This window comes from Ylistrum balloti, unplaced genomic scaffold (genome assembly GCF_031769215.1).
Source record: "Ylistrum balloti isolate Yb309-2 unplaced genomic scaffold, AGI_CSIRO_Ybal_v1 Utg370226, whole genome shotgun sequence".
NCBI classification, from domain to species: domain Eukaryota; kingdom Metazoa; phylum Mollusca; class Bivalvia; order Pectinida; family Pectinidae; genus Ylistrum; species Ylistrum balloti.
In genome coordinates this window covers 1386352-1458440 of record NW_026782188.1, presented here as the reverse complement: position 1 = coordinate 1458440, position 72089 = coordinate 1386352, and the positions used below count along the sequence as shown (strand labels likewise).

The window sequence follows — 72089 nt, the reverse complement described above, 5'->3', positions numbered from 1 at the left end:
GATGACCACTAACAGATAACAGAATTACAACATTATGTAAATTGTCCCTTTAGGATTTTTGTAACCGTAAATAATACAAATACCCCAATGTTTTTGTTGTAGAAAATCACAAAATGTCAATCGCAAAGTTCTACAAACAGCACGAGGAACGCCTCGGGCGCGTGTTTGAGATATACGGACGACTGGTCAGTCGTTATCCAGTAATCATCATCACTGTCTGCATAGCCCTGAACTGTGCCGTGTTTGGCTTTGGCGTCTTTCACCTGGAGTCTGAGACAGACACAGAGGTCTTGTATACTCCACGTGGAGCCCGAGCCTACGACGACAAAGCACGTCTCGACAAACTGTTTACCGACAAGTCCGGGTCCAACTTTTTCCCTCGAGGAATCACAGGACTCAATAAGGAATGTCACGTGATTGTGCAGACGAAAGATGGGTCCAATATTTTGACACCATCATATCTGGATGAAGTGAAGCGTGTGGACACATTTGTAAGAAATATCAACCAAACAAAGAATGGAACCATTTCTACTTTTTCTGAAGTTTGTGCCTTACGGAATGGACACTGTGTAGTCTCAGGAGATTTTCTCTTTACTGCCAACTTTATGGAACATCTTCTGATGAAAAATGTCACGTTCCCAATATTTTCCAGAAATGTCATTAGTACCAATTTCGGAGACATACAATCTTCTAACGGGACTCTTGAATTCTCCTCGATGATTTTTCTACGTTACTACCTACGACAAGACACGAAGGAAGCCTTAAGGAGATCAGCGGACTGGGAGAAGATCTTTGTAGATGCCATGACCTCATTTGATTCACCGATCATCTCAGTTGCTTATGCGGCCTCCATTTCAAAAGACGAAGAATTAAGTAAGAACATTAGCGGTGATTTGAAGTTCTTTTGTCTTACAATTTTGATAATGTTGGTTTACGCGAGTTGCGCGACCTCTGGCGGAAACTGTGTTTCAGAGAGACAAAATCTTGGTCGCGCCAGTGTTTTAGCTACTTGCCTTGCTATCGCCTCTTCACTTGGACTGCTCAGTGTCATCGGGATAAAGTACGTAGAGATCGTTGGGATAATGCCGTTCCTCGTGCTAGGTGAGTAGGTCACGTTCACTCTTTATATTGAAGAAATATATTTTATTTCTCCCAGAAAGGCATTTAAACCACTGCTTATTTTTGTTTCCATCTTTCTGTCTCTGAATTTATTGGTTGATTATGACGACCTTTTAAGTTAACCCATGGTCACTCTAGCCTTTTTGCTATCATATTGTCTGTTATCTTAATTTTATGTCTTTCATGTAGGAATTGGTTTGGACGACATGTTTATTCTGATGTCTTGCCTGGCTGATGCAGACGTAAAGAGTTCTGTCGAAGAGCGAATCATGCATACTATGAGAACAGGGGGCGTGGCCATCACCATCACGTCTGTTACCGACTTCCTGGCATTTGCTATAGGAGCTACTTCCGTATTCCTTGGAGTGCAAAACTTCTGTCTTTTTACTGGTGAGACTATTTTTATTGTTTCCATTAAGTATACAAAAAACGTAAGAAAACTTTCGAATCACAATTCAGAAAGTATACAAAATCATATAAAAAGTTAAAATGAAAGTTTTGATGGTGAAAACTGGTGTTTTGTTTTTGTTTTTTTTTTTTTTTAATTTCTTGTTGAAACCCAAATATTGAGTAGCATCTAGATTAAATAAATGTTGTTTGTACAGGTACGGCTATCATCTTTTGCTACCTAAATCAGCTTGCCTTCTTCATGCCGTGTATGGTTATCAACGAGAGACGTGTAGCTGCTAGAAGACACTGTGCCACGTGTCTTCCCACCAAGTCCAGGCAAGAGCTCGTTGCTGAAGGGCATTCCAAATGTTTAGCGTTGTGTTGCGGTGGAGAAGCCCCGCGCATTCGAAGTGATAATGAGGGACTTCTGGAGTCGTTACCGAAGTATCTTTTGCAGAAAGCGCTGGCGAGTTCGGGATTCAGGGTGTGTTCTATTATCCTGTTTATCGGATATCTGTCAGCAGCTGTATTCGGTTGTGTACATTTAAGGGAAGGTCTACTCCTCAGCAATATTGTCGACAAAAGTTCATATTATCACACATATGCTAAACTGATAGAAGATCATTTTACAATTGAAGTTCCGGTTGCATTTACCTTTACCTCGCCCCAAAATTACCATGATCCAATGTTACAACAGAAAATAGCTGAAATCCTTGCAATGGCAAGACGTGATCAATATGTGAACTCTGACCTCGAAATTAACTGGTTACGTGACTACGTAGCATCTACCCAGTACAAAGAGGGCAATAAATCGGAGTTTGTGACTGGTCTCAAACGGTTCTTATCCGCACGTCCAGATCATGTGAACGACGTCATATTTGACCCAACTTTAACTGAAATCGTAGCTTCACGATTTTACGTAATTTCTAATGACGTCACCTCTACAAATGACCAGGGAGACATGATGCTCAACGTTCGCAGAATTGCCGATAATTTCGAACTTCCTTTGATTGCATACAGTTACTGGTTCTTTGATTTTGAACAATTTGCCGCCATATTGCCGAATACGTTAACAACTATGGGTATTGCGATCGTTGTAATCTGTGTGATGACGATCTTATTCATGCCTCATCCCTTTCTGATCGCTTGTGTAACGATCACCATGACAACGATCCTGCTTGGTGTGTGTGGGTTTATGTACTACTGGGACATGACATTAAGCACAGTTACCATGATCGAACTCATCATGTGTATTGGCTTTTCTGTCGACTCCAGTGCGCACATGTGCCACGCCTTCATCACAGTGCAGGGAAACACCCGCGACGTACGTGTAAATGCGGCACTCGAGCGTGCGGGGGCTCCCGTCTTCAATGCTGCTCTTTCTTCTATTATCGGGATCACACTTTTGATTTTCTCCTCCTCCTACATCTTCAGAACATTTTTTAAAATGATGATACTTGTTTTCCTGTTCGGACTCGCTCATGCCGTCATCTTGTTACCTATATTGTTTTCTAAATTTGGTCCAATCAGCGTTGAGGACAAGGAAGACGCCCCTAAGGCATCTGATAAGCTTCTGACCACTAAACAGAAAACTATCCTAAACATTAACCAAAAAGTATGAACAGAATGTGAAAAGACATTAGAACTCTAATACCAAATAATGAGCATGTCCACAAATGTATTGTTGTATGAGATTCACACGACCTGCTTTTACAGGATTTTCTGTTAATGTATGTTACACGCCTATTGTGAAAGACCGGGGCCCCAGTTGCTCAATGATTGGTTAAAATTAACCAAAGGTTTACGAAAAATTTAAAATAAGAAAGAATCGAAAGTTGAAACATTCTTCGTCATTACAGGTAAGATTGATATTTTGCTTTGAAAGCCCTTGTTTCTTCAGTGGCATCAAATCAAAATTTTCACTACTCACTTAGTTCTGAACAAGTGAGCTAAGCCTGTAAACGCATGATATCGATTTACGAGCGCTGATTGATAAGTTGTGAGCCCATGTTTAAGGGTTTTACTTTTGGTGGATATATTGCATCATTTTTCAGTATAATCAATCCCCTTCAGTGTCTACACACTTACGTCAGCGATGTTTTAGGGTCTCCATGCAACTTTTGGCTAAATCTCTTTCTTGACCATTCTGAAAGTCGTCAACTGCATGTGTGCCGTTATCATCTGACCGGAAGTAGGTACCGCAAATGGCCTTTTTCAATTTTGAAAATAGGTGAAAGTCTGATGAAGCGAGATCAGGTTAATAAAGTGGATGTACAATCAGTTCAAAGCCACAATCGTATATGGCAGTCATTGGGATGACAGACTTGTGAGCAAGGTCATTGTTCTGGTGGAACAACCTTTACTGTGTTTTCTGCGGCGCTTGACTTTAATATTTTATCATAACTGTAGAAGAAGTGATGCGGCATAATATGTGTCATTGATTGTTTGTCACTTTTGCAGATAACCTATCAATAGAATATCATTAACATCCCAGAAAACTGAGGCCTCACCCTTTCCAGCTGATGAAACAGTCATTGCCTATTTTGGTGGGTGAACCAGGGTGCTTCCATTGTTTAGACTGTTGTTTGGTCTATGGGATGAAATAATGGACCCATGTTCCATACATAGTCACAAACCACTGCAGAAACTTAGCAGGGCCTGCCTCTAAAATGTTTAGATAAGAACACGACAAAGTCCGCCTTATGTGCTTCTGATCGACTGTCAGAAGTCATGGTGCCCGATGGGCTGAAAGCTTTCTCATTGCAAGATCTTCCGTAAGAATGGAATGTTCTCTTTCTTGTGAAATCCAAACTATGCTGGCTCTTTCTCTGTAACTCGCCTGTCAGCCATAACAATATCATGGACTTTATTGGTCATTTCTGGGGTCAAAAGTGACAGGCCTTCCAGGACGGGCGTCATCCCCAAGGCTCTGTCTATCACGCTTGAATTCCGCCACCCACCTTTTCACTGTAGCTTATCAAGGGACTTCATTGCTTAATGTTGCTACTATATCAGTATGGATATCCTTAGGTGCTAAACCTTTTTTATGCAAATAGTGAATCACTGCTCTTTCAGCGATTTTGTCCATTTTGCGAAAGTCACTTGCCATGTTTACTTTAGAGTGTAATCTCTTCGACATAAAATGACCAAATGATACCAGAACATCCCTGCTTAATTCAATACAAAGCTCACAACTTATCAATCAACCCTCGTTTGACACGTCAAGTGATCGATTGAAATTTTAACTAAATATATTAATGTGTTCCGCAAATAACAATAAAAGCCATGATAGCTTAGCTACTTAACCAAAAATATAGCAATGATCAAAATATATATTAACTAGGTGTTCCACAAATAGCAATAGTTAAATGAAGTAAGCTACAAGGGTGGCTGTTTATACTGAGAGCAGAATGACTTGGGGTTGTAAATATAAACCACATATATCTGTTCCTTTTATAATAACTGGCCTATGTCTGGTTGTTTCTTAACAGTCTTGGGTTCCTGGTATATGACACATGCCTATAAATAGTAACGTGTCTATATATTTATGCTCTACTTTCACATTGAAGGTGTATCTGTACATATCTTTTGAGATTTTTATCATTATTCTTAAGTTTTACTTAATGGTTATGTAATAGGTCGTATCTGTTTTCGTCTGGTGGAAATTTTACAGAACTAGCTTTGTACTTTGGTCAACCTTGAAGAGAAAACAGTTTTTGCTAGATCATCCACTCGATGGCCTTTCACTCATTCACTCGAACAATGACACTTGTTTGTCTTCAGTGAAGGTAGAGCTGAAACATTAACTTTTGTAACAATACTCGCCGTAATTATTCCCACCCGTGATTAACACGATTTGTTACATTTTATTACCTGCCCAATAGAACTACACCTGTATAATCTGTTCAGTATTGTTTATAATAATGTTTTACTTTATAAAATTTTGTTAATATTGTCACAGGCTTGGGTGTACTATATGTAAGTCCGTGACATCATCTTCTGTTCAATTTGTTCATTTGTTCACGTCTAGTTTGTTTGTATTTTTTCTGGATACATAATCTTAATTTTTGTGTAATATTCCCGTCAGTAATACATTAACATTTAACTTGAACATTGAACAATCGTTGTGTTTAATTTCGTAATTATATTAGAAATTTGTTGCTTATGTATACGTGTTCTTATTGAAGCTGTAATCATCTTTATGACTATAAACATTATATCTTAAAAGTTTTTAAACAAATCTGTGATGTTATTTACATATTAACATTGTTGAGAACAGGTTTAACAAACCATCAAGATTATATTAGAGAAATCTTTAATAAACGATATTAACATGACATATTGGTCTCCATTCATTTCTACAGAGATCTCACAGAGCGCATTTTTTGTATAATGAAGAGATGGCATAAACTAAGATATTTGAACTGTTTGGACCTCAGCTATAGATTGTCTTAAACATATTAAAGTTGGTCATTGCTCGTTTATTGAAGCCTTGGCGATTTCCAAAGAGTACATACAAATCTGAAAGGAACAATAGAAACCAAACGCCGGAAATTGGAAGGACGAGAGGTTTCAATGGTGATAAGGCGGTCCTACAATTATCAATACAAGGGAGATAACCCAACCTTGAGTAACATGGTAGAGGCGAACAGAATTACAAATAGTCTTCATAGAGATAAATTAAATGGCCTGAGTAAGAAATAATCGTTAGACAACTGGAAATAAACACAAACACTAGATGTGAATTCTGACTAGTTTTATCAAGACTTGAATTGTCATGGTGGACAATGAATGAAAGTGCACCACAGCTAAGGCATTTAGGAAGAAACTGGATATATTCTTCCATTATCAAATCTGATATTTACTTAATCATACAGTTATTTGATATTGAAATTCAAATTATTTTAGAGTAATTAACTTTCACTTGTCATAGACAAATGACAATAGCGTTGAAACGCAATCGAATGTTACGTTTCAAAAAAGTAACTATTGGGACAAAGTGTGTCGTTGTATTGACTTTTTATGAAACTGAATTCATAGTAAACTTATCAAATTAGGTCACAAAAACCTTCCAAAGTCTTGCAATCTCTTTTTCATATACCGTTATATTGATGGCATCTTGTGTTTAAATAACAAGAGATTTATTAACTATGTCCTTCATATATACCAACCACATTGTGAAATCAAGATCACGACAGACTCTTCTACATCAGCCGCTTATCTCGATCTTTTCTTAAAACGAAGCATTACGCCAAGTTGAATGACAAACAATGTTTTCAATTTACCTATTGCTGGTTGTCTATTTTGGGAGAGCAATATTACTGCATTCCCAATATGTCGCAGTTAATTCGATAGTTAGGGTCTCGTTCTCCAATATCTCGATTTTCGTACAAGATGTCGGCAACTGACCACCAACCCCACCCCCACCAGCCTCCCACCATGTCTTTGATTTTCCTTTGTCACCTCCTAGGCTTCAAAATTATTTTGGCCCGTTGGCATTATTGGCCGAGTCCTTGAAGGTCGAAACAGCTGTATGTTAAAGCGTCACTGAAGAGTCCTAGAAGGACGACACATATGTATGATGTAGCACCACTGACGAGTCCTAGAAGGACGACACAGCTGTATGATGTAGCATCACTGACGAGTCCTAGATGGACGACACAGCTGTATGATGTAACATCACTGACCAGTCCTAGAAGGACGACACAGCTGTATGATGTAGCATCACTGACCAGTCCTAGAAGGACGAAACAGATGCAGTTTAATTCAGTGTTTGGCCCTACTGTATCTAACTTAAACTATATACATAAAATATTGCTATTTTTTTCTTTCAAATTTTTGCGGATTTTGCCAGTGTTGATCTACTTCATACTTAAATAGTTTAAACGACTTTACGTTTGCTGCATTTGAAGGAAGGCTGTTCTGCGTGTCAGCCTTGTTATGATTAGATGATTATATCAGGTTTTAGATAAAGTATCTTATGATAAGTCTCTATATACATTGTACGTGTGACAGTATATATGTTACATCATAGAGTTTAACTATTATAGTATTATGATATCATTGTCTATAGACTATGGTGTAGGGGTTTCCTAAAACTTCCCCTCAGTAAAATATAGCTATTATAGCGTTATAATATCATTATCATTGTCTATAGACCATGATGTAGGGGTTTCCTAAAACTTCCTCGTCCTTAAAATTTCGTAATTAACTTAGTGAGATAAACTAGACGTGTTTTTTCTTGATAAGTAAGCAGTCCAGATCTTCCACTGATAGTCACATTGTACAATAATAATCCTTAATTCGATATAATTTACTGGATAGGCAGTCTACAGTACAGAGGTGTTGTCCTTACTACATTTTGTACCCGTACCACTGGTCTTGTCCAAAATGATAATTAATAACAACGAGTATTTTACTTGATATTTATGTTTTACTAATGATATTTCACCTTATTTTAAAACTGATCTGCAAGGTTTCACTTCACAGACTAAGTGTATTTCATTTGAGCAATGTAAAGAAAACACTTACAATGCTTTGAAAAAACAAAACCTATATATGTATACATTGTAATTTGTGTCATAAGTCCAGTAACACAGAATACTACGTGTACCTGTTCAGACGCCAACAGATAGCCGAGAGAACAGTTTCTAAAACACATGCAAGTCGTTATCAACACAAAGACAGTCATTAAATCTCCTGTATAAACAAGCTTTCTAATACACAAAGTATTTAGCTGGAGTTTTCTTGTGTGCCGCGCTCTCAGGTGGGGTAATTAAAGCTAGGCTATTGACGGTTATTGATAAAGAAGGGACAGACTTCCATTGCCAAGAGGGTCTGTCATTACCAACAGGAATAACGCTGGACATACACGGCATAGAAAAGATTAGTTTCACATTTAAAATATTCAGCAGACTACAGTGAGTTTAGCCGAATGTGAGCATTGCGGTATATCATCGATGGAGAGGACATGTAATAGATATCTAGATACCGTTTGTATTGACAAAATCAAGGTAAGTTACATCGTCTATATAGTATTACTAATATTTGAAGTATCTCTGATAATTAATCAAATTAAGTATCGTAAATTTCATAAAATGCTTTCAGCGTTTTATTACTTTCAATTTAAATCATAACCGGAAAATATGATTATCACTTATAACTGTGCATTTAAAGTCCAATAGATGTGATATGCTTACACGGGACAGTTTAGGAATTACAGTACACATCGAGGGGAAGTGGTAGGTTTACAATATGGAAGCAAACTTTCATTGTAAGACCGGAACATCACTCAATACAACCTACACAACGTGACACGGTAACGTGGATATTGAGATACAGTGTGTCACGGTGACGTGGTCTATATAGATACAGTGTGTCACGGTAACGTGGTCTATATAGATACAATTTGACAAGGTAACGTGGTCTATATAGATACAGTGTGACACGGTAGCGTGGTCTATATAGATACAGTGTTACACGGTGACGTAGTCTATATAGATACAGTGTGACACGGTGACGTGGTCTATATAGACACAGCGTGACACGGTGACGTGGTCTATATAGATACGATGTGACACGGTGACGTGGTCTATTTAGATACAGTGTTACACGATGACGTGGTCTATATAGATACAGTGTGACGCGGTCTATATAGATACGGTGTGACACGGTGACGTGGTCTATTTAGATACAGTGTGACACGGTGACGTGGTCTATATAGATACAGTGTGACACGGTGACGTGGTCTATATAGATACAGTGTGACACGGTGACGTGGTCTATATAGATACAGTGTGACACGGTGACATGGTCTATATAGATACAGTGTGACACGGTGACGTGGTCTATATAGATACAGTGTGACACGGTGACGTGGTCTTTATAGAAACAGTGTGACACGGTGACGTGGTCTATATAGACGCAGTGTGACACGGTGACGTGGTATATATAGACACAGTGTGACGCGGTCTATATAGATACAGTGTGACGCAGTAACGTGATCTATATAGATACAGTGTGACACGGTGACGTGGTCTATATAAATACAGTGTGACGTGGTCTATATAGATACAGTGTGACACGGTAACGTGGTCTATATAGATACAGTGTGACACGGTAACGTGGTCTATATAGATACAGTGTGACACGGTAACGTGGTCTATATAGATACAGTGTGACACGGTGACGTGGTCTATATAGATACAGTGTGACACGGTCTATATATAGATACAGTGTGACACGGTCTATATAGATACAGTGTGACACGGTGACGTGGTCTATATAGATACAGTGTGACACGGTGACGTGGTCTATATAGATACAGTGTGACACGGTGACGTGGTCTATATAGATACAGTGTGACACGGTGACGTGGTCTATATAGATACAGTGTGACACGGTCTATATAGATACAGTGTGACACGGTGACGTGGTCTATATAGATACAGTGTGACACGGTCTATATAGATACAGTGTGACACGGTAACGTGGTCTATATAGATACAGTGTGACACGGTGACGTGGTCTATATAGATACAGTGTGACACGGTGACGTGGTCTATATAGATACAGTGTGACACGGTGACGTGGTCTATATAGATACAGTGTGACACGGTCTATATATACAGTGTGACAGTGTGACACAGTGTGACACGGTCGTGGTCTATATAGATATAGATACAGTGTGACACGGTCTATATAGATACAGTGTGACACGGTGACGTGGTCTATATAGATACAGTGTGACACGGTGACGTGGTCTATATAGATACAGTGTGACACGGTCTATATAGATACAGTGTGACACGGTCTATATAGATACAGTGTGACACGGTGACGTGGTCTATATAGATACAGTGTGACACGGTAACGTGGTCTATATAGATACAGTGTGACACGGTCTATATAGATACAGTGTGACACGGTAACGTTGTCTATAAATCGATAAGGTGTTACACGGTGACGTGGTCTATATAGATACGGTGTGACACGGTCTATATAGATACAGTGTGACACGGTGACGTGGTCTATATAAATACAGTGTGACGTGGTCTATATAGATACAGTTTGACACGGTGACGTGGTCTATATAGATACAGTGTGACACGGTCTATATAGATACTGTGTGACACGGTCTATATAGATACAGTGTGACACGGTCTATATAGATACAGTGTGACACGGTGACGTGGTCTATATAGATACAGTGTGACACGGTCTATATAGATACAGTGTTACACGGTGACGTGGTATATATAGATACAGTGTGACACGGTAACGTGGTCTATATAGATACAGTGTGACACGGTGACGTGGTCTATATAGATACAGTGTGACACGGTGACGTGGTCTATATAGATACGGTGTGACACGGTGACGTGGTCTATATAGATACGGTGTGACACGGTGACGTGGTCTATATAGATACAGTGTGACACGGTGACGTGGTCTATATAGATACAGTGTGACACGGTGACGTGGTCTATATAGATACAGTGTGACACGGTGACGTGGTCTATATAGATACAGTGTGACACGGTGACGTGGTCTATATAGATACAGTGTGACACGGTGACGTGGTCTATATAGATACAGTGTGACACGGTGACGTGGTCTATATAGATACAGTGTGACACGGTGACGTGGTCTATATAGATACAGTGTGACACGGTGACGTGGTCTATATAGATACGGTGTGACACGGTGACGTGGTCTATATAGATACGGTGTGACACGGTCTATATAGATACGGTGTGACACGGTGACGTGGTCTATATAGATACAGTGTGACACGGTGACGTGGTCTATATAGATACAGTGTGACACGGTGACGTGGTCTATATAGATACAGTGTGACACGGTAACGTGGTCTATATAGATACAGTGTGACACGGTCTATATAGATACAGTGTGACACGGTGACGTGGTCTATATAGATACGGTGTGACACGGTGACGTGGTCTATATAGATACAGTGTGACACGGTGACGTGGTCTATATAGATACAGTGTGACACGGTGACGTGGTCTATATAGATACAGTGTGACACGGTGACGTGGTCTATATAGATACAGTGTGACACGGTGACGTGGTCTATATAGATACAGTGTGACACGGTGACGTGGTATATAGATACAGTGTGACACGGTGTATAGACGCACGGTGACGTGGTCTATATAGATACGGTGTGACACGGTGACGTGGTCTATATAGATACGGTGTGACACGGTGACGTGGTCTATATAGATACAGTGTGACACGGTGACGTGGTCTATATAGATACAGTGTGACACGGTGACGTGGTCTATATAGATACAGTGTGACACGGTGACGTGGTCTATATAGATACAGTGTGACACGGTGACGTGGTCTATATAGATACAGTGTGACACGGTGACGTGGTCTATATAGATACAGTGTGACACGGTGACGTGGTCTATATAGATACAGTGTGACACGGTGACGTGGTCTATATAGATATGTGACACGGTGACTTGGTCTATATAGATACAGTGTGACACGGTGACGTGGTCTATATAGATACAGTGTGACACGGTGACGTGGTCTATATAGATACAGTGTGACACGGTGACGTGGTCTATATAAATACAGTGTGACGTGGTCTATATAGATACAGTTTGACACGGTGACGTGGTCTATATAGATACAGTGTGACACGGTGACGTGGTCTATATAGATACAGTGTGACACGGTGACGTGGTCTATATAGATACAGTGTGACACGGTGACGTGGTCTATATAGATACAGTGTGACACGGTGACGTGGTCTATATAGACACGGTGTGACACGGTGACGTGGTCTATATAGACACGGTGTGACACGGTGACGTGGTCTATATAGACACGGTGTGACACGGTGACGTGGTCTATATAGATACAGTGTGACACGGTGACGTGGTCTATATAGATACAGTGTGACACGGTGACGTGGTCTATATAGACACAGTGTGACACGGTGACGTGGTCCTCTAGGGTACTTCGTCACAGATTGATGTATTATTTGGTTCATAATCATTTAGTTTTATTGGTATTGTATTAAGTTGTGATGTATGTTAAAGTATACGAAGATATAACTTCATCATATCAAATACCAATTTTGTTGAACATTATACTCAGAATTGAGACCGAAAGGGATTTGTTTCCTGCGACACTCATATATTGAAACATGACCTTCGATTGGTCAGTGTCATAATCAATGCGTCCTTTGATAGAAGAGTGATAATTTGTGACGTAAATAGAAAAAAAATCATTTTTTTGTTACAAAAAATTCATTGTTTACTATCAGATATTCGGTGTACGCTTCGTTTTTGCATTGATTGAATATTGAAAGATAGAATATCTATTTTTCCGTATTTGAAATACTTTGTTAAACAACTTTTAGGTATTTGTTTCAACCGTGATAATTTTCATATAAAAGCTCTACCATAACTCTATGTGTTTTTGAAACTGTTGGACTGTAAATAGAATATCTTATTAGCTCCACTTACATCTACTATAAACCTGGTAATTAAACATTTAGATACAAATATATCTATCTGACTGGGCCGGGAATTAACACCTGGGTGACACTAACTACATGTGGATTATGTGTAAAACTAACACTGTTACTATCGACAGACCGACAGCACCTGCTCATATTACTGGTGTTCAATGAAGAATCCATATGTATATATATATATTATGTTAAATAACGCTCAAGGAGATTTAAAATATTCAAGTACTTACTGTACCTAAATCTGAACCACAGAAAATTACTGGTAACTGTAATTATAATGTCAGGGTGGAGCAGGTGACTTGGTTAGACAAGAGACCGGGTCAACAAGCTTGTGTCCAGAGAACTTTTTATTGTAGGGAGGGACAATTCCATCGATTTCATATACCATAGCTACAATATGTTAACTAATGCCGTATTCCACAGAGGTGTCATTAATATCGGCAAAGGTTTCGGATATTCCGTTGTTTGAGAGCAGCGCAACCATTTGCAATTTGACACGCATGAAGGAGTAGACAGTGTCCTTTGTCCTACATTTCACTTGTTCAAGTTACTAATTACAAGGACAAACATGAAGTCTCACTACTGAACTTACCACTGACTTACAGCTTGTCAGTGACGGCCAAGAGTCGTACTGAATCGTACAAATTCTACCGTTGATGGCCCACACTTGTGTCGTCGAGTAAGAACTATGGGAGGTATATTGTATATTGTCTGTTCGTATTTAATACATTTGTTTTCTTGTACATTTATAATGTCAGGTGTTTAGTCAACAACTATGATTAGAGATCGCAGTTACTAAATTGTCTGTGTTATAACAGTGTTTATAATCGAGAGTATCCATGTTAACATGATGATGTGATATTTCTTATTTGTCAGTGCGGTGATCTACAACAACTAAACTGGGACATTGGTTATTAAATAGATCAAGTGCGGCAATTTGTCCAGCCTGTGTGATGTGGGACATTGGTTATTAAATAGATGAAGTACGGTAATTGTCCAGCTTGTGTGATGTAGTGTTCTAACTTAATCAATGGACAAGTTGATTAACATTTTCGACTTCTGATTAATAACATGGAGCGTTTGGTCGGAAGTCGACCAGCGAGCAGTGCCAGTAAAATTCAAAGGAGAACAACTCCTCGAGAACGGGGCCCGAACCCACGAGAGCCTCTGAAGACCACATCACGAGCGGTGTCTCCCGTGGGGTCACACACTGCCACTGATCTGGGATCTGAACTCGAACTGATAACTTCAGCACTTGAGCCAGCAGCGGGATCTGTCACAGTAGATATTGAGGATGGGGATGGATGGGACACGGACTTGGAGGATGTTAGTAAGTAATTAATTATGTTTGTGTGAGTTTTCTTTGAGTTGCTCTATACGATTGAATCCTTACTGCTTGCTGTGTCCGTACTTTGTGTGAATGACCTGGTTGACATTCCCCATTCTTTCTACAGACGTTTACTCACGGTATAAGACTGGGATCTGATGATGTCTTAGTTACATTTCTAATGGTAATAATAAGTTTTTATTTTTAAAAAATGTCAAAATGCACACACAACAACCGCCGCCGTATAGTAATATATTATCGATCATACCTACCTAAAAAAGGAAACCTTGATATAAAAAGGGACTGTGTTACGAATAGTGTGCTCCAGTACCGTAGCCGAGAAATATGGGTACAATGTTGTAGACACACTGTTTACTTAATTGATTTTAAAATCTGATACCTGTCACCATTTTGTTTGAAGAATTTGGTAACGTTCACACAGACGACACATATACCGTACCTAGTATAGATATGTTGATTACAAAATAGTACTCTTACTGCAGGTAGTATTGGGGAGGAATTCCTAGGTATCTCCATTGTACAGGTGAAAATTCGCGATAAGTGTACAGGTATATCTGCTAATTAGGGCCAATGATCGTTCTGTCGGCCTTGTGATTCTTTGGTTCAGACAGTATTTCGTCGTCAAATGCTGTCGGATAAGAATTTCTGAAAACGTTGGTAACTTTTTAATGGCCGCCTTTAGCGGAGTTAAGTTTCTGTTTTATCAGTCACCCCCTCCCCAAAACCAACCCCTCCACCTCCCCACCTCCCCCCTCTCAAAAAAAGAAAAGAAAAATGCTTAAATTTCGAGTAAAACTTAGTAATGGTTTGAGAATGTCTAATATAGGACTGTTGTTCTCATTTTGTAACTTTTTGTCAAACAGTCTATTTATTCTACATCGTAAAATTGGATAACCTTTCCATTTCATTACTCAGTAAGCTTCAACAGAGACACAACAACATTTTATTTTGTTAGGTCACGAGAATATTAACACCAGGGTACATTTCCCGTTTAGAAATTAAAAAGGTATGTCGACAGCCGACAGATTTTATTTAAAAATAATAAAAACAAAAGAACTATGATGTGTTTTATATAAAGTCAAATAACAGGCGTGATGTTTTCATATGTATCGAAAGTTCTATCAGGACCATTGTAACCTAACTCTGTAATGTACCAATGGATCGTGTCATTTAGGGGGAATCATGGCACCATTTACTACATAACATACTGCAGTAAACATTAACATCGTGAAAGGAACAAAAACAAGTAATTGTTATCAGATTTCAGTCTCTTGGAGAATGCGATTTGTGTGGATGTTAGTAGGAAATAAGTGTTTAAAGACTTATGATAAACGTGAATTTTGATACGTTTTAATTGAATCAACAGGTACTCGAGTTTTGTTCGTCTGTTAATATTTTTTTCGCTAACATAAAACTACTTTTTTCAACGTACCGGTATTGAAAGAAACTTAAGAACGTTTTTACTTTTCTGTTCAATTTGCAATGGAATCGTACTGAAAAATGACGGAGAAATCATCCACAGATTTTTCCGTTTATATAAAATCGACAACCGTCATTACACAGCTGCACAGTTCTCTATAGCATTGACAGTCAGTGTGTTTATCTTGTACATCCTAGTACAAAGTTTAACATCTATTGACAAAGTAAATAGTACAAAACACAGATATCTAAAGCAATTCTGAAAATAGCATCGTAGGGGGTAGACATTTCATAGATATTCTTCAATTAAATTAGGATTTTTAATCGAATGTTTGATTAAATATCGATTACAAGATCCCACATAAACACGGTCTACAACACATTTATAACAAATCTATAGGTTTCAAGCTGATCAACTGAGTGCAGGTGTTACTTCATACTGTTATTTGTTGGTACACCAATAACGACACTGAAATTAAGTTTAGTGAGTTCCTTATAATTATGTCAATGAATAATGATAGGACGATATTTTATTCTAAAATTGCCATTGAATGCACCATGACACCCATATTAACTAAAGGAATGTCTACATATCCCTCAGTACTTGTCAACATTACATAATTACCGCCATATCTTGATTCTCAATACACACTTAGTTCGCATTACCAGGTATCTGTCAGCGATGGAGATAGTGCTTAATCGATTTTAAATCGTTCCTCTATTGAAATGATTTTGCCAAATCGTCTCAGAGTTATTAAAATTCAATTGATACTACATAATAGATAAAATGGTGACTGTGTATTTTAACTGTTCTAACAATGTCATGGGGCGACATTCGGGAACGTGGATGTTGAGTACTGAGTGTGTATCGAATTGTGTGACGTAAACCACCCCAAAAATTACCTTTACGAACAGCTTTCCCAACAGAAGGATCCCGCCTTTAACATTCACTGTATTGTGTGTGTGTTTAAATGTCTTGTAGAGATTGAATAAGCGGGATAGTACCCCACGCGGTTCATACAATGGCCCTTAATAAGATCTAATATAGATTTTATAATTCTGGTATTGAGATATTACTCTCACAATGAATACTCAGTTGTTGAAACGTCAACAAAACAGCGAGAATTCCATAGTGTGAGTAAAGTTTGAATTATCCTGACCTAATGTTTAATATATTCAACAAAAAAACAAATAATACCAGTAAAATCATAAAAGAAACATAAAATTGTAAAAATCCTGTTATGTGTATTTAACACAAAGTCACACAGTATATTACTTAATGTACAACATCACGAGGGAAAGTGAGAAATGCTGATCGAGTCTACAGAAAACCTAGGGACATGTCATACAAAAATATTTTGGATAACATTTATGTTTGTTTGAAATAATTTCTGGATTTTGAAACATTGTAAACAGTCTGAATCCAGATATACAACATTTGTGTAGATGTTAATTTAGTTGGAACAACACTAAGCATTGCCTCATTACCTTAGATCATTAAAAGTAAACATAATTAACAAAGCAAAAACAAAGCATCTGATCGACACGTTTTATTTTCAATAAAAGACTTTTACTTTCTTCGTGACTTTTGTTGACTTTACCTAACGTTTCAGCTACACAGACAATGCCACCCTGATGATTTTAGTGACCAATATGGAAATGAGATTTCTGATTGCGTTTTAGTTAACAACGATACGAACTTATGAAGCAGATGCAAAAGTATCATTTAAGCATCTTTTTTATATGTACAATTCTGATCAAATCGCTCATGAGTTCCATTTACCATCAGGTAATCTACAAAACATCTCATACCAGACTGGCAACTTGTTGGCTTTGTCCTGAAAAAGCTGTTAAACTTGTGACGAGAACGGCGATTCGTCACCGAGTTTTAATAATATATACGTTTGCGATCAAAACAAACCTTTAACGAAATTAAACCCTCTCCCGGGATGTTTGTCTTTCAGCTTCCCGCCACCTTATATCCTTTCCCGCCCCTTCCCGCCACCTTATGCCCCTCCCACCTTTTCCCGCCTTCTCATAGCCTCTCCCGGGATGTATGCCCTACCCCTTCCCGCCACCTTATGCCCTCTCCCGGGATGTATGTCCTTCCCCTTCCCGCCACCTTATGCCCTCTCCCGGAATGTATGTCCTTCCCCTTCCGTTTCATGATTCCAAGATCAAGGTCACACAATGCCACCGTTATAGACAATTATGTTTTCGTAAAGAATTTCTATCAAATTATATATATATTCGAGTTCTTGTTTTAAGGCGCCAAGATCTTTAGTTGTTTGTCAAATAGTACCGTAAATTTCCGCGTATAGTGCGCAGTTTTTCAAGCTAAAACTGTCGTGTCAAAAAGGGGGTTCGCATTATACGCAGGAACACGCCATTCTTGGGGTTATCAATAATTCGAATTCACGTGTCGTAGACATTTTGTTGTTTTCCATAATTATTCACTCGCGACTGACATCTGTTCACGGGAGGTCAACAAATGTCAGTAATGTGTAGCTATTGAACTATAGAATACAAATAGATGTTCGGTGTTTTCCTGTTGCAGAAAATCTAATAGAAAAAGTAAAACCAAAGAAAAATGGTAAGTTTAGCACCTAACCTAACCAGCATGGTGGCACAGCAGATCACAGCACACAGGGCTACATCCATGTGCTATAAAGTCAGCACGGAGACTAGTGGACACGAAATATCACAGAACAGAAACACAACAGTTTAGAGCATAGATCTGGAGTTGATAACGAACGGCGATCGTTAGATATGCTGACTTCATAACTTGACAATAAAATGATAATTAATTGCTGGATGTTATGAAGTTTTCATGAGTTAAAGCGTATATTATCGTTGAGTTTTCAAGTTTAAACGCTTTTACTTAAATAGTTTCGCATTTAACAAGTGCTTTGCCTTCTGATCAGTGTTTACGGTGCTATTATCCAGCTATTTACTATTTATATGTGTTATCAATGTATTGCTGTTACCAAAAGTTCGAATCCGTTTCATCTTACATTATTGAAATTTAACCTACCATTACGCTATTATAAACATTACGTCACTTCTTGCTGTGCCACATGTCGACGTCACTTCCGGTAATTGTAATGGCTATAATTAGTAGATATTTAGCGAGGTCGAGGTTTATTTTGATTATCCTATGATATGTTACACAAAGATTTACGGTTATACTTCCTTTAATAAGGATTGGAGATCTGCATGGAGACAATGTTTATAGTTTATATCAGAAAGCACACAATCAATTATCCACTTACTTTATTGCTTCATGCACATGCTAAGTAAACAACTTTTATGTTCTCCCTAGAATGGTGACTCCGTGCGGTATCAACTATATTTATTCTCATTAATCATTTGATTTATCAGTTACATGTGCGGAAGCTTAAATAACTCTTTTTTAAAACTTTCTCAAAATAATACTTACGTTGTGCATGTACATCATTGATATCGTATAATCATTGAATTTATCTATTTTATTTTGGTAAGACTTACCAGTCTAACTTAACAGTCTTCAGTGGTAATGCATTACATGCGGGATACGAAATATATTCTACCTGAAATAAAGAACATACTATGTTATATGGGATTCCATGTTGTATAAGTATGTACATAGTATTTAATGTTCAAATTGTTTTTTGAAGTCCACATTCAAAATATGTTTTTTATCGAGCATTTCCTCCGGTGGTGGTCGTGGTGACGGTCGTGCTCAGTAGATCACTTGTAAACATTTCCATGATTGAACATTTCAGCGCCTAAAAAAACAAAAGATAAAAAAGGCAAAAAGGGTAAGTCTCTTCCATAAAGAGTAACAGTCACCAGTAGGACTGTAGTCTGCACGGAAGTGGTGTTACTAGTGTTTTATAATGTAATATAACACGGCTGGATACGTGTAGAGAATAACTGTAGCACTTGTTTCTATGGATACGTATGCAGCTGTTTTAGTTGTAGAGGTTGTAGTGTGAAAGACGTTGTAATGGATACACATGTAGTTTTTATACAAGTAATTCGACGGACGTTGCCATGGATACATATAACCATAAATACAAATGTCGTAGTTGTAGTATGACGAACGTAACCATAGTGATTTTGTTGTGATAAGAATGACGATAAGCCTTTTGTTATATCTGGATGATAATTTTTGTGGTTAGGAAGGACGATAAGCCTTGTTTTAAATATGACTGATAATTTTTGTGATAAGTAGAACGATAAGCCTTGTTTCATACCTTGATGATAATTTTTGTGATAAGTAGGACGATAAGCCTTGTTTCGTACCTGGATGATAATTTTTGTGATAAGTAGGACGATAAGCCTTGTTTCGTACCTGGATGATAATTTTTGTGATAAGTAGGACGATAAGCCTTGTTTTACAGCTGAGATAAAAAAAACAGGTAGGTGTATTATTCACATGTGTTTGTATTAGTACTATTAATCTATTGAAGACATTTTACTGACCAGGCAACAAAATTGGTTCGTCGTACGTCATTCATCAGACCAAAATATGGTTTGTAAGCGAGGCGTGTAACTACAAGAGGATACTCTATTCTTTAGTATAGCACTAGAAACTTCGCGAAGTATTCTTTATTACAGAGACCTGCAAAAGTTATCGTACAAAAACTCTCATCCTTCATACTGAGAGCAACATTACTGGCCACACAGGGATGTATAAAACTTTGTGTGCCTCCCTTATTGCCTTGAGGGCGGTGAAAGCAAACAGTATATGCGGCATATAGTTCAGGCAAAAAATAAAACTATAAGATATTTTAGAGTACAATCTTGTGTTTTGAGTCCGATTTCATTAGTTAGTCAAACTTATACATATATCGTGTAATATACCTCAGTTAATCAGACACACTTCTAATTTCATTGTACAGGAAACTACCCCAAACGGAAAGTTTTAACTGAAGAGGAGAAAGCCCGCCTGGTGTACATCCGGGCATGTATAAAGTTCAGCATCACCCCATCGTCAATATTCCTTCGTGGACTCAAAAAAGGACAAATAGACCTCCAAAACCAAGGGCTAGGACCGCTCGGAACTCAGGCAGTCGCCCTTAGTCTTGTGGTAAGCAAATGTTCGAAATTTGGGCTTAGAATATTGTAAAGGAGACACACGGGTGAACAGCAGTTATAGATAAAGTACGTGCCGAATGGCGAGGTATACTGTATCATACAACTATTGTTATTCTAGAACTCTTCAGTCAGGGGCCTACATTCTACAAGCAGAGTTTGGAAAATCAAAATTTACCGAAATTAAAGTTGAAATATATCAACATGGAAATAATTTTCTACCAAGAAAATAATAAACAGAAAAGATTAAATGGTTTGTCGTTATTTTCATTCAGGAATGGTGTTAAAGAAATACTAAGTGTGTTAGTATTGATACACTTTTCAATTTGGTCAGTGAAGAAGTCAACATTTAATATTACAGTAGTCAAATAAACCCTTATATCTCAACGTTACGGTGTAATGTTCTGTACAACACAAGCTTCTGTACTGATTCAGATTGACCGAAGTGTGAGTGATGTAGTGATATCCGGTAACTCTATAGGACAAACAGGGATTCGTTACCTCACGGACATGTTGTTGATAAATGACAACATCAGCCACCTTGTAAGTAACACTGTATCATTCCTGTATCTCTTCATCTATATGAAACATCCCGTCTCGTCACGATTATGTCCCTACCAAGTCTGATATCATAGCCATCAATACTTCATAATGTTGTTTACTTTTTGTCTCCAGTTCCTTTCACCGTATACCCATTAATATGGCTCTTTCTCTGCTGCCTTGTAACATTGTCTCTATCAGTCTCCTTGACCTTGTAACATTTATCATTCTCCTTACCCTTGTGACATTGTCTCTATCAGTCTCCTTGACCTTGTAACATTGTCTCTATCAGTCTCCTTGACCTTGTAACATTGTCCCTATCATTCTCCTTGACCTTGTGACATTGTCTCTATCAGTCTCCTTGACCTTGAAACATTGTCTCTATCATTCTCCTTGACCTTGTGACATTGTCACTATCAGTCTCTATTTACAGTATCTACATATACCCGAGACTGCCTTCCATAATGCTTGTTAAAATCGTAATAATCGTCCTATGATATTTGTCAAATTATTGTTTGATGTATAGCATTGTACTATTCGTGTACAGGATGTATCAGACAATAACCTACAATCGTACGGCGCCCAGGTCATCAGTAACATGCTGCTACAAAACGACAATATTCTATCCCTCAAGGCCTCAGGTAAGTTATAGTTAAACATTCCGTTCCTTAAAACTCAGGATAAGAGTGTGCCATTGGAACGCCCCCTTTTCTCTCAGTGTCTTAGGTAAGGTGGTTTATATATTTTGGACAAAAAGTATCATCAATAGGTGTGGTGGCCGAATTTGTAAAATCGTTTAAATGTCGGGTATGTTGTGATGTGCTTTTCAGACCCCCTGTACATCAGCCTATTTAGGTAAATCTCTTGCTGGAGGTTTCCCGTCGCTCAGGGATTTTGGAGTTCTGTCTGTATGACGGGTAATGCAGTCGGTATATGGTACTATACAACATGATTTGTTAGTTTATAGATTAAAGGATTTACTTGGTGACATGATACCCAATACCAATACATATCTTTATTTATACATTTGATTTTTACCGGCCCGTTATCAGTAATCGATACAGCTCCTTTATACACTCTCAATCCAGCATGTTTAAAAGATAGCTACTTCAAAGAGAGCAAACATTATATCAGATGATAATGAGAGAGATGGGTTTTTTTTTTAATTTATCGCGGGCGAATATCTAACAATCATTTATCCCACAGGTAACCAATTTAATAGGAATGACGCGCTTCTGTTCGCGCAGGCCATCCAGTTCTACGTAAGTATACCGCTTACCTGCAGTGTTCGATGTGAATACACGACATAATCAGTGTCACGTGGAGTTATTATTTATTATGTCGTTAAATGTTTACGACAGGGTCTTGTTTTTTAGGAGTGGGGGTGGGGGGAGGGGAGATGTGTATTCATGTCTCTGTACATCAATAAACAAATACACAAATAATTCCACGCTGCCGTTTTAACCAAATGTTGCTCAATATATACGAGTGTCTTTTAAAGATAACGAAGGGAAGCATAATTGTCCTTTCTTTTATATACATGTATGTTGTGTGGTTTCAGCGGTTTTCACTCCGTGTTTTGGACCTCAGTCATAATGACCTGGAGTCGGAGGGAGGACAGCATCTTGGACCAGCTATAGGTAATTTACAGGAAGCAATCTGGGTCATTGTCAAACTATAGCTAATTTACGAGAGAAATTCTCGATGAAAGGTTATAAGTACTAATTATTTATGTAAAGCAACGTTCTAGAACAGATTAAAAGTAATCTAAGGCGAGCAAGCATCACGAGTCAAATATTGGTAAATTTCAGGTAGGACAACAATTAAAGTCAAAGTAAAAGTAAAGAAAATCATGACATCACGACAAATACTCATACCATTATGAAAATGATAAATGTGTGGGCCTTGCTTTCAGCACAGGGAGCCCAAACATAATCATGTATATGAGGTGATTTAAGTGAATATGTTTGGATGAGGCACAAAATGTATATTCACAATATCAGAAACATTGTTATGTCAAATAATTCCAAGTTTTGTGCCAGTCGGATAATTGAGTCGGAAGTTTAGTAACATTGTTGAAGACTTGCATGTAATAACCAAAAGCGTTCCGAAATATTTACGGCCTTTTGAGCACTTAACTACGACAGCCATTCCGAAAATGTATTTTTCTTGGTTGGCTTTGCATTGAAAAGAAGACATTAAAGATCTCGTTCAGTGTCGGAAGTTTGCAAAGTGATAAATCTTTCACAACATAAAAGTTTCCATTATAACTAAAGCTCAAATTGTTCCTATCAAATGGCGAGCATGTTAATTGTTAAGCTTGTGTGTGTTTACCAATGATGCACATGTCCGACTGCCCGGGGACTAGGGTAATCTACTCCACAATTTGTGAAGCAGTTTTGGTGACTTGTGATTTCACTAGATTGTATCGACACAACAATTTCCTGAGAACATGAAAACTCGCTCATAATTATCTTGATTGACGGCCATAGAGTTTCTATTCAAACAAAAGTACATTGCATCTTGCATTCTCCGTATTTCCAACACACGATACTCTGGAGAAATTATCTTAACACATTCACAAGTATAAAATCGATGATAATATTCTCGTATATCGTACTGATAGAAGAGAATATGTTTACAGGATAAAACGTAGGTTACAGAATCGAATTAGAGGTGTTACATTAATTAAAACAATGACATTTATTATAGAAATGCAATACAAGTATGCATAACTATTTAAGAACACCAGTAGCCGTACACGTCATTCCGGATCCATTTTTAGATGAACTTACCTACGAGAAAAACAATCTTGAATGTAAGACCGGAAGCGGAATGATTATTGACCTGCGTATTGTTCTGTTCTGAAAAAGGGTCTATAATTAATCATTATTTCTTCGTGTATAGAATATATTAGTAAACCGATAAACGTTAAATCGATGCGAGGTCGTAAATCACGTGCGTTTGTAAGCTGTGTAGGCTATATAACCGTGTATCAATTATTACATTGTTAAAAACATTTGTATCTCGTTCAAGCTGCTAACGACACATTAGAGATCCTGGACATCAGTTGGAACCATTTGGCATATGACGGAATCAAGGCCATAGCGGACGGACTCAAGGTCAGAGCAGTCTTATTGCTCAAATCCCTTCAAAGCAGGAAGAGATTTTTTTAACTTGTTGCAGGAACATACTTGTATTTCGAATGTATACACAACCAGATATTAAAAAAAGAAACAAAAATAAAAAAACAAACAAACAAAAAATAAAAATAAACATGAGAGAGTCCAACAATTATAATCAATACCATATAAAAAAGACTCCTCTGCCAACGGAACTTCTATGATAAATCATATTTCATAAAATTTTGTACAGGAAAACACCAGCATCAAAACCCTTAACTTGTCGTGGAATGGCATTGGCGATGAAGGCGCGCTGTGTGTTGTACAAGCTGCCAACATGAATGAGACTCTAGAAGTCTTACAAATGGACGCTAACCGCATAGGGCCGATCGGTCTGTCCAACCTCCTCAAACAACTGGCAAGCAACAAAGTTCTGCTCGAACTGAAGGCAAGTCTTTTATTAGGGTATCATTACAATAGAATGTATTTGCTATGTCAAACCAATCTATCATGAGAATGTGGACTTGATTATGGAAAATGTGTAGTTTTTGTCACAAATCCTAATGAAGCTCGTTCAAACGATTGATACTAAGACTGTGGAGTTTTCTGTCTTACTTTCCCGGTTCAATTTGTATGATATTACACATATGTTACAGATCAGTAAGAACCCAATCACCACCTTAGGACCAGAGAGTGCTCTCCAAGTTATCAACGCCCACCCCGAGATGGGAATGCAATTGTTAGAGATACGGGTGTGTATAACATAGTTTACAGCAGTACGTATGTATATACTTCTCTCAATAACTGGTGAACATTGGTTCCATCTGTCAGGGTGTGAACATTGTGAAATTCCGTCAGCACATAGTGTATATGACTCATTATAACTGTCTGCTCTATTACCGTAATACTATCATAGGAACCAAAAGATTAATTACGCGTATTTTCATTCGATTAACAACAATTTTGATTAAATAATGCTAATTTTGTTAGGGCCTTTTAATCCATATTAGAGAGTTACCATGGTGCTGTATAACATTCTGTCTTCTTTCTCAGGATTCTTGGTTGACGAGTGAAGCCTGTAGGCTTGTGTACGACATTCAAGAATTAAAACCAAAATTTAAAGTCGTTCATGGAGGTTTTACGAATGCTCATGACCTGATAAAAGCATCTATAAAGAAGCGAGAGGAGAATTGTATGAACGACCCTTTCTTGTTTCTCATTAACTACGTTAACGACAACAGGCTGCGCTGGATGGACCTCTTCAACAGGCTTGACACAGACAAGAACTTCTCCATCAGTTTCGACGAGTTCCGGGACGGCATGAAAGTAAATATCATGACAAGAAATCTAAATGTGAAACAGGGGTTTAGGTTTAGCAGGATTGATTTACAGTAACGATTTGTTTCAACCAATCAGGGACATTAATCTTCGAAAATACGAAACAAGATTTTATAGTGAATGTGTCGAATAGTAGGTAAGTGCTAAGTAACGAGATAGGAAGTTTCATGTGCATGCATGACGATCGGGGCTAGAACATTGAATATCTGGCGATTTCTCCAAACTTTCTAAGGACATACCTATTCGAATTTTAGTTTGCTCTTTTCCAATAACAAACTCTGCAGTGTTAGAAAGACGGCCGTTGATAATCACTCTACTATCTTTAGCTATAGATAATCCTGCTATTCTCATCTAAAGTACAGTTCAGCTTCCTTAACTCGAACTTAAGAGGACCATGAAAAAACTTAAAATTATTAGAATATTCAAATTAACAGAGTTCAAAACTTTGGTGTAAAGTTTTATCAATATACATGAAGAGTACGTGCTTTCAGTACCGAGGCATGCCATTGAAACTTGACTTATAAAGGAAAATTAAACTAAGATAAAGAGTTTTGCCGGGATCGACAAAGTACTTTGAGTTAAGCGGGTATTCGAGGTTTCCGAGTTGAACTGTATAACATCCAGCCATCTTTATGAAAACGTCTTTAGTACATCATGTACACACATTTATGAGATGCTTGAAATAGCTTAAATAAATGTCATGTAGAACAATTCTGTCGTTTATAGGCAAATAAAATCCCGATATCCGACAAGGACGTACAGATATTGATGGAACGGCTGGACGAAGACCATGATGGCGCCATTGACTTCGGGTAATGGTGTTTAGACCCAGATGACAACACAATTTCCACACCTTGTAATGTTATGAAAATGAATTTCGACTTTTCCTGTCATAAGTGGAAGCACCAGCTTGACAATCTAGACATTACACTCAGTCTATGTAGTGTCTTATCTGTAGAATTTACATGTACATCAGGTTACTGAATCTGTGACAATGGTAATGTACGCACAATATCCTTTATTTATCTGCTCACTTTTCAGCCAGTTTCTGACTTTCACTTTCCATATATTCTGAAATACATTGATGACCATAAAGCTTTTGATTTTGATATTCAAGTACAATTATATTTACGATAAAAAATGACTTTTTTGATAAAATATAGTTTACTATTTACAATGATCCGATTACGCCAGTGTTATTATCTCAATTTCATGAGAACCTACGTGACTACATATCAAGTTGATCTTCTGTATCACGTGAACCCGTCATTAGCATCGCCCCAGAACAGTCAGGAATCCCCAACCAGCTCATAATTGTATTTATTCCACTCTAGTGAACTTCTCGAGGGCCAGAAGAAGTATTTGAAGAGGTTTGAGAAAGTAATGGGAGTGACCCCTACTATCTCATCATCTTCTCCTTCAACTAGACAGAATTCCAGGCCATCGTCACGGCAGAAGTCACGACCTTCATCAAGGACACAGTCACGTCCGTCGTCAAGGCAACAGTCAAGGCCAACATCCAAGTATGTTACTAAACAGTACATCTAGTTCTTCCTTATTATACAATAATGTATAGATAAGATACTTTTAATTTTGCTAAGATTTACTGTAAACTGATAAGTATGTTGATCGACATGTGTTAAGTGGGATACATCGATAGTCAATGAGTCCATATCAAGTGTATTTTCTATGACTTTCTTGTTATTATACATTTATTTTTATCTCATATATATTGTTCTTTCTCCATTTCATTCGACGCCATTTCAGGTTAATATGTAAGTACAATGTAAAATAAGAAGCACTTTGGTAACGGTTTCTATGTAGTGGGTTATGGATTGTCCATATGTAAGTTTAAGGATGGAGCCTTATAGTTAACAGCCTATCAGTACGAACTTCATACAAAAAGAATATAAGTAAGATTGAATAGACACAGAGGTGAACAGCACATTTTGATACAAATTAAGAGTTAGATACAGCACAATCAAACAAGGAATTAAACTGCAACATACAAATGTTTCGTCCTTCTAGGACGCAAGAATGTAAGGGTGCAAAAGTCTAACAAACAGCTCTGTGGTAAAGGAATTTTTTTCAGAAGTGGGCGATATGTAAGTATGGTGTTAAAGTAGTAAATATCACTGTAACCAATTGGTCACGGCACTGTCAAACCTTTACAGTAGTAAATGGGTTGTAGCACTCTAGTAAAGCATCTTAGGAGCGGTTACATATTTATACCTAGAAGGAATGCTAATTAACCTACCACGTTATGTGTTGTTTTCGACTGATGAAGACATTTTCGGTATATATAATTCTAAAATACAGTGTACATAAATTGTTAAGGATGGTCGGTTCATTTTTTATCACATTTAGTGTGAATATTGTTACATACAGTATAAATGGTTAATTTGTGCTGAAATGATACGTAATTATCTCGTAACGGAATCGAGTACGTTGCATAATGATTTTTACGTTTGTGTAGTTTCTGCATAAAAAAGAGAACAATATCTCATTTGGAGTACAATGTTTCTTATATGCTTTAAATATAATGAATATGTCAACCAATATCATAGTTATGGCGTTGTAAAGTGTTTTAGAGGTAGATTGAACGAGATTTCGTAAATAGGGAGGAAACTTTGCTTAACGAAGGTGGTAAATGGGTTTTTTAACTCGTGTAGTACTTCTTCGTTTCAAAAAAAAATATCTAATGTAAGAAAATCTCCCTGATCAGAATACCAAATAAGGCAAGCATCCTATCATTATTCAGAGAGTGCTAAATTGATATCTTGGGTCCTACATTCTAAAGTTTGAGATTTCACCAATGCAAACTACAAAAGTGCGCAATTTACACTTTTTTTACATCTCAAATGCCTCTTGTATTCCGACTCATTTCTAATCGTTATATTTATGGTACTATTTGATAGAACTGACCGATCAGCTGCTCTAACAATCCAGCAGAAAGCCAAGTCGGACATGGAAACCTACGCACGGACCACCCAGTTAACCAAGGAGCCTTCTGTAAAATCCTGACCCAGCTAAAAATCAGAGCTTTTACGTCATGCAATATGAACGTTAATCAACAGTATGTGTAAAAATCAACATTAAACATGCAATCCTGTTTGCAAAAATATCCTTATAGGATGTCTACCAGACATTAATATTATAAAAATCTCACAAAGTGTCACAACCATTTTTGGGATACTGAATACAATGTACTATGTACCATTCGCATGCATTGGCATACGTGATGATTTTCCCCGTCTCTCGTTGCTGGTTTCTTTGTTTAATTAACGACTTGTAAAAATACCAGTTTGTTGATGAATGAAGTTTTATTCCATGAAATGGTTACATAATCAACTTCATTTATAGTTACCATTTCCGACCGAAAAATTCATTATGTATGATAATGTTTATGACTAAGCTTAATTCCTATGCGCGTTTTAGTTTCATAGATATATTTGGTAAACATTTTTACGTATATAGGTATTTACATGTTATTGAAGTGCTTCTTTAATATCTCTTAAGATTGTTGATAAATGCATTGTGAAATTGATATGTGCCAAATAAAACTGCCTTAATTAATTAATATTTCGCGATGGCTATTTTGTGGAGCATGTCCGTAATATCAGGACAAATATTAGTACTGCGCAATTAATCTAGACAAGATGTTGTGAATGTGGGTTGTATGTTGTTATGAGTGTTGAGTGTGAAAGTATATATAAGCAGCATAGAAAGGTGAAACTATATTACATATTGTAAACATATTTTAAGCCGTTGGCACTCTAAGGTGGTGACAGAATGAACAATGCCACACAAGAACATGTTCATCTTTTTACATGACATATTGTAAGACTTTAACTTTGCTTTGGTTTTAAAATGTCTCAACCTACAACCTGGACACTTCACAAATTTGGTAATCTAAATATTAGATATGTCTGTACACTATCCTGGTTACAACTGTGCAAGTACTACTTCCGCATCCTGCATTTTAAATATTTAGCTAGAAAAATGCAGGTAATATAACCGATGTAGTAGATATAGATTTAATTGGTTTAATTATAACAAAAAATTGTAAACATACAATCAAAATTCTCAAATTTGAATACAAGTACTTCATGTATATTATAGATTCTATTGAAAGTTCTGTGCTTTCAACATAAACGTAGCACGTACATTCAGATTGTTTCTTTAACATATTTCCACTTGTACATTTTCAGTGTTAGCGCCATTAGTCTTGTCAATGTTGATGTGTGAGTGAAATAAATATACCATTATTTTAACTTGCATGACGAGCATTTGATTTAGGTGTTGGAACATTTTTCGTTATTTTAATAAATATTGGTATATTGCATGGCTTAAGTGATCATTAATATGTTCTTTATGACGTTATTATTCCCACGCTAGACTGGTCACGTTCAATAACATCTTTGTCGATAAGAAGAACGTTCTGTCATACCTAAAACAGAAATGACGTTTTATCATATCTATGATAGCAACGACACGTTTTATTTTTATCTATTTATAGAAACGACATGTTTTGTCATATCTAGTATAGCAACAACACGTTTTGTTATATCTATTTATAGCAACAACACGTTTTATCATATATATTATAGCAACAACACGTTTAATCATATAGCAACAACACGTTTTGTTATATATATTATAGCAACAACACGTTTTATCATATCTATTATAGCAACAACACGTTTTATCATATATATTATAGCAACAACACGTTTTATCATATCTCTATAGAAACATGTTTTATCATAACTATTATAGCAACAACACGTTTTATTATATCTATTATAGCAAAAATACGTTTTATCATATCTATTATAGCAACGACATGTTTTATCATATCTATTTATAGAAACGACATGTTTTATCATATCTATTATAGCAACAACACGTTTTATCATATCTATTATAGCAACAACACGTTTTATCATATCTATTATAGCAACAACACGATTTATCACATCTATTATAGTAACGAGATATTTTGTTATATCTATTATAGCAACAACACGTTTTGTTATATCTATTTATAGCAACAACACGTTTTATCATATATATTATAGCAACAACACGTTTTGTTATATCTATTTATAGAAACGACATGTTTTATCATATATATTACATCCACACCCCGTTTTTTCATTTCTAACTATAGAAACGACTTTTTTTATCATATCTATTATTGCAACAACACGTTTTATCATATCTATTATAGCAACAACACGTTTTGTTATATCTATTTATAGAAACGACATGTTTTATCATATATATTATAGCAACAACACGTTTTATCATATCTATCTATAGAAACGACATGTTTTATCATATCTTTTATAGCAACGACACGTTTTATCATATCTTTTATTGAAATGACATTTTTTATCATAACTATTATAGCAACAACACGTTTTATCATATCTCTATAGAAACATATATATTATAGCAAAAATACGTTTTATCATATCTATTATAGAAACGAATGTTTTATCATATCTATTTATAGAAACGACATGTTTTATCATATCTATTATAGCAACAACACGTTTTATCATATCTATTATAGAAACGACATGTTTTATCATATATATTATAGCAACAACACGTTTTATCATGTTTTATTATATCATATAAATATTATAGCAACAACACGTTTTATCATATCTATTATAGCAACAACACGTTTTATCATATCTATTATAGCAACAACACGTTTTATCACATCTATTATAGTAACGAGATATTTTATCATATCTATTATAGCAACGACACGTTATATCATATCTATTACAGAAATGACAAATTTTATCATATATATAACAGGGATGAAATGTTTTATATTTATAACAGGAATGACACGCTTTATCATGTTTATACCAGGAATGACACCTTTTAACGTATTTATAACAGGAATGACACCATTAAGCATGAAAAGCAATATATTAAGTCTTTAGAAAGTACAAAACATGATACCATAGGTCTTTTTACAGAGTTTATTGATACACAATTTCTACATGGCTCCGATATTGTCACGTATTGGTTTCAAAAGAACGATTTGGCTTTGTCAGCTGATTGTCAATGTTCAATTGAATTTGTTCATCATCATCTTCACTACTCTCCTTCGAAGAAACTAGATTCCTCAGCTGCTCAAGGCATACCTGGGCAACTTCTCTTAGCTCTGGCTGCAGTAACAAAAAAAGACATTTCAGATCCAATTTCAGGTAAAGTGTGCAAAGGGGAGGCGAGATGATTTATGAAAAGATTTACAGTCAGCTGTGGTTAAGTATGGTATTTGTGTGAAAAAGAAGGTATGGGTAACATGTAGTTGAGACTTATGACAGGTATATGATAAGGTTTAGTGTAGGATGTAAGGTATAAGTGTAGAAATACAAGGTTTAGGCGTAAGTATACCTGGTAAAGGTGTTGGTGTGTAAGATGTAGGTATGTAAGGTATAGGTGTAGGTAAGGTACAAGTGTAGGTATGTAAGGTATAGGTGTAGGTATGTAAGGTATAGGTGTAGGTATGTAATGTATAGGTATATCTGGTAAAGGTGTAGGTATGTAAGGTACAGGTGTAGGTATGTAAGGTACAGGTGTAGGTATGTAATGTATAGGTGTAGGTGTGTATGGTACAGGTGTAGGTGTGTAAGTTATATGTGTAGGTATGCAAAGTATAGGTGTAGGTATGTAAGGTATAGGTGTAGGTATGTAAGGTATAGGTGTAGGTATGTAAGATATAGGTGCAGGTATGTAAGGTCTAGGTGTAAGGATGTGTCATAGTGTAAGTCATAGGTGTGGGCAGATGAAACATAGATGCAGGTATGTATGGTATAAGTCTTTGATATATGTACAGTTATGAAAGACTGTACTTTAAGTATTTACCTGTATGACATGAACACCTCTCAGAGTAACCACAACCATGTCGTCCATTCCATCCCCCATAATGTCTACTCTGTCCACTCCAACCACTGGACTAGCAAAGCTTCTTTGCCAAAGTAACTTGTAACAAAGCTTTCTGTCAGTTACATTAAGGTCTACTTCAGACAGCTCCTGCTTTGTTCCAGTATCATGATTTTTGGGTAATGAGGAACACAGATTCTCTTGAGATTTTGCCTTTCGTGGCAACTTTATGGCCAAGGGGGAATCTCTACCTGAATGACCACTGCCTGTTAGGTGTCGTTGCCTTGGTGATGTGACCGGTTCTCCGTCAGTATAACTGTTGATGTTTGCAGGAGACGACATTTTGTTTTTTGTTAAAGATGGTGATTTATTTAATATTGGTATCTGGTCATCCTCTTGCATCAACTTGTAAGCTAATAACTCCTGGAAATAAACAAACCAAGAGGTCCATGGGCCTTAACTGTCACCTGAACTCTACAGGTCTTTGTACAGGTTTAGGACTTATCTATCAATCTCACAGTGGGGCACACAGAACATAACTGATATAAGCATGCTTAAAAAGTTTTTATTCTTTCTATGTTTGAAGGCTCAATTTTCAATTAAACAGAACTGATAACACTCATCTGTTGTTGAATTTTGGCGTATCTGACCCCTGTGACCTTGAATGAATGTCAAGGTCACTCATTTGAACAAAATTTATAGCCCTTCACCCCAGCATGCTACTGGCCCAATATCACGACCCCTGGATCATTTGGTTATTGAGAAGAAGATGTTTAAATATTTTAACACATTTGACCCCTATGACCTTGAAATAATGTCAAGCTAATTCATTTGAACAATCTTTGTAGCCCTTCAACTTAGCAAGAAGTCAAAAATGTAAATTGTATATGATGGACGATGGACAAAGGCAGATAAATGGCGATCAAAGTAGGTTACTAAAGACTCCATCTCAGGTGACCTGAAAATTCTAACTGTTCCTTTCCCTTACAAAATCATATTGATATTTTTTTTGGCTTTTCATCAAACATTCACAAGAAAACTTTTAACATCTTACAAAATCAAAACTACACATGTATCTACATGATAACATCTGATGACATGTGCCCATCAGGATTTCATTGTACCCATCAAAGCCTTACCTGTCCATATGTGCCAACCAGAATTTCATTGTATCCATCGAAGTCTATATCAGCTACACAGGCACACAAGGGGATGTCATAACAACAGCTCCCAGGCAAGTACAAAGCATTGTCTAAACCATTGGTCAGAATGTTTCTGAAATACAGAACTCTCTCTTCAGAGCTTCATTAACAAAATCAAAAGTTTGACTTGATGTATATACAACAAGAATAGACTTATATAACATACAAATACCCAATAACACAGCTTAACAGAAGATTGGAAATGTGTGTTTGTAGAAAGTCTTGTGATGATATTAAGGAAAATACTATGTGAAGGAGAGATGGACTCACAGACTAATGATTAGAAATGACTGATACTTTATGCTCCCTTTACTAATGTAGAAGGGACCTAAAATGTTAAAATTAATCTACAAATGAAACTGCGTTTTTTTCACACTTTCAAGAACTGAGAAAATACATTCCTGTGATGCTTTCTAAAGGGAAAAGATCTCCATTGTAATAGCCCCTATTTCTCTACGAATGTATGTTAACAAACTGGACATGTCGAGTGAAAGACTTTGTATTGTATAGAGAAGACACATAGATAGACTCTTTTCAAACCGATTATTGACTTTGACCCTAGGAACTTTCTAACCCCTATAATACATCTATACATAACAATGTATCAACATATGATATTTTTTTAATCATGACACTTACAATTAGTATTGCACTGAATCACTGTAAAAATAGAGTATGACAGACAGGTACCAGACATGTCCATTAAACTCACTAAGCCTTTCTGGCCAGGTGACCATGAACATGTAAACATGCTGGACAGATGTAGAGAGTACCTGTAGACTACTGTTGGTTCTAGGGAACTCATAACCAACAAATTGTACATGGCAGGGGTATCCTCCTGTATGGAGTTGTCTTTTCCTGAAATCAAGAACAAGACCATATAAATTAGTAATAGTTAACAGTTCTGGCCCCACTTGTATAAAACATCTCAACTTGAGATTTCCTCAAGTCGACATTTTCCTCAGCCAATATCTCCTTGAAAATATCTTGTATGAAAATTCCTCAAGGAATTTCAGGACATCCTAGCCGATGCCTTCCTCCTGTTCCTTGAGAAAATCTCGACTTGAGGAATTCTCAAGTTGAGATGTTTTATACAAGTGGGGCCTGATGTCAAAAATTACAGGTGGTCTGTTTTAACAACTGTAAAAATATACCCCCACCTTGACATAGAACACTGAAGACATAAAAGTATAATTGTACTTTATATGAAGTAGATGTTGTTTCTTAACTTTATTTTACACTTTATGATAGTAATATATACTAACCTTCTATGTCTCTCAAAAATTCAGGAAAGGAGACCTGATTATCTGGGTTAAAGATCTTCACACAAGTAATTGGACTGTCAAACACTCCTTCCCAACCCTTCAGTACCTCTACAACAGTAACATACACAACACATTATACACACACTCCTAACCCTTCAGTACCTCTACAACAGTAACATACACAACACATTAAACACTCACTAACAACCCTTCAGTACCTCTACAACAGTAACATACACAACACACTATACACACACTCCCAACCCTTCAGTACCTGTACAACAGTAACATACACAACACATTATACACATACTCCCAACCCTTCAGTATCTCTACCACAGTAACATACACAACACATTATACACACTATCCCAACCCTTCAGTACCTCTACAACAGTAACATACACAGTACATTATACACACACTCCCAACACTTCAGTACATCTACGACAGTAACATACACAACTCATTATACACACACTCCCAACCCTTCAGTACCTCTACAACAGTAACATACACAACACATTATACACACACTCCTAACCTTTCAGTCCTCTACAACAGTAACATACACAACACATTATACACACACTCCTAACCTTTCAGTCCTCTACGACAGTAACATACACAACTCATTATACACACACTCCCAACCCTTCAGTACCTCTACAACAGTAACATACACAACACATTATACACACACTCCCAACCCTTCAGTACCTCTACAACAGTAACATACACAACACATTATACACACACTCCTAACCTTTCAGTCCTCTACAACAGTAACATACACAACACATTAAACACTCACTAACAACACTTCAGTACCTCTACAACAGTAACATACACAATACACTATACACACACTCCCAACCCTTCAGTACCTCTACAACAGTAACATACACAACACATTAAACACTCACTAACAACCCTTCAGTACCTCTACAACAGTAACATACACAACACATTATACACACACTCCTAACCCTTCAGTCCTCTACAACAGTAACATACACAACACATTAAACACTCACTAACAACCCTTCAGTACCTCTACAACAGTAACATACACAACACACTATACACACACTCCCAACCCTTCAGTACCTCTACAACAGTAACATACACAACACATTATACACACACTCCCAACCCTTCAGTATCTCTACCACAGTAATATACACAACACATTATACACACACTCCTAACCGTTCAGTCCTCTACAACAGTAACATACACAACACACTATACACACACTCCTAACCCTTCAGTATCTCTACCACAGTAACATACACAACACATTATACACACACTCCCAACCCTTCAGTACCTCTACAACAGTAACATACACAACACATTATACACACACTCCTAACCTTTCAGTCCTCTACAACAGTAACATACACAACACATTTAACACTCACTAACAACCCTTCAGTACCTCTACAACAGTAACATACACAACACATTATACACACACTCCCAACCCTTCAGTACCTCTATAACAGTAACATACACAACACATTATACACACACTCCTAACCGTTCAGTCCTCTACAACAGTAACATACACAACACACTATACACACACTCCTAACCCTTCAGTATCTCTACCACAGTAACATACACAACACATTATACACACACTCCCAACCCTTCAGTACCTCTACAACAGTAACATACACAACACATTATACACACACTCCTAACCTTTCAGTCCTCTACAACAGTAACATACACAACACATTAAACACTCACTAACAACCCTTCAGTACCTCTACAACAGTAACATACACAACACATTAAACACTCACTAACAACCCTTCAGTACCTCTACAACAGTAACATACACAACACATTATACACACACTCCTAACCCTTCAGTCCTCTACAACAGTAACATTCACAACACACTATACACACACTCCCAACCCTGCAGTATCTCTACCACAGTAACATACACAACACATTATACACACACTCCCAACCCTTCAGTACCTCTACAACAGTAACATACACAACACATTATACACACACTCCTAACCCTTCAGTACCTCTACTACAGTAACATACACAACACATTATACACACACTCCCAACCCTTCAGTACCTCTACAACAGTAACATACACAACACATTATACACACACTCTCAACACTTCAATACAAAGCACATCATACACTTATTCTTGAAGTAACATATTGGAATAAGCATATAATATTTATTTTTCCTTACATTTAACGAAATATTCAATTTTGTGTTATGTTGATATACAGTTGATGATGGTATGTCAAAACAAACAAAAAAAAGGGGTTCAAATGTGCTATTGTATGCAATGTTTATATCTTCAATACTTTATAGGTAATGAAAGTATAAAAATATGAACATTCTTTCATACAACTTACAAATAAGGAAATACTGAAAGGAAAATAGATCATAGAAAGAATATGTTAATGAGTGCAAAAAATAAATTACAGCTTTTAAAAATATTGAAACAGAAGAGCAACATCCGAGTATGAAAAAGGATAACAGAGAGAGGACAAATCATACATTCCCTGCCAACCATCTATTACCTCTATAACAGTGACATACAAAACACATCTAGCTAATTAATTACTCTACTGAAGTAGGTCTTAAAATATCAAGGGAGATAACTGTTCTTATTAACATTAATTTGACAAACCTGTGTTGCTGACATCCACCAATGAAACAAACACTTGTCCATTTTGTTGTCCTTGAGCTGTCAACCTCTTCTTATGATTATCAATATACACAAGATCCATCCAGTGCACACTACAAAGAAATCAAAACAAAAAATGAAACTAGAAAAGTGAATATGTATCACCTGTGTAGTTAACATACAGCTGATACCAAACAAGAACCTAGCAATTTAATGTCACCACATCTTTTGCCCTTGCATAACTATCAATCTTCTTTGATGCCAACTTATAACATACTGACTATCTTAGTAACAGTGCATATACTTCATTGGCAACTCACAGTGTATGTTAGTAAATTCCTTCACTTGCCATCCATCCAGTAAGTGATTAAAATGTATTTGATATCATTTGAGGGCAGTTTATTGATATTTCTAACATAAGCAGTTGTTTCTCACCTGCTGCCTGGACAACACAGCTCTGGAAAGTAATTCTCTATTTCTTCCTCTTTAAATCTCAACACTGGGGCTACCTTTTTACACAAAAAACCATGTAAATGTGTTAAAATATATCAGAATATTTAAACCAATGTTCTAATCTTCAAAACCTGTAGTAAACTATACTTGTGTATACTGCCTACGCCTACACACTGTACTTGAAAACTGATGTATGTGAAATTGAAGCACTATTTATTCACACTTTCAATTTGTTTTTGTCAGAATGTCATAATGTTGATGAGTATCAGCACCCATCTGTCATGATTCAAGTATATGTTAACTATTCAAATGTACTATCATAACATAAACCTTACATATCAAAACTTTTTTATGCTTCCTGAAGAGTTGCTGCTTTGTCCATCTGTCTGTCCATCATAATTTTGTCCATAGCATATCACAAAAGCTGTTAGAGGTATCAACATGAAACTTAATAGGTTGATAGATCTTGATGAGGAAAAGCACAGTGTAGAAGAACCATAACTCTCTCCTGCATAATTTAAGTTATTGTCCTTCGTTATTTTTCATACTTAAATGTTTTACCAAGAGCATAGCACAACAACTGTTGCAGGTATCAATAGATATGCAGGTATCAGAGCTTCATAGATAGATCTTGATAAGGAGAAGTGCAATGTTCATGAACCATAACTCTCTTTGCATTATTTAGGAATAATTGCCCTTTGGTATTTTTCCTTCTTTAATTTTGTACCATTTGGGGTGAATAACCTATCATCGACGGCCGTTGTTTTTGTAAATTTTAGCTAATATCATTGTTGTTTGATAGGCTGATATATACTTTTGTAAATAGTGGTCTGAAAATTCAATTTTTGATGCAATTATTTGGAACAAAAAGGTTGTGAAGACATAATTTACATACATGATCTTCTCTGTACATGTGGACTTTCTGGTCATTTCCACTGAGAAGAAATACCGTCTCCAAACCATCTTCTGTTACACACCTTTAGTACAGAGAGATGTATAACAATAAATAAGACTATGATTTTTAAGCTTGTTATTATTTTTCTTCTATCAAATGGACGCCTTGGTATATTGTTTGCCTTTGACTTAACAAAAGTTAAAAAGTAAACAGAAATTGCATGATATTCTTATTCTATGTAAATTAGACAAAGTGTTTTGACAATTAGACATTCTTACTCTGTATGGATCAGCTGGTATGGCATGAAATCCAATTCTAATGTTACACACGTCTCTGAAGAACGATAAAAAAATCATTACATTATAAATCGGTATGTGTTTTAAAGTACATACTGATATGCTTAAGGTCAACAAAATGATAATGAAAGTAAACAGTAAGATACTGACAGCTCCAGAGAGCATTACAAAGACATACATGTACAAATGCTGATATCATATAATTCTCAGTAACTATAGTATAATAGCATGTGAACAGACTTATACATTATTTTTCCACCTAAAATATGATTAGTTAAATTTGTTTCTTATTCAAACTATTTTAATGACTTAATAACTCCAAGCAAATGTAAAGGTAAAACTCCAGATCAACAGTGTGAATCACTGCTATTCAAAGCCAGCCTTGTATAGTTACTTGATTTTCCATGATTGAAAATTAAAATCTATCACTGAGAACTCTAAGACAAACATCGTGAGCAATTGATAATGAGCTTAGCAAATGAAGTCTGGAGCTGAACTATGCCTTTCATTTTGACTGTAATTACTGTTGTTATATAATCACACTTTTGACTGTAATTACTGTTGACATATAATCACACTTCTGACTGTAATTACTGTTGACATATAATCACACTTTGTGACTGTAATTATTGTTGACATATAATCACACTTTTGACTGTAATTACTGTTGTCAAATAATCACACCTACGGGCTACACTATCTACGTAGTGGCTATCTTCATCTGACTGACAAAAGGAATACAGGTTTAGGTACTGCATACAGGTGTGTTCTCCATCTTCAGTCTAAACAGAAACAACCAAATCATCACAGACATTGACACATATTTGTATTAGATATTACTGGTACTGTAAAGTTCATCTATGTTTTAATGGTCTTAAATGTGTACAGTAACCAACTTTTTTTCATGCATGCTGTTGATGCACATGTCATAAATTTCCTACAGATCTTCATAGACTGATTTGAAACTATCTAAACATATGATTTATGATGTGTGCCTAGTATATACTACATTAAACAATAAACAAATTCAATTGTAATCAATTATGCCCCGTTATTGCTTGCCCAGCTATTGCTAAGTTCACAAATAGATAAATCACTTCAGTAATCAGAGATCCCTCTTGGCCAAAATTCAGACATAGACAATTCATGCTGCAGTGCCAAAAACTTTATGACACAGAATATGAAAAAGCAAAATTTATCTTTACACTCATTTAAATATTATCATTTTGAAGTAAAAATAGAAAATGTTAATGGTGTTGACAGCATGCATCTTAATATCAAAACAAAACAGGAAACTTTATTGTAATTGCAAGTAGATAACAAATGTCTTACTTCAAACTGCTTGAAATTGTCAATTATATGTATATGATGTAAAAAATGTACTGCCTACCAAACACTGATAAATCTTCATGTGAGTATGGAGTCCTGTAGTCATAGAATTTTAATAGGACTCATAGAATTGCTGGATATGCTTAAAGATTTCATTGTTTCAGTATTTTGTTGAAAAGGGCTCATGAAATTAAACTATACATTGATCATTGTTAAGTTCAAGGTACTTTCAATATTACCTGGGTCTGTTTGAGGAATGTGATACCAATGAGAAGTCCATTGCCTTGTTGACTTGTTCTGGCAGCAACATCAAGGGAAACTAATTCTGCATCGCCTAATTTAAGAGAATTAGAACTGATACATTCACAAAGATTTAGAATATAAAGTAACTGTATACACCAGTTGTTACCTACAATATGTATTTCCAATGTTCATATCAATATTTGGCTTGTTCTTAGGTGTCTTCTAAGTATTTGTTTAATTCTTTAAAAAAATCTGTCAATCTGGAGGGAAAATTATATACTTTAGATACCTAAGTAACACTGTGTGTCAACAAATACAATAGGAATATATACACGTTATTTTCTATTGGGATGTGTCCTACAACATTATCTATCAGTACATAAATCTCTTTCTAATCCATCCAGGTTTGCTTTCATTTTTACCTATAGATATTGGTACAACCATACCTGGAATATACGTAAACTGAACCTCCTTTGTGGATGGTTTGAGTTTGTTCCCATTCCTTTGGTACTCCACGGATACTATCTTTCCTCTCAGTGATGCTACCAGTAATTTGTTCGATCCCTCTGGTTCTATTACTTTGGCGTGTGTATATACGTTTGTTTGTGGAGTGGCTGTTATGCCATACAATGCTGCTTGTGATGGTAAACTGCAAAAATGTGCATCTGTCCACCTCCAGCCCCTCTGGTCCATGTTGATGTTTTTTCTAGTTTCACTACGCATGCGCTCACTGTACTTCCTCTTACACCACCACGTGAAAATGGCAGCATCAACAGAGAGTGCCTCTTCACTTCAAACAGTTAAATCAAGTGAAGATGGAGACTTTAAACAAATCAAACGAAGGCCAAATAAGCGAAAACTACAAGAAGAATCTTCTGAATCACAACCACAGACGATGGACACGACAGAATCTCCACCTAAGCGACCACATTTCCCACCCATTAGTGGTGATAAACTGACAGTAAGTTCCGCTGATCCGTATACATAAGTACTATGTGTACATGTTATTTATATATCCTGTAAGTCTTGGGTTTTATGAATTTAGTGTCAGTGCAGTAAATAAGCCTACCACGATGTGAATACTAAGGCTATAGAAAAATACACTGGTCGAGGATAAAGTCAGACTTTGATTAGCGTGAATTTCCGCTCACGTCAAATAAAAATATACATGCATTGTACAAGTACATCTATCTGTCAGAATGTCAAATGGATGTATGGTATGTGTAATGTAGGATTCAGAGTTTACTTAGGCAAGCTAGTACTTATATATATACACGCACATCAAATGAGCCAGTATCAAACATTCAGTTTAACAAGGTCTGGTCAAGTTTATCAAGTACTTTATGAACTTATTTCAACTTCTAGATACATAAGCACCAATATATAAGTGAGTACTAATTGTAATAATGCCAGATTGATATTGAGGCTTTGGACATTAAACTAGAGTATCATTGATGTGTTATATTCATCTGTTTAATTAATTTTATTTGTTCAGCAACATTCTACTTGAAGTAGCCAGTAATTCTTCAGCTTAGCATAAATCAAATGTTATCATGGTTAAGATTTTTATGATCAGTGATTCGAAAACACTGAAGAACATTTTAAAGTGTCTGCAAAATCTTCAATTGATAAATAACAAATCAGTCTCTTCACCTTCCTTAGAAACACAAACGGACACGGGTAGGGAGCTTTGAACCAGACACCTCAAATCTACACCTGAGGCTCTATCCAACTAATCTATCCTGGCCCTTGTTTAAAATAATGATAGTTTTAATGATCAATTAAGGGGAATACTGTTACACATACAAAATGTACATCAGCTTGCATTGGCTGAGTACATGTGTGGTAACATTTTTATTACAGTCAATAATTTAAGTTCATAATAATCCATATAAATCTGTCAGAACTTATCTTTTTTTTTTGACAATAGAATTTAATCTATAAAATGTTACATTTACTATAATAAATCCACCATGACAGGACAGTATTGGATTAACTCTTTTTATATAACTTTACATTTTTATTCTTTAGGGAGGAAAAACTGACATCAGAAAAATACCTGTTCCAAACAATCGTTATACACCACTAAAAGAAAACTGGATGAAAATATTCACACCAATAGTGGAGCACTTACATCTGCAGATCAGGTTTAATCTGAAAAGCAGAAATGTAGAAATCAAGGTAATTATTGATTATAAGATGTTTCAAGGTTGTAAATGGGGATTATTGTCAGTACAATATAGTACTACATGAGAACATGTGATTCATGTTACCTGTTAACTGTAATGTTGTATACTTTTACAGTAAATGCTTTTTTCTGTATTTATTCAGCAATAAGCTCATATAGATCTTGTAACAAACCAACCCTTATCTAAAGCAATTTCTTTATATAACTTACCAACAAATGCTAGATCCTTGTCAAGGATACCTTACAATATGATTTTTGACAGAGATTATGTGTAGGTCCCTGGGCTTATTACTGGAAAAATACTATTGGGACTATTTTGAAATATTATATGAAATGCATTTTCTGAAATTTACAAAATGTTTAATCATATACCTTTTATTGAATTATTTCTGTGATATTTGTTGTTTATTCAAAATGAAAATAAGATTACACTGGACTCAAGTCATACCATTTGTATGTACATTTCACTAAATATATTACATGTACTATATTGATCATACATTAACATGTACGTAATGATTTGTTATGATGTGGTTAATTACAGTCATGTAAAGATACAAAGGATATAGGCGCTCTACAGAAAGCTGCTGACTTTGTCCGAGCATTTTGTCTAGGTTATGAAGTAGATGTGAGTATCAGGCTGACAAAGCAGCTGTTTATGATCTGGCCCAGTAATACATATATACATATCCTTTGGTTCCTACACTATTGTACATCAGATGTCTGTGACCTACTTGTTAAAATGTAAAGTGTAGGAGCCAGAGGAAACTCCAGCTATTGTAGTTCAATATGTACAAATTTTAGCCATGTAAAATGATACATTGTGTACTACCTCACAAACTACACCTTGAATGTAAAGTACAGAGGTATTTTTTCAATAAGATTAATTAATGAAGAGCTGCATTTGATATTATGGAAAGTTAATTTAAATCTAAGCTATTTTTAAAACATTCTTGGCTTAAAACATTTGTAATGTTTCTGACAAAGAAGTTTGTAGTTGTTTATTATATGATGTAATGTTTCTGACAAGACGACATAAATATTTATGTACTATTAGTGATTTCTTTTATCTTCCAGGATGCTCTAGCACTTGTTAGATTGGATGATCTCTACCTAGAGTCGTTTCAAGTTCAGGATGGTAAGTAGTGGAATACTGAGTTATAGAATGCAAAGGTAATATTCTAGGTAAGCATATGTCATGGCTTTGCTGAAAATTTACAATATTCTGATGGTTGAGAAAACATGTCTACATTACACAGTGGTGATGGATTACTTTTTCTCTGTCAAAACATGTGAGAGCTCTCTTTCCCCTCGAGGAAGACAGATTTATTTTACCAAGTAAACATAGGAATGCACATGTTAAGTGCAGGAGGAATATTTGTTGCCTCACTCTGTATGACATTTTTTGCATAGTGGAGAGTTTGTTTGGTTTGAGGGTTTTTTCCGTCTTTGCAAACAGCATCCTGGATAGTGGTTAGGGTGTCATCAGCGAACTTGTCTTTATTATCACAATGATTGATGTTGGATATCAAGAAAAACATTTTGTTTTTGTAGACTTTTAATCTCATTTTACTGGTAGAACCTATATATTGATACCTGATGCAAGAATTAAGAGATTCCTTCCTCTGATGTTGAAAGTGAATCGTGTAGTGTTCATTTCAGTGCATTACACTGTATGATTTTCACTTTTTATCAGTAAAGCCACTGAAAGGAGACCACCTGGCTCGAGCCATAGGCAGATTGGCCGGCAAGAATGGAAAGACAAAGTTCACCATAGAAAATGTCACAAAGACGAGAATTGTTTTAGCAAATAAGTGAGTATGAAATCACCAAGATCAGAAAAATCAGCCAATAAATACTTAACAATGCTGTGTTAACTACTAAGTATATTGCCCGCCCTTTGAAATAGGGACTTTTTCTTGACATTGACAATAAATCCTAATTGTTCAAAAAATATAATAATATAGTATTTGTCAAAAAGAATTACATGGTGTGTTGTTTTCATTTCAGTCATATACACATATTAGGATCCTTCCAGAATATTAAAATTGCCAGAACAGCCATATGCAGTTTGATATTAGGTAAGAATAGTGTAAACATAGAATCATGTATCATACAATTTATATCTATTCAGATTTATTTTGATCTCTAAGGAAGGTAGGATGATGATATCAGGAAGAAGTTTTTTCGGGTGGTGGATTTCCAGGTAGAGGTGGGCATTGGTGTGCAAATATGGTGTGTCTGTGTCAATTATAATTATGTAGGTAGGGATGATGGTGGGATCATGTAGGTAGGGATGATGGTGGGATCATCTAGGTAGGGATGATGGTGGGATCATGTAGGTAGGGATGATGGTGGGATCATGTAGGTAGGGATGATAGTGTGATCATCTAGGTAGGGATGATGGTGGGATCATGTAGGTAGGGATGATGGTGGGATCATCTAGGTAGGGATAATGGTGGGATCATGTAGTTAGGGATGATGGTGTGATCATCTAGGTAGGGATGATGGTGGGATCATGTAGTTAGGGATGATGGTGTGATCATGTAGGTAGGGATGATGGTGGGATCATGTAGTTAGGGATGATGGTGTGATCATCTAGGTAGGGATGATGGTGGGATCATGTAGGTAGAGATGATGGTGGGATCATCTAGGTAGGGATGATGGTGGGATCATGTAGGTAGGGATGATGGTGGGATCATGTAGGTAGGGATGAGAGTGGGATCATGTAGGTAGGGATGATGGTGGGATCATGTAGGTAGGGATGATGGTGGGATCATCTAGGTAGGGATGATGGTGGGATCATGTAGGCAGGGATGATGGTGGGATCATGTAGGCAGGGATGATGGTGGGATCATGTAGGCAGGGATGATGGTGGGATCATGTAGGCAGGGATGATAGTGTGATCATCTAGGTAGGGATGATGGTGGGACTTCCAGGTTTAGAGGAATTGGGGGATCACTAGGTTTATAGGAATTATGTAGGGTTGATGGTGATATCTCCAGGTAATGTTGATTGTGGGGTTTTCTGGTAGAGTTGGTGGTGATATCTCCAGGTAATGTTGATGGTGGGGTTTTTCTAGAAGGGTTGATAGTGGAGTTTCTAGTAGTTGATGGTGGAATCTCTAGGTCAGGAAGATGAAGGGATTTCTAGAAGGGTTTCTGGTGGGATCTCCAGGTAGGGTTGATAATTTTAGGGCAGTATATATGTACTGTGTGTAAATGTGTTTCACATGAAGTAAATTAAAAGATATATATCTGCATATAATAGTATAATAACATACAGACTGATATTCAGGTACACAATGGGAAATATTTTCTTGATAATGATAATGTTACTTATTCATTACTTCAATACACTGCCATTTTGTAGTTCACATTGCTATCTTTGTCTTTACAGGAAGTCCCCCATCTAAAGTGTATGGAACAATGCGGACAGTGGCATCAAGATCTGCTGAGAGATTTTAAGTTATTAAATTCTGTTAAAAAGTACTTATGTCTTTTCTTGGATATTTTTGCTTTTTAAAACCATACTTTAATAAGACTTGTTCACTATTCACTTTTTTTAAGTCGGGGTGATAAGATTTTCACAGATTTCTAATACTGATTGAATAATTCAATACAGTTGTAGCACATCAATTTTATTTCATAACACATTCTCCAGTACTTGATATAATATATCCATTGAGGAATTTTGAAACTTTTGAACACAAGAATTTGTTACCTTATATTATAGGAATATTGACCCACTAGTTTCATTTACATTTTGGCATACTCAGTGACTATGTAATACTTAAAAAAAGCTGATGTACAAGGTAATGAACCCTCTGACAAATTTTGTTACTACCCTACCAAAGTGTTGCACCATCAACTTCTAACAACTTTTTAGATTTTGATGGTTATCAGTCAAGGTAAAGCAACACTCTTGACCATTTGTGGAATGAAAGGTTTGTGTGCTAAACACCTCATAAACACGTTGATGGATTTCATTTCTACTCACCACCAAACTATCACACCATCAAGTTCTACAACTTATTAGATTTTGGTTATTGGTCAAGGTGAATGGTCACTCTTAACCACTTCTGTTATGTATACGTAATATCTCTAAACAGATTAATACCATATTCACAGGATAATATCACCATCAAGATCTACACTGTGATATATTGGCCATCATCATTCACGGTTATAGGTCAAATGACGCACTTGGCCTGTATTGAAATCCAAACCATGCCTATTCTATATATGTATCTTTATAATAAAATTAGAAGATTAAAAGAGTTATATTCATAGTTTATTTAAAAATACATTTCAATTTTACTGGAATATGATAGTTTAACACAACATCCATTCCATCGAAACATATGAAGCAATATCAAATCAAATATATCACAAAATATTTGATTTACAAAGTCTTGTAAACATGGGGAAACTGGTTCCTGTGCTCCCTTTTGATGTAGAAAGATACCATTATTTGTGTTTTAATGGCATTGGTAGTCAGATTTCATTTTCTCCGCCGTTATGGCATTGTTTAATGAGATCATATTGATTGATGTAAATATTTCATCAGCTTTTTGTGTTCTCTGCATCATTTGTATATTTTGTCTGAAATTCCATGGTTCTTTGATCAACACGCTGAGACACCTTCATATACATCTGTAAACAGTTGGATGCGCAAGATGTCTGAAAAGATAGAGACGCAAATAAAAAGATATTAAAAGAAGAGACATACACATTTATGCAGACTTTAAGTAACAACAAACAACAAATTTAATCCAAACTACCTGTATTTACCTGACAATAAACCCTAATAACCCACCTTTATGTATTGATATTCAATAAAATATGACAAACTGTAAACCAATATTATTTGTCTTGTAATAAGCAAACCACTTGATTTTGAGTGAGAAGTAAGCTGTTGCACCCTGAGCTTATTGCATATTAATATGGTAGTAATGAATATTCACATCTCTTATTAATCACTTTGGAATAAGATCAATATATTTCTTCTGGTTAAGATAAGACTTGAGGTGTCCCCTTTTATCAACTGTAGGTTTAAAATTTCCATGTTAGTTTACAGAAGTAGATAATCATATAACTCTGACTGGCTGCCTGTTTGTAATGTTCATTCAATCAGAATTCCTATAGGACTTCAGTAAGTTTTAACAATTAATTACTGTAAATACTGCTCAGTCTATTACCTCTAATGGGGAGACTTTCCGTGTTTTGAAGTCATGGACACAGTCCAGGAAGCAATGCTCTGTCACTTTGTTGTAGGTTGATAGGAAGGATTTCCACTGGAAAGAAACAGGTTTTATGTAAATTATTACACAAATATTGTAGAGAGCAATGTACTTGAGTAACTGCTGGTGGTACCTTTGTAAAAACCATGTATGTAACTATAAACACAAAGAATTTAAAAAAAATATAAAAACCAGCTTCTTGTCATTTCATTTGCCATTGCTGATATAACATTTATCAGTGAAATGGGTACACATAATGTGTACAACAACATAAGACCACAATTAAAAGACAGGAACTTAATTGATTCTTACATTGTCCTTTTGTAATACATTTGCCTCTACAGCAGCCATGTGTTAACATCAGGCTTGGCTCCTTACCTGCAACATGAAGACTAAATTAAATGTATGTTTCTCCCTTGATTATATAGAACAGAGTAAGGTAAATGAACAGTATGGTCCATTATTGACACTTGATCCTAACAAACAAATATTTACTGGAATAGATATAAAATCAATGAAGTCATAACAACATTATGCCCAATGGACATGATACAGCAGTTTAAAGACACAAAATATAACATATTTACATCACATATACAAAACATAAAACAAAGACAAAATAATAAACTATAATTGATAACAGTAAACTCTTGATAAAGCGGTAGATCTAGATTGCCTTGAAAATTTTATTGTATTTTCGTAATTACTTCAAGTAATAGAGAGAGAGAGAGTAATATTAAAGGTAAAACATATTCTATATATGTATTTCATTCCGATTGTATCTACAGAATTATTTTGTAAATCAGTATAATTATCGTCTGTTTGGAAAGAACAAAAGGATCAATTAAAACTTAAATACATATTGAAGAAATACTGCTTAAAAAATTAGACGATCAATAAAACTGATGAATAATACAGAAGACAACTTTATTATCCATACGATTTCAACGAAGGGCAACAATTGTGTAAGGAGTTTTTACGGCCGATCTGAATTTGGTACAGTACATCTTAATATGACCTTTGTATACACCGAGTTGTATGACCCTTGTTTAATTAACTGTGAAGAAAAATTAGACTGGAAGCGAAAGGACAGGCGATTGGACAAAGCGGTATATACTCTCCTGCATTTTTTTCACAAAGCTTACAGGTGTTCGATGGGTGATCGTTTTTTAAGAAGTCTTGGAATTAGATGCTACATTGTGGGAAAAACGTAGCGGTATTAACTAATGTTTATTAATCTGCTTACATTTTGAGATTATATCTACAAATTGGTAGTACTTGCGTGCCTTTCTTGAAACCGGGGGTGGGGGCTGTGGTGTTTTTTTTAAACCAATATCATTTTAAATGTAGTAGGTGGGTTCAGGAGGTGAGATTTTGTCACTCTATAATAGACATCACGTTGAGTAATGTTTGATGTACAAAGCAGCTAGTGATGAAACAGTGGCCACATTCGGCTCTAACACAATTCCGAAATATTAGGTAGCAGGGCTAATTTCATGACTGAGCTCTGAACGCCTTCAAAAGATCAAGATTAGATTGTTATCCAAACTTAATGGCTTCGATTGTTACATACCAACAACTGACCAACACGCTAAATCACACACCGGAAGTCATTTCTTTATCAGAGTTATCGTTCCTTACATTAATCGGAAATGTCGGCTGTCGTGTGAAGGTCCCCTTTCACACACGTGGATGTGTTTACAATAGTAAAGACCGTACAGGTATTTCAGGAAAGGAAAATGTATGCATTTACATCAGGTTGCACTTGGAAGGAACTTAGTCCGAAGGGTTCCACAACTAACAAGACAAAATAAAATCACGGATACATTGAACTAGGAGGACCCTGGGTCCAAATTCAGCTCTGATCGAGAATTTCCTTCTTGTACTGAAATCTATTTACAAGTATATCTCTGGTCTCGACAATGTATATGTAACTGCTACCATGTTGATTTACACGTATTTTTGGTTTTACTAATTAGCCTATATGTGTCGTGTGGACATTTTATCCTCCATAAGTTCTTTTGAGCTCATTTGATTAAGAAAAACACTATTTTTTCTTGTTTCAGCTGATTATATACTTAAAGCGCTCCAGGTTTCAATTGGCACCATGGCAGCAACAGGAGTACAGCCCAGCTTAAAGCAACAAGAAGATATGGTAGGAGATTGCGAAATTTCTATATAACTTCACACGTACAACAGCATATCCCTGCACGAATTGGGAACAATAAAAAAAACAAATATTATTGTGAAAATGATGTTACATTAATATTAGTTGGAAACATAAAGTAACATTATTATTACATGTACAGTTTATAGACTTGTGCATACACCAGATAACGAGTTATTCTTTATTTTGGGAAAATATTTAATATTTATCAGAAAGGAAAAGTATAAGTGAGTCTGTGTTTGTTGTAAAATATAGCAATCATATTAAAACAAATATATAGACATATGATGAAAGTTAATTCCTTTTGTATGCTAGTATCTATTACTATGTAGTATATGTACATCCATGCAGAGATGCATATAGTGCATGTGTTATACATACGTCTCTGATCCATATATACCGAGTTACTTAAATAATGTACATAACGTTATACTATATGTATGCTATAAAGAGAAGTTGTTCATACGTGTAAGTTAACTTAACTGACTTATCAAATTGTCAATCTGTATGTCAATGAAATATGTTTGAACTAATTCTAGGAAATTTCTGTTGAAGAAGTGCCTAAATATACTCTCTACTTTTATCATTATCCCCACTATGGTTTTCTTTGAAAGTATATTTGAAAATTATAATCCTGTTAATAATAACGCACTTCCTATTATTTTAGTTGATTAAATTCATGAATTGTACCAAGCAATCAATTTCCTACTGAAGTTTGGAACATCATTCTTTTTCAGTGGAGAGCTTTTTTTGACACATATAACAAACTGACAGAGCATTGCTTTGTGGATTGTATCCACAATTTCACCACAAAGAAAGTAACTAAATCTGAGGTAAACATCATATTTATTGTCATGCTGACATTTCAATTCTGTCACAACTTCTGTCCTACTGAATACTTTTTCTACCTCTGTTATTAATGAATTTGAAACCACATATTTGGTAAGTGTGCTTAAACCTGACAGGCATCATACAGTACGTACAGCACTTTGTCTAAATAACTCATCAGCTGATTGTATTTTTCACACCAGTTTGGCCAGTATTTATCAAGTACAGTGTGTTTTTCAATGCCAAACATACCAGTACAATGTATCATTTAAAATCTCTTTGACCTTTCAGACACTGTGTACAACAAACTGTTTAAAGAAGTATTATGAAGTATCTCACCGTATCACTCAGAAAGTGAGTGAGTATGAAGTGGCCAAGTTGAGTGGATTTAACCCCTGAAAGTGGTGATGGAATTCTAGGACAAGATTTGTTCTCGTTGACTGAAAACTATGGCCTTGACTTTTTATTCGGCTGAAAGATCATGAAATTTAAATTTGACCAATACTTGAACATGTAAATGTTATTTTGAGAAATATATCAATTAACATATGGTTTCATAACGGTCTTAATCATTGATCTAAAATAGGTATATAGGTCTGCCTTCCATACAGTTGAGAAACAAGTGCTGTTGGATACATTATTAATTCATGTATAGTACCAGGAAAATTTTCATCTTGACCATGATTTGTGTCATTAACAACTCTTAAAAAGTTGTAATTTTATATCTGACTGGAAAATCACTTACCATTGATATCAATTTCGATGGAGAAAGATAATCAAAAGATTCTTAATTATTTATTATAAAAAGAGATCCCAATTTTTATTTCTTAGGAATAGAATCGGGGTCTATATTAAAGTTGCCCTGATGAAGCTTGGCATCAAGAAGCAAAACAAATCAGCCTATAAAGTGCATATGAGTTCCATTTTTCTTAGTTGTGGATGTGAAAGAGAATGTTGATATATGAAAGGTATTGTAAACTGAAGAATGTGTGCAGTATTTTCATTTTGTTGTTTGATGTAAAATGTTTGTTTATAATTAAAATGCTATGAACAAAATTGATGTTGTCATGTGATTTATAAATGATGGAAAGGTGTAGAATAGTTTCGTGAAGTTCCTTTTCTAAAACCGGCCAATTTGTGTCATTTATGTAAACTAACAGAATGTTCTTTCTGTAAGACTGAGAAAAGGGTGTTGAAATATTTCACATCAAATTACCTGTTTCAGTATACATATTCTCTTCAGTTTTTTGAAGTATCCCTAGCACAGCAGTCTGTACATCCTACCATCAGCTTTTCCTTTGAACTATTATATCAATTCAACAAAAGAAAGCTGTCTTCTCCAGTACTGCTAAGAGAATTACGGTACAATAAAATTTTGGTTGAGTCTTTTGGTCACTTGACTGTGTAATTAAAAGATGGAAAGCCACTGGGCAGACAATACTAAAATCAACATTATAATTCCCACTCCTCAATGATTGATGACGATTCTTTTGAGGGCAGATAAACGGGGTTCACCAGAGACAGAAATAACGTTGAAGATGATGGATGATAATACATCACGCTTGGACTCAAACTTGAACTAGCACTACTAGAAACTGAGGTGACAAATACTTGAAATGAAAGAAATGACCATATCAAACTTCGATGGTCAAAATAAAAGATTGTCTTCTCTGCGAGAATTTCATGTCTTGATCAGGCTTAAAATTGAATCTACATAACTTGGGGCTAAAATGAATCTGTCAGAAATATCCATTCAGTGCTTCTCAAGAAATTGCGATAACAACTATAAAGCTTTCAAAATCCCAAATTACTACATGTTTGTTATTTTGTTTCGCTGATCAGCCTCTAAATTAAGTGGGCACAACTTGGGATCATGGGAAACCTTCAACACTACAGTAGAAAGAGCAATATAAATTCAACTGTCAAAATGCAAGATGGCCACCAGTTGGCCATTTTGTTTCTCTGATCACACTCAAAATTGAAAGGGCACATCTGGGGACAGAGGGAAATCTAGACCTACATATATAGTTCGAAAAATATTCCTCGGGTACTTCTCAAGAAATGGTGATAACAATGATTGTTTACCAACAGACCATGGATGAAAGGCAATTTGAAAAGCCGATCATTAGGTGTTTTCAATGAATATGGTCACATTGCACTACCCTGCGAGTTGGGTAGTGCAAGCTTAAGGTTTATTGAATATACATTTGTAATGAAATCGAGTACCTGTAATGTGCATGTGCCTTTTTATGATGACAGATCGTCCAAAGATACTCCTACGTATACAATTAAGGAAATGGCATGGTCTGGATTTTATTTGTTTACAAAGTGTCGTTTGTGAAATAGAAGATATGTATAGACTTATCTAGGATTGATTTTCAATGATATTCCTAAAAATGTTTTTCAGATTTACAGTCCGATAATGTCTGGTATTTACTTATAGCTGATCATCCTGACCTTCTCACTGTCAGATACAACTCATTACCATTAATTTTGTGACTATTCAGGAAAAATATTGAATCAATCTTTGTCACGTTTTGATCCTGATGATACTGTGCCAATTTGTTTTCAAGGGGTTTTGTGGAGTACCGGTATGTACTACAAATGCATTTATCACATGTTAAGACAATATAAATATCATCATTTGTTTTTTATTTGAAACAAAATTTGCACAAATCTGATTATTAAATAGTATAACAGAGGCTCAATGGGCCTTAATCACTCACATGTTCTGAAGCTTTCATGCAGGATGAAGATTGTCCCTTCCTTAAGTCAGTAAATTCCGTTACCCAATTAAAGCATGCCACAATACAAACACTATGACCAAGGATTATATTTTTAAAGAAACTTAAAGCTCTTAGCACATTTGACCCATGTGACCTTCAAATTTTGTCAATGTCATTTATTTCAACTAAGTTTGTAGAGCTTCATCCCAGCATTCTACTGGCACATTATCATGACCCAGTGATTTTTAGTTTTGAGAAAAAGTAACTGAATTATAAAGACAGTGAAAGTCACTGTCACAAATATTAACATATTGGCTACAGGCCCAATATTATTTCACCGAAAAATGGACCAAGCAATTAATTTTAACAAACTTGCAGCACTTCATTGTAGTATACTACATGCCAATATATACAGTATCCTGGGTGGCTTTCCAGGTATTGAGAAGTAGTTTAAAGGGAAAAGTTGATGTCATGGAAATACATAATTAAATTACTTAATCAAAGCAAATCCATACTTATGTATCAATACTTGTTCTACAAACAGAACATTTCTACCTCTCGTTTAAATTTAAATTAGTTTCCACTGTGACCTGACTTCCAAAATGTCTGTTCAATCAGAACTACATGTACAAAAAACATGTAGATAATACCAACATGGCAACATAATCCTAATTCAATCTCAAATTCCATAAAACTAGGGCAAAATAAGAACAAAAGAAAGATTTACAGAGACTCCTGAAAAAATACAAGGAGAATAAGAAGGAAGACCTAGCATACAGATAACTTTCTATGGGCATATGAACTATATTTGGGATATGGTCAACCATTTCAGTTGATAATGGGCGTATCAACTATATCTGGGATGTGGTCAACCCTTTCAGCTGATAATGGGCGTATCAACTATATCTGGGATGTGGTCAACCCTTTCAGCTGATAATGCGCGTATCAATTACATCTGGATATGGTCAACCCATTCAGTTGATAATGGGCGTATCAACTATATTTGGGATATGGTCAACCATTTCAGTTGATAATAGGCGTACCAACTATATCTAGGATATGGTCAACCCTTTCAGTTGATAAGTTGTATATATAGGAGTTAAGGTGTACATTAGGACAACAATGAGTCTGACTTTCCTTTCAACAACAAAGAAACATTTTATTGACAATATTTAAATAGCTCTGGAACATTAAACTATCAAACATAAATTTCTGCTGGAGTCAATAGTTACCTATAAATCACTGATTCTTTTTCTAATAATTAATTACAGCAAACTAACACAACTATGTTGATTTGTGTATTGTAAAAATGTTGCAAAATGAAATCTAAAAACTTCTTTGATGGTACAAAAAAGATATCCTGATATTGACACTGTCCTGTATTGTGTACTGGTAACTTATTTGTCTAAAAAAAAACACACAAACAAGAGATCCTAACAGATCTCAGCATCAACATTGTTTTTAACTCACAATCTGATGATGGTGGGCTAAAAACAAAATATATGTATCATTAAATATGTAAACATTTCCATACACATAAGGTTGATCCGTTTCACTGCTAAAGCCTGAAGGATTTCACAGAATCAGGCAGTCCTAGAACATGTGTAATGAACCTCTACTCAAATCTGTCAGTGAAAAACTGGATCATTTCCTTCAACAATACTTTTGTTTCAGTCTAACTCAGTAAACTTTCTGTCACCTTGGGGCTGTTAAAGCTGCTATGCCTTCAATTTTAGTCAACTGGAATTCACTTATTCGTTGGGCAATACGCTGAGTCACCCTGGTGTGCTTTTGTAAGCAATTGTTAGTGCATGACAACTGAAAAACAAACATAACTTGAATTTAGGCAATATCATTTACACTAATTAGAATTGAAATACACTATGTTAGCAGTGTTTCTATATTTTCTGACTTTTCATTTGTAAAGTTTTTTTTAAATCCACACAAGAAATGGGTTTTATCTGTAAAGACACTATTTGGGAATTAGAGAGATTATGATATTAAATACAAATGTCCTTCAGATAAAAATAAAGGACAACCTGTCATCAGGGATGATGATACAGGAAACAATTATACAAAGAAAATCTTTTCATTTTTTTTTTTGGTACAGTTTTTAATAAAATCTAACTTTAATTGTTCTCCAATAAAAAATTGGCAAACAAATTAATGATAGGCTAAAAATTCTGTCATGTTAGTGATAATATAAATAGTTTTTCTTTATTTGTCATGTGCATAATCTCAATTGTAAAACTATCATAAGAAAAAAAAAGTTTGTTGAATGGTTTACAAAAGTGAAAACAAAGCAATTCAAAAAATACATATCCTCTCTCAGTTAAACCTTTATTTAGGTGCAATAAAGAAATGTGAAGTCAAAATCCCTCAAGGTATGATGCCTGGGACATACTGGAACATCCCTATATCCCCTCCCCAATAGTCATCACAAGGGGGATGATGACTTCATAATGAGAATAGCTGTGATTTTCAATGAATTTGTCAGACAGACACAGGTTTGGAGTTTCACATTCACACTTTTTTCAATTTTTGAAAGTTGATCAAATCATAGAACAAGTCTAACAACACACATTTAATTAATTCATTAATTAATCTCAATGTCAAATCAATTAAAAAAAATGTGATGTCGTTCATTACCTCTGCCTTGATTGGTTTCTTTGAGGTGAAGTCATGCACACAATCTACGAAGCAGTCCTCGGCTAATTTGTTATAGGATAAAAGAACGGCTCTCCACTGAAAGGGAATTTTTTGTAAACATTGAATTATTCTTATTATCTATAATAGATTATATAAATTTGGGCATGCTTTGAGAACTTTGCGACTTGGATATAAAATCAATTTGTGTGCTTTTTCTGATTCTTCTAAATATATCTCCTTCAGGAAAATGTAAAATCATGTGTAATGTTAATCAATGATTAAGCATTACATCCCAGCTTGAGTTCATGTAGTTTGAGCTCTATATCAACTGTATGTTTGATTTCCATATCTCAAATACATTAACGTAGGGCATTAGGGTCAGATAAGTGGAAGATTTGTTCACATATATGAAATAAGGACATAAAAATAGCTCTGCAAATGCGTGCAATACCCACAGCCTTATTATAAAGTTGGGTGCAGGGCTGAGATTGTGAAGAACCTCAACAGGCTGTGTAGGTCCATAGGCTCAACATGCCCAGCGAAAATGGTGATCGCTGGAGATGGCGTTCTTAAGATAATGACTGGAATGCAAATACAAGATGGCAACTGTAACCGCCATATTGGGTATGGGGCAATGACGAAAAACAATAGGGTTGTGTAGATCCATAGGCCCAACATCCTCCGTGAAAATGGTGGTCACCGATGATGTCCTTCTTGAGATAATGAGTGGAATTCAAATTCAAGATGGCAGCCGTAGCCGCCATATTGGATATCAGGCGGCAACGAAAAAACAAATAGGGTTGTATAGGTCAATAGGTCCAACGTCCTCAGTAAAAATGGTGACCACCAGTGTTGTCGTTCCTGAGATAATGAGCGGAATGCAAATTCAAGATGGCGCCCGTAACTGCCATATAGGAGATCGCGCGGTGACGAAAAACAGTAGGGTTGTGTAGGTCCATAGGCCCAACATCCCCAATGAAAATGGTGATGACCGGCTATGTAGTTTTTTGAGATAATAAGCGGTATGCAATTGTGGACAGACAGACGGACGAACAGAGGCCATGCGTGATCGCAATACCCCACACCCTCTGGAATGTGGATTAAAAACTGAATTGTGAAAACAACTGAACTTCATGCTTTAAGAACTTTTGATAATGAAGTACACTATAAAAATATTGATTTTTCGTTGGGGTTTTTAACTTTGCCATAATTATGGGTACTCTTAACCTACAACATTATTATATCCAAGAAATGATAAAAAATTGAAAACTATCATGGATTACAAAGTGCTAGTTAATTTCTAAGAAGATCAATCCATGCAATCAAGAGCCAACAAAAATGCATTTTCTGTAAAACCACAAAATTTCAGCTCAAGGAAAACCTGATTTTACAGAATTTATTTTTTATGTTGATGAAACCTCAACAAATGGATCAGGAATGAACATGGATGAACTTACAAAATGGTAAGCAATTAATCAAATGAACTTTCAAAACCTTGATACAAAGAATCGCGTAAGAAAAGATAAACTCTGAATAAAATTTAAGTGGCAAACTGTACATATGGTAACTTATACATTGCTTGCAGCTTATTTGTAACCTTTCTGTGGTGAAACTTAAAATTTTTTAGTATTGTACCTTACAGTTACTCTGATGACTAATGTAATTTTGTAGTGAGGAGTACCCAATGCTAAATTTCATTGATACACCAGAAATGTGACTGACCTTAGTTAATTCCTCAGTATGTGTAAACTTAGTGACTTATTGATAATCTCCCAATACATGTACATATACAGTATATACTTAAATTATATGTATAAAGTCATCACTTGCTTGATATCTAAGTATATTGAAATCACTTCCTACCATAGATTTGTCTTGCATTTGCATCATGTTGGGTTCTGCAGCAGCCATAGTGCTGTTTTATTTATCTGAAATAAAAACATGAAAATATTAAGAAATCATGCCAACAGGTTTTTCATAACACCATATATATATATATGATATATATTTCCTCTGACTAAGCCATGTTCTACTGTTTTTATTTTTTAAACTGCAACCAAGAGGTGGAGGGATGCTCTATCTATTGCTCTATACTTAAAAATAAATTTTGGATTTCAAGGTGAAAGTGACAAAAGACATCGGACTTTTACACACATGTACTACGGTACTCATCTTGTTTAATGAAGACATGCACCTATATCTGGAATGTAAACAACACAAGCAAAAATCCAGTCCACTTTGCATCATACAAAGGCATAGTGGGCAGAATATTTGTGCTGTTTACATTCCAGATACAGATGTCTGTGGTACAGAACACTATACAGCTTTACTGAGCATTGTGAAACAACGTTGGATTAAGATTTTCAAAACGATTTCGAAAGATGCTTCTAGTGATTGTTGGAGTTTTGGAATAGTATGGGACAATGCATATGGAAGAAAATATGTACACAAAATACTGAAATAGTATTACTCGTGTCTCTAATAACGCCGGTGTCCAATGCTCATTAATTAGGCCCAACTTCAACAGATCTGCGGGTAATGTTAGGAAACAAATGACTACAACGTAACAACGGCAGCCTTTAAGTGGTATGCTTGATTACATCGTATAATTAAGTTATTCAAGAAATGTCAATGCTTTCTAAAACTGGACTATAACATATCATATTTTCATGCAAAGAGTGACAAACATATACACACGTGGGTATGAAAAGTCATGCACGGACACATTCACCGCCGGAAATAGGTTTAAACCAAAACTTCGACTGTCGCAATCTTTTTTGTTAAGGAGACTATAATTAAATTTAATGCTTATGAAAGAGGTAATGAAAAAGGTACAGTGTGTTTTTATTCCAAAGTGATATGGAATATTTCAGTCCAATAAAAAAAATAAAGTATTACAACATTAAAGCATCGAAGAAATTGACCAATCATATTGCTTCTTACAACTATATGTTTGGTGATGACATTGTTGACAAAAATGGCGGCGGGAGTTTGGAATGAACAGGGAAAGAATGTGTGTTAAACTCGATTCGGCCTCGCTACCGTATTATTATGCAACTTGTGAGTTAGAACAAGAGGTAAATGGCGCATAAATTGGTCTGTTCTTTTGGTTATGCGAATGAGACAAGCTAATATGATAAAAATATATAATGTTTCCCCTGCAGTCTATACGCTGTTCGGGTATGTTAGATTAATTCGATGTGGGCCTAGTCCAAAACAACTCAGAAACTTAACATTTTCATATAAAGTCATACACTGACGTGTGATAGTCTTATACACATATTTGGATGATATCGGCACTGTACTGAACATCTTGGTACTGAAAGAAAATGACACCCCTTCATTGATTATTCTACTTCTGTACACGTTCAGTCAATAATAAAAGTAACAAGTAATAGAATGTCTCCACTGATCCCATCCACTTTAAACTCGCTCATCAGTCTGTAGTGTGGGACTGTGTCAAAGCATGTCAGAAGTCTTTTTTAATAGGATTAATAATGGACACAGGCTTAGAGCCTCTATGTCCATATCATACATAAACATTCATAGTCAATTATAATTATTTCAGTGTCCATGGCTTAATAATTACATAGTACATCCACTAAACTACGAAACGTAGTATAAACATACGTATGTGTTAACATTCTACATCCAGAGTAATGTCATGTATTTTGTCAGCTTTTCAAAACATACTGCATATTCTGTATGCCCCATACATTGTTTTAGACTTATAGAAGATTTTTACACATTTTTTCCTTCTATTTCTTTTCTTTTTTAGCTTTACTATGGCACAGTCTAGTATGCTAGAGTTGCTTGCCCTAACAGATGCAGCAGTCAAGGGTCTGAACAAATCTACAAGGTCTTCCTCTGCCAGTAGTAGATCTTCATGTAGATCAGTCAGAGAGGCTCAATATCATGACTCAATAAGTCATGATAGTGGTATTTGCAAAACTAATACTGTGACAGAGAGAAATGGGGAACCAAGTTCAGGTCATCTTGTTCATGAGTCAGATGAGAGCACTACAGCAAGTGATGTTTTGATAACATCTACCACTGTTGATCCTGACCACAGAAGTTTTGTGTTACAGGATGAGGGAAATGTTAGCAATGTTTCAAAATGCTCAAAAATATCTATCGCATCAGAAAATTTCAATACTTCAGGAGCTCAAAAAGTGAAAATTTCAACCAAGAGACTGAGAGAAATAAAGTCCCCTTTTGAAGTAAGTCCAAGAAATGGTGAAGACAGAGAAAGTGTTCTAAAAGGAGCTACTAAAGCAGTAGAAAGATCAGTGGATGTACCTCAATCAGATACCAATTCTGATGACAAAAATCTAAGTAAAAATGCTATTGCTAAACCAGTGGTTTCAAAAACAAGCAAAATTAAAGCACAATCTGCACCCAGAGGTCTTAGCGATGGTATAAAAAGGGACAACAAAGAAGATGATCACTTCTTTTCACCGTTGCAAACTCAAAGATCTGAAACCTTTGAAGAGTTTTCTCCTCGAGACGAAGGAAAAGAATTAATGAGGAGGAAAGGAATCAAAACACATGTCACTCCATCAAGTCCTCGTGATCCGTATAAAGTCAGTAAACAAAAGGCTGCAGAAGTGTTTGTTGAGAGACATACACCAAAGAAGATGATCAAGCCAGACAGAAAGAAAGGTTTTGAGGAATTAGAATCCCAGAGTGACCATGGCAAAGATCCAACATTAGACCTTAGTGGTAGTGTTGATCTTCTACCTGGTAAAGAAGGTATGGTTTTTAATCATAAAGTGCATGTGGTAGATAATTGATTTGAATGACAGCTTTGTAGAAAATCATACAGAGCAATTGTTTCCATCCTTTTGATGGTGTATTAAGACAATTCAGTCGTTTCGCTTTTATTTCTGATATATCTTGCTGTAGATTAATACTGTACATAAATTTCTGTAAAAGCATATGTTTTTATAAAGTATACCCAGTTATTTGTCTATTTACCTTGACCTGCAAACCATTAGTCAAACAAGTAATTCTACAGATGATCTCTCATTGTCACCATGGATACAATTATGACATTATAACACATTCTGCCATGGTTAAAGTCTGTTGGTATACACATATATGAAAACTGTACATGCTAAATTCAACTTAAAGATACATATTTTTTTATGCATTCCAAAACCGAATAAATGTGACAGATCATTTGATGCATACATAGATAGGATGTTGGTAATGGCTTTGTGTAGAACTACCATATCTTAAATCACAGAGCTGACAATTCATGGATGGGGTCATATGTATAATAAAGTGAATGTGCACAATTTGTAAAGCTAAATAAGATCATAATATGGTTTAGAATTCTTGATTACAAGGATTTCTCTTCTGTCAGTTAAATTTGTGCACTAAATTTTATACATGTATACACATATCAGGGTTAGTGCATTCTGTGTCTGAAATCAGTTTCACATCTTGTACTAACTGTGTTAAGTTTTCATTAAGTTTCCAATGTGTGAGTGAAATGTCTCACATTGCCAGCTGATAATTGCAACATACAAGGGTATGTATATTGCAGATGTCTTAATGATTCAATAAAATGTTTCAATAGTTGACCCCAGTGTCATAGACCCAGATGTGAGCAGAAGTAGCAGGGAGAGCAGTCAACCAGAGATATTTACAGTACCAGAGAGAATTGTCACAGTGTCTGCTCGTACTTCACTGTCTACTGATGCCTCCATTAATGATACAGGGACACTGGAGCAGGATGAAGAGAGAGTTCCACCAATGTTGGCTGATAGATATCAACTAGGCTTCAAGGTTTTCATATTAGATATTTACTGTGTTTCTATACATTGTGACATTTAATTCTACAAGATTTGTTTTTTTAATCTTGCAATGATCATTTCTAGCTGTAAACACAAATTGAGATAACAGTAATGTTAACGATTAAACATCTTACTCCATTTACATTAAATATGAATATAGCCAATATGCTGTATATAATCTCATGATATACCAGGTAACGATATTGTTTCACAGATGAATGGTGGAGTTCTACGACAAGGAGCTCCTGTAGAGGGAGCCAGTGGGCTCGACAAACGGAAGGAGTCACCTGAAGTTAAGATCTCAAACTTCAAAATGTCAGAGAAACAAAAACTAATCAGACAGACATTTGCAAAAAGGTACTTAAAATAACCATGCTAAAAGATTACATGATCAAACATATAGAAAAGGGAATTTGATAAGCAATCCTTTATAATTATACATTGTATAATACTGTTAGAATATGGCTGGGGTATTTGGTTGTAAACAAACTTTGATAAAAATATGCTCTTGGTACCACTACCACTTCATAGGTATGAACAGGCTGGACCTGTGAAGAGGGTTGTTCAACCGAAAATAGTTGGTGCAGACAGGAAAGGGTCAGAGGTCAAAGGAGAAGGGCCAAAGGTGACAGGACAGACAAGTGAGGCCATCACTGTTGCTGTGGCAGCCAGTGCAGCTGTGGCAGCTACACAACCCTTCCTTAAGGTAAAGATAATCATGTTTACTTCCTCCATATCATTTTATCAGCAATACAGCCCTTCCTTGATATAAAAACTTTATCATAACTTCAGTATGTCTTCAGCTCTGTGGTCCAAAAGTAGTATTTGAGGGAATACTTTTGGATGTTGACAGGAATGCTGATATTAAGCAAACGTAAAGCTGAAGCAATAGTTTGTGTGTATATATGTTATTTGTATATTTTATCTACATTAAAATATTATTGGATATATTATAAGAATTTAACAAGACTTTGTGTGATCTACATTTAAATCAGATAAAAGTATTCCAGAATACTTGTTTTCTGAACAATTTTGTTCAAATCTGTTCTTTTATAGGCTCAACAGGATTTGGAATCCAAAATGGCAGAGATTTTGGAAAAAATGGCATTAATACAAAACAGTGGCTCTGCCAAGCAAATGGCATCTGAAGCTGAAACAGTAGTCCAAGAATCTGAAAGAGTTATGGCCCTTGAGAAACAGGTATCTCAACTTACAGATCAGAGGATAGAACACCTGGAACGGTTACAGGAACACCAACTACAGATGCAGGTAATAACTCACTTCTTAGTAATAGGATGGATGAATGAGATGTTTACACATTTGTACAGACACATGTAATTATAACAAATTGACCAATAAAAACCAAAATACTGCACAGAGCAATACTCATCAGATTTATTTGATCTTAATTCCTGTCAGGCAAAATTAATATCGCTTACCAGAGATACAACCCAGACCAGATCACCTGCCAGGTCACCTCACCGTACTCCTCCACAGCAAAGAAAGTTCCCTTCACCTGGATCTGACCAACCAAGGAGAGCTTTCAGTAAAACAACAGTCAACAGAACTTCTGTATCACCTAAAGGGTCACCGCTAGACACCCCAGCCCCTCGGTCAAGAGCGCCCCGCCCAGTAGCCTACGAACCATCTGCCATGATAGACTCTCGGACGCAACAGAGTGAGTATTTACTTACTGAATAAACACATAAGGAATTGCTTGCACATTTGCACAGAGCATTTTGCCCCTCTTACAGAAAACTGCTCAGTCTTAAATTCACTACGAATTACAAGAAACAAATACTAAGCTCCAGCATCAACAGCCTACCTTCTAAAACAGGTGAGACAGGCTGCAGGGAAAGTTTCCCAGTGTTCAGTGTTCGATCAGGGAAAACTTTGGAATTGAAAATTGTGTGATTAGTTATACAGGCTCATGTGTCAAATAGCCAAATGAATTGGCCTTATATGAAATATTTATGATAACTGTGCAGAAAAAGCTGGACATGGGTATAGACTGTTGTTGAATTTCTTTGTTACATGTATTTAGAAACTATAGAGCTGTGTTGGTAAAAGTCTACTGTAGTGTTGATATCAGTGTTAATGTTGATCCTTTGATATGATAGTCATACTTGACATATTGTTTCAGTTTTTAAATTATACATGACAATCTTTTTTTCAATTTTTAAAGCAAAACGTGAATCAGAGTTGCCTCCCTTAAACCTGACAAAACATAAAATAGGCTATCAGGATTGATTTGCATTGTCACAACGACAGTTTTTTTCAGTATTTGACAGGTGTCTAATATGTGTACTTCTAGAAATGAACATTGGGTGAATTTGCATATTTTCTAAGCATTTGTTAACAAATGTGCACGGTAGTTTATATATAAAACAAGCAGTTATAGGACATACAGGAGAAAGAAGACATACATAGTTAAAACTGACTCAAAAATATTTTATGATCAAAATGGAACCAACACAAGTGTTTATCCATTATGAATAAAGAAATAGAAAGTGTTATAATACTGTCCTGTTTCTCTGTACAATTTTCAATGTGATGGTTATCATGTCATTTTGATGTGTTGTAAGACAAGTTTATCATTATTTTGGCAGCCAAAGGCATATTGGAAGAGATTCTGGATTCTGCTGGCTCACCAACCCGTGGAGGACAAGGCATCACCATTCACCAGCCAATCTATACAAGGTAGGTGTCCAATTTGTTATATAGCCTATAAACTGGCATGTTTATCAGTCCATAGAAGAAGCAGCAGCATGTGTAATAGTAAAAGAAATGGATGAGGAACTGGTTGCTGGACAAAGGGATAAAAGAATGAGAGAATCGTTAGGTCGCAAATTTTTTAATAGTTCTGGCAATTATTATATTTTAGAATGTAAGAATTCCCAAGGGGTACATACACATCAAGTAATACAATCAATCTGATTTACTTACAGTACAGTATGTATTATAGTCATACTGTCATGTGAGAATCTACAGTATGTATTCTAGTCATGTGAGAACATACAGTATGTATTCTAGTCATGTGAGAACATACAGTATGTATTCTAGTCATGTGAGAACATACAGTATGTATTCTAGTCATGTGAGACCATACAGTATGTATTATAGTCATGCTGTCATGTGAGAACATACAGTATGTATTATAGTCATGTGAGAACATACAGTATGTATTGTAGTCATACTGTCATGTGAGAACATACAGTATGTATTATAGTCATGTGAGACCATACAGTATGTATTCTAGTCATACTGTCATGTGAGAACATACAGTATGTATTATAGTCATGTGAGACCATACAGTATGTATTCTAGTCATACTGTCATGTGAGAACATACAGTATGTATTCTAGTCATGTGAGAACATACAGTATGTATTCTAGTCATGTGAGAACATACAGTATGTATTCTAGTCATACTGTCATGTGAGAACCTACAGTATGTATTCTAGTCATACTGTCGTGTGAGAATCTACAGTATGTATTATAGTCATACTGTCGTGTGAGAACATACAGTATGTATTATAGTCATGTGAGACCATACAGTATGTATTCTAGTCATACTGTCGTGTGAGAACATACAGTATGTATTCTAGTCATACTGTCATGTGAGAACATACAGTATGTATTCTAGTCATACTGTCATGTGAGAACATACAGTATGTATTCTAGTCATACTGTCATGTGAGAACATACAGTATGTATTCTAGTCATACTGTCATGTGAAAACATACAGTATGTATCATAGTCATGTGAGACCATACAGTATGTATTCTAGTCATGCCGTCATGTGAGAACATACAGTATGTATTCTAGTCATACTGTCATGTGAGACCATACCGTATGTATTATAGTCATGTGAGAACATAGAGTATGTATTCTTGTCATGTGAGAACATACAGTATGTATTCTAGTCATGCCGTCATGTGAGAACATTCAGTATGTTTTTAGGTCATCTGACCCAAAGGGTCGAGATGACCTTTAGCCATCGTGCTTCGTCCGTCGTCGTCAGCCATGCGCCGTCCGTAAACTTTTCATTCAAAAAACTTCTCAAATACTAGAAGGCCTAGAGGGCTAATACTTGGCCCATAGCATGCTGGCATGGAGCCCTACAAAGTTTGTTCAAATTATTGACCTTGACCCCCTTTCAAGGTCACAGGGGTCAAATATGTTTAAATATACAAACAACTTCTTCTCAACAACCAAAGGGCTCATAATGCTGATATTGGGTCTGTAGCATACTAGGATGAAGGGCTACCCAGTTTGTCCAAATGAATGACCTTGACCTACTTTCAAGGTCACAGGGGTCAAATATGTTAAAATATACAAACGACTTCTTCTCAATAAGCAAAAGTCTAAGAGTGCTGATATTTGGCCTGTAGGATGATGGGATGAAGTGCTACCAAGTTTGTTCAAATGAATGACCTTGACCCACTTTCAAGGTCACAGGGGTCAGATATATTAAAATATACAAACGACTTCTTCTTAATAAGCAAAAGTCCAAGAGTGCTGATAATGGACCTGTAGGATGCATCGTTGACATGCTACCAAGTTTGTTCAAATGAAAGACCTTGACCCACTTTCTAGGTCACAGGGGTTAAATATGTTAAAATATACAAACAACTTCTCTCCAATAAGCAAAAGTCTAAAAGTGCTGATAATGGACCTGTAGGATGCTGGGATGACATGCTACTTAATTTGTTCAAATGAATGACCTTGACCCACTTTCAAGGTCACAGGGTTCAAATATGTTAAAATCTGTAAACAACTTCTTCTCAGTAACCAAAAGGCTCAGAGTGCTGATATTGGGCCTGTTGGATGCTGGGAGGAATAAAGCCCACTGTTTTAATGGCAGACTCACTGTTGTTAGAGTTTGGCTTGCTTTTTTTCACATTATCGTTAAGGCCCATGGACCTCTTGTCTAGTCATACTGTCATGTGAGAACATACAGTATGTATCATAGTCATACTGTCATGTGAGAACATACAGTATGTATTCTAGTCATGTAAGACCATACAGTTTGTATTATAGTCATACTGTCATGTGAGAACATACAGTATGTATCATAGTCATGTGAGAACATACAGTATGTATTCTAGTCATACTGTCATGTGAGACCATACAGTATGTATTATAGTCATACTGTCATGTGAGACCATACAGTATGTATTATAGTCATACTGTCATGTGAGAACATACATTATGTATCATAGTCATACTGTCATGTGAGAACATACAGTATGTATTATAGTCATACTGTCATGTGAGAACATACAGTATGTATTATAGTCATGTGAGAACATACAGTATATGTTATAGTCATGCTGTATTTGTTCTAGTAGTTATGCAAACATATAAAAACATATTATATGTATTCTATAAGACATACAGACATATGAGAACAGTACAAATCTTCAATGTCAAACATATAGACGTCGATAAATCAGTAAAACACACCAATGTGAAACATATAGACGTCGATAAATCAGTAAATCACACCAATGTCAAACATAGATGTCGATAAATCAGTAAAACACACCAATGTCAAACATATAGACGTCGATAAATCAGTAAAACTCTCCAATGTCAAACATATAGATGTCGATAAATGAGTAAAACTCCCCAATGTCAAACATATAGATGTCGATAAATGAGTAAAACTCCCCAATGTCAAACATATAGACATCGATAAATCAGTAAAACACACCAATGTCAAACATATAGATGTCGATAAATCAGTAAAACACACCAATGTCAAACATATAGACGTCGATAAATCAGTAAATCACACCAATGTCAAACATATAGATGTCGATAAATCAGTAAAACACACCAATGTCAAACATATAGACGTCGATAAATCAGTAAAACACACCAATGTCAAACATATAGACGTCGATAAATCAGTAAAACTCCCCAATGTCAAACATATAGATGTCGATAAATGAGTAAAACTCTCCAATGTCAAACATATAGATGTCGATAAATGAGTAAAACTCCCCAATGTCAAACATATAGATGACGATAAATCAGTAAAACTCCCCAATGTCAAACATATAGACGTCGATAAATCAGTAAATCACAACAATGTCAAACATGTAGACATCGATAAATCAGTAAAACACACCAATGTCAAACATATAGATGTCGATAAATCAGTAAAACACACCAATGTCAAACATATAGTAAACATAAACACACACCAATGTCAAACATATAATGTCAAACATATCATAAATGAGTAAAACACACCAATAGTCAAACAGTGTTAATGTCAAACATATACACAGAGATAAAACCTATCACACACCAATGTCAAACATATAGACAGTGTTAAATCAAACATAACACACCAGATATCACGTGTCACAACAATAGTTTACAGTGTTAACACCAATGTCAAACATATAGACAGAGATAGGTACACACCACGCTGTCCAACAATAGTTTACAGTGTTAATGTCAAACATATACACAGAGATAAAACCTAAGTAAAATAGTTTACAGTGTTAATGTCAAACATATAGACAGAGATCGATAAATCACGTAAAACACACCAATGTCAAACATATAGATGTCGATAAATAGTGTCGATAAGTGTTAATGTCAAACATATACACAGAGATAGTACCTAACGCTGTCCAACATAGTTTACAGTGTTAATGTCAAACATATACACAGAGATCAGTAAAACACACCAATGTCAAACATATAGATGTCAATAAATGAGTAAAACTCCCCAATGTCAGACATGTAGACGTCGATAAATGAGTAAAACACACCAATGTCAAACATATAGATGTCGATAAATGAGTAAAACACACCAACTGTCCAACAATAGTTTACAGTGTTAATGTCAAACATATACACAGAGATAGGTACCTATCACGCTGTCCAACAATAGTTTACAGTGTTAATGTCAAACATATACACAGAGATAGGTACCTATCACGCTGTCCAACAATAGTTTACAGTGTTAATGTCAAACATATACACAGAGATAGGTACCACACCAATGTCAAACATGTAGATGTCAAATAGTTTAACACACCAATGTCAAACATATAGACAGTAAATCAGTACCACACGCTGTCATAGTTTACAGTGTTAATGTCAGTCAAACATATAAAACACACATGTAGACGTCATAAATGAGTAAAAACACACCAATGTCAAACATATAGACGTCGATAAATGAGTAAAACACACCAATGTCAAACATGTAGACGTCGATAAATGAGTAAAACACACCAATGTCAAACATGTAGACGTCGATAAATCAGTAAAACACACCAATGTCAAACATATAGATGTCGATAAATGAGTAAAACACACCAATGTCAAACATATAGATGTCAATAAATGAGTAAAACTCCCCAATGTCAAACATGTAGACGTCGATAAATGAGTAAAACACACCAATGTCAAACATATAGATGTCGATAAATGAGTAAAACACACCAATGTCAAACATGTAGATGTCGATAAATGAGTAAAACACACCAGTGTCAAACATTTAGACGTCGATAAATCGGTCAAAACTCCCCAATGTCAAACATGTAGACGTCGATAAATCAGTAAAACACACCAATGTCAAACATATAGATGTCGATAAATCAGTAAATCACACCAATGTCAAACATATAGATGTCGATAAATCAGTAAAACACACCAATGTCAAACATATAGACGTCGATAAATGAGTAAATCACACCAATGTCAAACATATAGACGTCGATAAATCAGTAAAACACACCAATGTCAAACATATAGACGTCGATAAATGAGTAAATCACACCAATGTCAAACATATAGACGTCGATAAATCAGTATAACTCCCCAATGTCAAACATATAGACGTCGATAAATGAGTAAAACACACCAATGTCAAACATATAGACGTCGATAAATCAGTAAAACACACCAATGTCAAACATATAGACGTCGATAAATCAGTATAACTCCCCAATGTCAAACATATAGACGTCGATAAATCAGTAAATCACACCAATGTCAAACATATAGACGTCGATAAATCAGTAAATCACACCAATGTCAAACATATAGACGTCGATAAATCAGTAAATCACACCAATGTCAAACATGTAGACGTCGATAAATCAGTAAATCACACCAATGTCAAACATATAGACGTCGATAAATCAGTAAAACTCTCCAATGTCAAACATATAGACGTCGATAAATCAGTAAATCACACCAATGTCAAACATGTAGATGTCGATAAATCAGTAAAACACACCAATGTCAAACATATAGACGTCGATAAATCAGTAAAACACACCAATGTCAAACATATAGATGTCGATAAATGAGTAAAACACACCAATGTCAAACATATAGATGTCGATAAATCAGTAAATCACACCAATGTCAAACATATAGACGTCGATAAATCAGTAAAACTCCCAATGTCAAACATGTAGACGTCGATAAATCAGTAAAACTCTCCAATGTCAAACATGTAGACGTCGATAAATCAGTAAATCACACCAATGTCAAACATATAGACGTCGATAAATCAGTAAAACTCCCAATGTCAAACATGTAGACGTCGATAAATCAGTAAATCACACCAATGTCAAACATATAGACGTCGATAAATCAGTAAAACACACCAATGTCAAACATATAGACGTCGATAAATCAGTAAAACACACCAATGTCAAACATATAGACGTCGATAAATGAGTAAAACACACCAATGTCAAACATGTAGACGTCGATAAATCAGTATAACTCCCAATGTCAAACATGTAGACGTCGATAAATCAGTAAAACTCCCCAATGTCAAACATATAGACGTCGATAAATCAGTAAAACTCCCAATGTCAAACATGTAGACGTCGATAAATCAGTAAATCACACCAATGTCAAACATATAGACGTCGATAAATCAGTAAAACTCCCAATGTCAAACATGTAGACGTCGATAAATCAGTAAAACACACCAATGTCAAACATATAGACGTCGATAAATCAGTAAAACACACCAATGTCAAACATATAGATGTCGATAAATCAGTAAAACACACCAATGTCAAACATATAGATGTCGATAAATGAGTAAAACACACCAATGTCAAACATATAGATGTCGATAAATCAGTAAATCACACCAATGTCAAACATATAGATGTCGATAAATCAGTATAACTCTCGAATGTCAGACATATAGACGTCGATAAATCAGTAAATTCACAAATGCGCATGTTTCTGTATGAACGTGATGAAAAACATTTGCAAAGCTATCAATCACGTTTCAGAATTTGGCATACATGCACAGATATGCCTTTATATATGAA

At 35.7% G+C, this 72089-nt stretch overlaps 7 protein-coding genes across 8 annotated transcripts; 4 read left to right on the top strand and 3 right to left on the bottom strand.

The window, feature by feature from the left end:
- Positions 1-113: 113 nt before the first annotated feature.
- LOC132551921 (patched domain-containing protein 3-like) lies at positions 114-3130 on the top strand. Its single transcript, XM_060216065.1, has 3 exons — positions 114-1101; positions 1309-1509; positions 1725-3130. Exons 1-3 carry the CDS (start codon positions 114-116, stop codon positions 3128-3130), a joined length of 2595 nt encoding a protein of 864 aa, XP_060072048.1.
- Positions 3131-14098: 10968 nt separating this feature from the next.
- On the top strand, positions 14099-28897 carry LOC132551947 (leucine-rich repeat-containing protein 74A-like). Its single transcript, XM_060216090.1, has 14 exons — positions 14099-14357; positions 19559-19594; positions 20681-20868; positions 21309-21416; positions 21961-22054; positions 22620-22675; positions 22975-23053; positions 24450-24535; positions 24789-24983; positions 25192-25287; positions 25589-25861; positions 26600-26685; positions 27208-27396; positions 28792-28897. Exons 1-14 carry the CDS (start codon positions 14099-14101, stop codon positions 28895-28897), a joined length of 1851 nt encoding a protein of 616 aa, XP_060072073.1.
- A 2970-nt stretch (positions 28898-31867) lies between these two features.
- LOC132551891 (KICSTOR complex protein kaptin-like) lies at positions 31868-41847 on the bottom strand. Its single transcript, XM_060216036.1, has 12 exons — positions 41601-41847; positions 41151-41245; positions 40271-40364; positions 39565-39619; positions 39287-39368; positions 38374-38447; positions 37942-38051; positions 35256-35363; positions 34764-34848; positions 33928-34063; positions 32771-33211; positions 31868-32070 (listed from the first exon to the last, which is right to left on the bottom strand). The coding sequence occupies exons 1-12, from the start codon at positions 41845-41847 to the stop codon at positions 31918-31920; spliced, it is 1680 nt and encodes a 559-aa protein (XP_060072019.1). The 3' UTR covers positions 31868-31917.
- Positions 41848-41908: 61 nt separating this feature from the next.
- On the top strand, positions 41909-46833 carry LOC132551899 (RNA-binding protein PNO1-like). Its single transcript, XM_060216043.1, has 7 exons — positions 41909-42115; positions 43186-43335; positions 43887-43970; positions 44420-44480; positions 45039-45156; positions 45353-45423; positions 46742-46833. Exons 1-7 carry the CDS (start codon positions 41915-41917, stop codon positions 46807-46809), a joined length of 753 nt encoding a protein of 250 aa, XP_060072026.1. The 5' UTR covers positions 41909-41914; the 3' UTR covers positions 46810-46833.
- Positions 46834-46966: 133 nt separating this feature from the next.
- Positions 46967-50182, bottom strand: LOC132551930 (mitochondrial import inner membrane translocase subunit Tim9-like). Its single transcript, XM_060216071.1, has 4 exons — positions 50158-50182; positions 48897-48962; positions 48543-48638; positions 46967-48024 (listed from the first exon to the last, which is right to left on the bottom strand). The coding sequence occupies exons 2-4, from the start codon at positions 48933-48935 to the stop codon at positions 47908-47910; spliced, it is 252 nt and encodes an 83-aa protein (XP_060072054.1). The 5' UTR covers positions 48936-48962; positions 50158-50182; the 3' UTR covers positions 46967-47907.
- A 56-nt stretch (positions 50183-50238) lies between these two features.
- LOC132551888 (mitochondrial import inner membrane translocase subunit Tim9-like) lies at positions 50239-52629 on the top strand. Its single transcript, XM_060216032.1, has 4 exons — positions 50239-50305; positions 50651-50739; positions 51489-51584; positions 51871-52629. Exons 2-4 carry the CDS (start codon positions 50692-50694, stop codon positions 51976-51978), a joined length of 252 nt encoding a protein of 83 aa, XP_060072015.1. The 5' UTR covers positions 50239-50305; positions 50651-50691; the 3' UTR covers positions 51979-52629.
- A 2809-nt stretch (positions 52630-55438) lies between these two features.
- LOC132551887 (mitochondrial import inner membrane translocase subunit Tim9-like) lies at positions 55439-59686 on the bottom strand. 2 transcript variants are annotated; one of them, XM_060216030.1, is made up of 4 exons: positions 59652-59686; positions 58818-58882; positions 56955-57050; positions 55439-56123 (listed from the first exon to the last, which is right to left on the bottom strand). In XM_060216030.1, exons 2-4 carry the CDS (start codon positions 58863-58865, stop codon positions 56001-56003), a joined length of 267 nt encoding a protein of 88 aa, XP_060072013.1. In that variant the 5' UTR covers positions 58866-58882; positions 59652-59686; the 3' UTR covers positions 55439-56000. The 2 variants fall into 2 exon arrangements, with proteins under 2 accessions (XP_060072013.1, XP_060072014.1); XM_060216031.1 differs by lacking the exon at positions 59652-59686 and adding an exon at positions 59425-59439.
- Positions 59687-72089: the final 12403 nt, after the last annotated feature.

What these genes read in the sequence shown, in the direction of transcription:
- LOC132551921 (XM_060216065.1), top strand. Translation starts at nt 114, where the DNA reads ATGTCAATCGCAAAGTTCTACAAACAGCACGAGGAACGCCTCGGGCGC. An exon ending in AATGCCGTTCCTCGTGCTAG is followed by an intron (nt 1,102 to 1,308) that starts GTGAGTAGGTCA and finishes TCTTTCATGTAG; the next exon opens with GAATTGGTTTGGACGACATG. An exon ending in AAACTTCTGTCTTTTTACTG is followed by an intron (nt 1,510 to 1,724) that starts GTGAGACTATTT and finishes TTGTTTGTACAG; the next exon opens with GTACGGCTATCATCTTTTGC.
- LOC132551947 (XM_060216090.1), top strand. Translation starts at nt 14,099, where the DNA reads ATGGAGCGTTTGGTCGGAAGTCGACCAGCGAGCAGTGCCAGTAAAATT. An exon ending in CAGTCGCCCTTAGTCTTGTG is followed by an intron (nt 20,869 to 21,308) that starts GTAAGCAAATGT and finishes GTACTGATTCAG; the next exon opens with ATTGACCGAAGTGTGAGTGA. An exon ending in GCATCTTGGACCAGCTATAG is followed by an intron (nt 23,054 to 24,449) that starts GTAATTTACAGG and finishes ATCTCGTTCAAG; the next exon opens with CTGCTAACGACACATTAGAG.
- LOC132551891 (XM_060216036.1), bottom strand. Translation starts at nt 41,847, where the DNA reads ATGGACCAGAGGGGCTGGAGGTGGACAGATGCACATTTTTGCAGTTTA. An exon ending in CTACGTAGATAGTGTAGCCC is followed by an intron (nt 39,620 to 40,270) that starts GTAGGTGTGATT and finishes ATCGTTCTTCAG; the next exon opens with AGACGTGTGTAACATTAGAA. An exon ending in CTGTGTTGTCCAGGCAGCAG is followed by an intron (nt 38,052 to 38,373) that starts GTGAGAAACAAC and finishes ATTTCTTTGTAG; the next exon opens with TGTGCACTGGATGGATCTTG.
- LOC132551899 (XM_060216043.1), top strand. Translation starts at nt 41,915, where the DNA reads ATGGCAGCATCAACAGAGAGTGCCTCTTCACTTCAAACAGTTAAATCA. An exon ending in GCAGAAATGTAGAAATCAAG is followed by an intron (nt 43,336 to 43,886) that starts GTAATTATTGAT and finishes GGTTAATTACAG; the next exon opens with TCATGTAAAGATACAAAGGA. An exon ending in AGAATTGTTTTAGCAAATAA is followed by an intron (nt 45,157 to 45,352) that starts GTGAGTATGAAA and finishes TTTTCATTTCAG; the next exon opens with TCATATACACATATTAGGAT.
- LOC132551930 (XM_060216071.1), bottom strand. Translation starts at nt 48,935, where the DNA reads ATGGCTGCTGTAGAGGCAAATGTATTACAAAAGGACAAT. An exon ending in ATGTATTACAAAAGGACAAT is followed by an intron (nt 48,639 to 48,896) that starts GTAAGAATCAAT and finishes GTTTCTTTCCAG; the next exon opens with TGGAAATCCTTCCTATCAAC. An exon ending in GGAAAGTCTCCCCATTAGAG is followed by an intron (nt 48,025 to 48,542) that starts GTAATAGACTGA and finishes CTATCTTTTCAG; the next exon opens with ACATCTTGCGCATCCAACTG.
- LOC132551888 (XM_060216032.1), top strand. Translation starts at nt 50,692, where the DNA reads ATGGCAGCAACAGGAGTACAGCCCAGCTTAAAGCAACAAGAAGATATG. An exon ending in TAAAGCAACAAGAAGATATG is followed by an intron (nt 50,740 to 51,488) that starts GTAGGAGATTGC and finishes ATTCTTTTTCAG; the next exon opens with TGGAGAGCTTTTTTTGACAC. An exon ending in AGAAAGTAACTAAATCTGAG is followed by an intron (nt 51,585 to 51,870) that starts GTAAACATCATA and finishes TTGACCTTTCAG; the next exon opens with ACACTGTGTACAACAAACTG.
- LOC132551887 (XM_060216030.1), bottom strand. Translation starts at nt 58,865, where the DNA reads ATGGCTGCTGCAGAACCCAACATGATGCAAATGCAAGACAAATCTATG. An exon ending in AAATGCAAGACAAATCTATG is followed by an intron (nt 57,051 to 58,817) that starts GTAGGAAGTGAT and finishes ATTCCCTTTCAG; the next exon opens with TGGAGAGCCGTTCTTTTATC. An exon ending in AGAAACCAATCAAGGCAGAG is followed by an intron (nt 56,124 to 56,954) that starts GTAATGAACGAC and finishes TTTGTTTTTCAG; the next exon opens with TTGTCATGCACTAACAATTG.